Here is a 72089-nt window from a genome sequence, read left to right as displayed (position 1 = left end):
ACAGGCCATCATGGCCTACGACGATCCGTACCGGCTACAGGGCATGATGGCGACAGGGACGCTTCCTCTCCATACCGCTGACTCAGGCAGCCGGATGGGACAGGCCATGAGGCCTCAACGGCTACTGACGTCAACGCCTCGGGAAGGAGCGGAAGCCGGAGCCGGCCAAGCCGGCCAGTAGACTATAGAGTCTTTTATGTAAAGTGTCGGCGCCTATATAAGCCGCACTACCCCCTCTCGTGCAGGGGATCGATCATCCTCACTTCATTCCACCCTTAGCCCTGCCCTGAGAGAGAGACCATCGTCTTCCTTAGCCTCCCAGGAGCAGCCGGACACAGCTCTAGGAGCACCATTGTATTGTGTGATCATCATATACACTCATAGCAGGAGTAGAGGTGTTACCTCCATCGGAGGGCCTCGAACCTGGGTACGTCTCCGTGTCGCTCGTCCCCATACCCGCATCCGGATACCGCTGTGAGATCACCTAGGAACCACTCTCTTTAGCCACCCTATGGCATATGCCGTGACGATACCACGACACCTAGATTTTATATGAAATGGGAATTTCAAATTTAGATTAAAACTAGGGAAATATGGATAGGGTTTTCTCGCGTTTGCAGATGGTTCAGATGTTCAAAAAACTTTGGTTTGCAAAAGGTGACGAAAACATATGCACCTTGTGAAACATGTTGTGGATATATCGATGGTTTAGGGTTAGGGTTTAGGGAAATATGGATAGGGTTTTCTCGGGTATGTGGATGGTTCAGATGTTCAAAAAGCTTCGGTTTGCAAAAGGTGATGAAAACATATGCACCTTGTGAAACATGTCGTGGATATATCAACGGTGTCGGTAGAAAATCTATGGAAATTAAATTACTTGGGTGTTAGGTGCCTCCGGTATCGATGCATTCGATGAAATAGCTACGGTGATCAGATGCAAGAACTGCCAACATGGAAATCATGCGGAATGATTAAATTAATTTGGAATCAAATGGACGAGCGCGACAAATTCATCCGTTGAAACTACAAATAGTTATATGTTGTATGGAAAAATTGGAAAGGTACGATCTACATATGAAAAATATAATGATTGAAATAGATTTGTAATGATAAATATGCTAAGAATGGTATTTTACGAAAATATGAACGAATGATGGAAAAGAGAGAGTTTTTTTTTGAGGAAAGTTACCGCGCATATATTAAAATATCAGTTGATTACAACGCAGAAACCTCAGGAACACGCCAGAAACACCAGCTATGCCGACACTTTGCACAAAAGACCTCGCGAAAGAAGAAATTTACAAAAAGGCCCTGAAGATCTCTGTGCAGCACACCGACGAGCACCTCCTGTAACCGCTGCCGCCGAAGACGCCGGAAGGGAAGGAGATGACCACCACACGCTAGAACTCGGATGAGCACCCTCGCAGACACCGCTGCTTTGTGGACCTCAATCCGCACCCGCCGCGCCCGACGGGATTGCTTACTTTGGGGAACATCGGCCGGGAAGAGCCCCGAGCTCGTCCGAGTCGCGACGCCACCGGAGCCGATCGACAAACAATACCTTTGTATCATGATAAGTACCGCCATAAATATAGGGAAATCATGTCAAATTGATTTATTTATTCTATTCTAACTAAAATAAATAGTTAGACCTGAATGGATGAATTTACCTGCACCCTAGGTTGTCTTATATAGGCTAATATAAGTGGTGAAAGGTTTGTTCACTATGGAGGCGAGGTGGGACTAAGATTGCTACATAAAGGAACTAGCAGTTGGACTGGTCCAGTGCAGCCCAAGAAGGGAAAGCCAAAAAAAAGAACGGGCCAAGGAAATTCTACCCATGGAAATCATGAAACGTGGAAAGTAGGGGAATAATGAGATGTGAAAAAAAAAAAAATTGTTCGCTGAATCTGAGTTGACTAGGAATTTGGTAAGTTCCAGTCACCCAAGAAAAATATGAACAGTTGAAAAAAGAATTGCAGCTTGTTTCAGTTATACTTTTTTGCTAACCGGTTACACTTTTCTAGAATAAATTAAGCGAGGTAAAAAAAAGTGTAACTCAAACAAAAATTCAATTTCTCGTGTGATTGAGATTTAGCAAATCTCAAACGACTTATGAGCGCCTGGGCACAAGATACTACGGTTTTGTCAAAGATGAGTATTATGAAGTATCGCTAATATTGTGACATGCTTGGCTAGTACTTTATTGTAGCGTCTAGATCAGCTATCTATTAACGCCAGGTTCTTCCGTCAAGCTCGCCCGAGCTGACGCGGCGAGGTAGTACCACAAGACAGTAAGGTGCGGGTGAACTGGAATAGAGAGTGGCTACCACGAACGGTAAGGGGAGTTCAACAACTCCTCCACAACGCACAAGGGCCGACCCCGTTAGTGCAACAGGGTACCAGGACGACTAGCTGAACTCGAAGATCTAGGCCGCATGCCCATCAACATTGCATGATCTATCGTCTGTACAACAAGGTGGTCGCAACGCCTGCCTCGCGCCACTGCAGCTCATGTGTCTAGCCGGCTCTGGCACGCCACGACGGCCCTAAGGACGGCCGTACAAGGAGTACAGACCAAGGATGGGTGGCTGCTGCCATAGACCCATAGTAGTGACGGTGGTCTGGATGGGTGCCTCTCCTTGGGGGAGCTGAAGTTTTCTCCGTGTGCCTTGCCACCGACGGTCTATACCTGCGACTCGGCCAATCCCAGCAACGTGCGCGACTCCTATGGTGAAAGAAAAGAAGGCACCAGCTATGGCTGCTAGGGATGGTCGATGCTTTGCAGTGGTATGTTCATGGCCGCGGAGATGACAGGGCGGCGACCGATTGGAATAGATCGAGGTGTTCTTGTAGTTTTTCTTGCTTTCTCTGTTTTAGAAAAAAGAGGTAGGGGCTGTTTTTAAAATACTCCAAAAATACTACAGTTTGAGGAATACTGCAGTATTGATTCCGGTGTTTTCTGTCATAGACAAACACGTCAAAGTATTGAAAACTGTGGCATTTTCGAATACTGTGGTATTCTTGAAATATTTCAAAAAAACTTCACTACTAAATGCAGCCTAAGACTAAACCAAAAGAAAACAAGCAAAACAGGTGAACATGGAAGAAAGCCAGAACGTCAGGATAACTTCGCCGACCAGTTAGTGGACAGGCATGCGACGGTCCGTGCACGTCGCTAGGAGCGACATATAAGAATAACCGCCAGTAAGCTGTTTATATGGGTGGCGAAATGGTAATCGGCCCAAGATACTTAAAAGAAGGCAATCAGCCCTGGGGCAAGCTGCAGGGGAACTGCTATACGCCGACCTGGTCGGCGCGGGGAAAACCTATACACCGACCAGGTCGGTGGCTACCGGCCACCGCACACCCCCTGGTCGGGTATGGGCCAGGCCCAGTTCGCTGTCTTTTTTTTGGTTTTATGTTTCTTTTTTCGTTTTTTTTAATTTTTTTCCTTTTTCTTTTCTGTTTTCTTTCTTCTTTTTGTTCAAACTAAAAAAATCAAATTTCAAAAATGTTCAAAGTCAAAAAGTGTGCAAATTTGAAAATGTTCAAATTCGAAAATTGTTTAAATTCAAAATTTGTGCAAATTCGAAAATCGTTCAATTTTTTAAATTTGTTCAAATTCGAAAATCGTTCAATTTTCAAAATTTGTTCAAATTCGAAAATTTGTTCAATTTTTGAAATTTGTTCAAATTCGAAAATCGTTAAATTTCAAAATTTGTTCAAATTCAAAAAATCGTTCAATTTTTGAAATTTGTTCAAATTCGAAAATCGTTCAATTCGAATTTTGTTCAAATTATAAACTGTTCAGATTTAAAACATAGAAAAAATGAGAAAAGAAAAAAGAAAAACAAACTTGGGCCGGCCCGTCCGCACCGAATCCACATCAAACAGTCTAGCAAATCATGGGTCGGCCCAACAAAGATCTGGGGGTGGTCGGTGGCTGCTATACACCGACCAGGTCGGTGTAGAGCAGCTCCCGTCGACGCGTGCGGGGTGCCACACACCCCCAGCGACCAGGTCGGGTAGTTTGGGCCGCGGCCCATTAGCTCAGGTACGTTTTTTTCTTTTTTTTTCTTCTCTTCTTGTGTTTTTTTTCTGTTATTAATATTTTTCTTTTTCAAAATCTAACATTTTTTATGAAATTATTTTTCAAGATTTTTTTCAAAATATGAACATTTTTAAATTCAACAGTTTTAAAATTTGAACGATTTTATATTTTGAATATTTTTCAAAAAAATATATTTTTCAGAATTTGAACATTTTTCACGTTTGAACGGTTTTTAAATTTGAACGGATTTTAAATTTGAAATTTTTTCATGTTTGAACAATTTTCAAGTTTGAACAATTTTTAAATTTGAACGGTTTTTAAATTTGAACATTTTTCATGTTTGAACAACTTTCATGTTTGAACGATTTTTAAATTTGAACGATTTTCAGATTTTGAACGGTTTTTTATATTTGAACATTTTTTAAATTTAATTTTTTAAAATATTTCTATTTTTCGAATCTGAAAAATAAAAGTAAAAAAAGGAAACAGAAAAAACGAAAGAAAAACGAAAACAGAAAAAAGAAAATAGGAAAAAAGAAACAGAAAATAAGAAACAAAAAAGAAATGAAAAATCGAAAAAAGAGGCACCCCGCACCTAACTGGGCCGGCCCGTACCGCGCGCGGGGTATGCGGCGCGCGGTATGCGCCGACCTGGTCAGTCCGTATAGGGTTAACAGCCGAAGTTTCTTATCAACACCTAAGGAGAGTAGTGTGGGCTGTTAGCGGGAGGCCCTATTGACCACTTTAAGCGGAAGCAAGTGGAGCTCCGTTTAAAGGATCCTAATATGGGTTAGGCCCATTTAGTCTGTCTTTTTTCTCTTTCTGTTTCTTTGGTGACGGTTTACGTTGAACATTTGCTTAGCGTTTCTAAACAAAATTCAAAATCTTTGAAAATTCTAAACTGAACACATTCAAAATTGAAAGATTTCGAAAATAATTTTTTTAAAAAAATTGAACAATTTTTTAAACCGAACAATTTTCAAAATCGAACAATTTTCAAGATTGAACAATTTTCAAATTTCAAAATATCCAAATCTGAAGTTCCAAACTGAAAAAATATTCAGTAAAAAAATTGCTAAAATTTCAAAAACGGTAAAACCTGAAAAAAGTTCATACTCAAAAAATGTTCCAAAAAAAAGTTCAAACTTAAGAATTGTTCAAATTCCAAAAAGGTTCAAATTTAAAAAAAATCAAATTCAAAAAAGTTCGAAATTTCAAAAGTTTAGGAAAAACCGATCGGCAAAACCAGAAACGGGAGGGAAGAAACCAGCAAAACTATAGAAAAACCGAAAGAATAAAAAAACTAAAGAAGAAAAAAACAAAGAAAGACGCTGCCCTAGCTAATGGGCTGTCCCAGTTGAGTGGAGCTCACCCGCTCGCTCCCGCATTGAGCGGAGAATAGGAATCACCGCTGTTAGCCCCATATCGGTCTAATTAGTACTAGCGAGTTCCTTAAAAAAAAAATTATAGTACTAGCGTCATTAAGACCTAGTTTGAAACACATGAACTTAAAAATGTAGGAATAGAAAAAATACAGGTATTGTTTGCTCCAAAAAAATACAGGTATTGAGATGGATTTTTGTAGAAACAAAAACCACATGAAACAAAAACATCGTTTGGATGTCAGACCGAAAAAAACATAGGAATCTTAGACACAAGGGAATGAAAACAGAGGTACCTGATGCTAGATTTTCTCAAAAATTCCTATGAAATAGCCTATCCCATAGAAATTCTAAAAGAATCTTGTATCTTTGTTCCAAACAACACCATAAGAATTTTCTCTACATGAATCCTCCAGAATTTCTATGTTTTACCTTCGTTCCGAACATGCCCTAAACGAAACTGCTGCTCTCTGGTCCAAGCATGAACGCACCTTTGGCCCAATGACCACCATAGCTTGGAAGACCAAAACTCTCCCGTCACCTCGCAGTGGTCACAGCACAACCATGCCAACCGACCTGTCCTCCTCCTCCTCTCCCCCTGTCACCCTGAGCTTTGCACCGCCACCACCCATGGCCATGGGTCACGCCTCATCTGTTCTTTCTGGCTGAAAGCAACCGAGAGACCTACCATTATTGCTGCCTTACAACAGAAGCTGCAAGTGCCTTCCTCAACCGTCGATGATGCACATTATCACCTTATCTCCCCAGCGGAGCCTTTGTCTGCATTTCCAAGTTGTTCTAATCAGCCAGCCAGCCACCCCTCTATATTGCGTCAGTCTGGTTCAGTGGAGAATGTTCTGGAATTATTGCCGGGTTGGTTTGGGAGAGCCGCTGAGGTATGCTGCTCACCCAGGCCGAAAACAACAGGCGGAGTGGTAGCAGGTTATGACATAATCAGGCAAAGGAGTTATATCGATGCTACAATATAGTATTAATCGCCCTTGTAGAAGGGGGCTTTTGCTAGACTACATTACGGATGCAAAGCTTCGTCTTTTTTTACAAGTTTTTATTTTTATACCAGTTGGAAAGCCCGCCCGGGCTTGCCCATGGCGCCGCAACTTGCAATATGAACTTTGTACAAAAAATTTGTCTGAATAATTGGCAACTTAGACATTTTGCCTAGCTTCTGGAAGTTTCTAGATCCACCACTGCTCGTAACTACTACGTATGAAGCAAGAGGTCGCCCGATATTTTATTTCTCCTTCTTGATTTTTTGCGGTTAAAACAATAACAATTGGCCCTTTCCCAAAACGAAATATCACTCGCCCTTTCCCAAAACGAAATGAATAAATAACTTCATAATTGCTCGGAACTTCAGATTCATGACACACACCTATACCGGTTATTTCAATGATGCAGTTAGGTACACAAATTTTCCTCTTGATATAGTATGCAACAAGGGGTGGTCTGAAACTCTATTTCTCCGTCATATCTAGTGGAACAAAAGAAAAAAATCACTTGCCATTTTCAAAAGAAAAAGTAAGAATAATAACTTGCATAGTTGCTCAGAACTTCAGGTTCATCACGAGCACACCTACCGATCATCTCAATGATACAGTTAGGTAGACAAAATTTGGTGTAACAGGAGTAAACAACTACAGTAATGCGCAAATCTTGACCCAGGTGCTTCTGCACCGCAACCAGTACCAGCCCATAGTTTGGATCTTGTTGAGCATCTTGCTAACTTTATAGCTGTAAAATAAGGGGCTACTTCCCAGCGCCGCATGCTATATATGCAAGTGGCCAAATAGAACAACGCTCTGCATTACCTCTGGGCCATAACGAGCTGTGTACAAAAACATATCTCTTTGGCTTTTACGAAAAGGGTGATTGCTACCCACCCGAGAGGGTTTTAATATGATACCTTCAGTATAGTTCAGATCATTAGATGGATGGGCATAATCATGATGCAGGTCAAAGCAAAATAATACTGATATGGTGAAGAAGGATACCTTCAATAGTTAAGTCCGGAAGAAGGATGGGTCCAATAATGATGCAGGATTAAACTAAATAGTATGGACATGTTGAAGATCAATTCTTGAGCAGAAGATGATCTAGAGAAGTTTTTCTGTACACATATGCACTTCGAGTAGAAAACACTTTGAACTAAGACTTAGTATCTGTTCTGAAGACATCATGCTTTTCATTAAATCTTCATCAGAAGATGGTAATAAAGATTTATACAGACATTACAAGGGGAATGGAAACGATTAAACAAACAACAAACAGGGATACGAATTACAGAACAAACGAACGCCTGTTAATTGCCTCAAGTTGCAAAATGTTGCACTTGTCACACTTCTCAGCATGATTGCTGCTGCTGCCTAGGTTGCTCGCCTTGCCATGCCCAGACTATGTCCTTCAGTGCAGGCCTCATGTCTTGGTTCAAGACCTTCTGGTACTCCAAGGTATCACCGTTTGTTTTCTTTAACTCCACAAGGTGAAAGTTAGGGGTAACCTCGAATATCTCAGCATCAATACCCATCACACCTTTCCTTCCTGGCCGGGAACCTTCCATCTTCAACATGCCACCATCTTTCTTCGTGAGCTTTAGTCGCAAAGACTTTGCAATATTCTCAATCTTCGACACGATCATCGGAGCTGTGTTAGTGGATGTGAATTTGGACTCGCTCTTCTTTTCAGACTCCTCAAACAGACCAGAGAGGTCGAGTCCAGTGGAAAGGGAAATTATATCAAAGGCATTCAGATTGGTGAGATTTTTTGCTTCTTGCTGCTTGCACTCTGATGTTGAGTTGCTACTGCTCAATGAATCGGAAGCCACGGTCAAGTCAACAGGATTGGCATCTCTTGCTTGCAAATTATATCTGAGCAGCTTCGCATCTAGACCCTTCCTGAACCAAGGATGTGTCATAATTTTTTCAATCGATACCCTTGTGCTAGGGTTAGGATCAAGAATCCTCAGCAGAAGCCTTCGAATATCCGTAGAGAACCAACTCGGACACTTGAATTCTGCTTTCCCAATCTTCTTATACATAGTCATGAGATTCTTGTCTTGGAATGGGAGATACCCAGCCAAAAGCACAAAGAGGATCACTCCGCAGGACCATATATCGGCCTTGGCGCCATCATAGCCTTTTCTATTGATGACCTCCGGAGCAACATAAGCAGGAGTGCCACAGGATGTGTGGAGCAACCCGTCATGCCTCTTGCACTCAGAAATAGTGCTTAGCCCGAAATCTGAAATCTTGAGGTTGCTGTCCTCATCAAGAAGAAGGTTCTCTGGCTTCAGATCACGGTGATAGACGCCCCTGCTGTGACAATAGTCAACCGCGCAGATGAGCTGCTGGAAGTACTTCCTCGCAGCATCTTCCTTGAGCCTTCCTCTCTGTACCTTGTTGAACAGCTCACCACCCTTCACGTGCTCCAGCACAAAGTATATCTTCGTTTTGGTGGCCATAACCTCGTACATCTGAACGATGTTTGGGTGCTTCACCAGCTTCATCACAGAAATCTCCCTTTGGATCTGATCCGTGAGCCCACCTTTCAGAACCTTCTCCTTGTCGGTCACCTTGATGGCGACGCTCTGCGAGGTCTCGATGTTTCGGGCATGGTAAACCTTGGCAAAGGTGCCTTGCCCGAGCATCTTCCCCATCTCGTACTTCTTCATCAGAATATTCCCCTTCTGGTCTGCCATGATTTACCCCTAGAGAGCAGCGAACCGGAACCTTCTTTCAAGGAGCCTGCTGCGGATGGTAGATGAATTCAACCGTCCCCTCCGAGGTGGTAATCTAGGATGATGGCTGAGATGCCACGTCGAATCCCATTGTGCAGAAGCACATCGAGGAAGAGCTGCGTGTGTTCTTGCTGTTGTGAACCGGTGTCATCAAGGTCAATCAAAGCGGACGCAGGGGCCGCTACCTTGCCGATGATTCCCTCGCAAGGTAGATCTCTAGCATGCAAACACATCTTTCTGCATTCCCTAAGATGTTTCCTCCTTATTGAAATCTTGGTGCTGCCAAACAAAAGTAGAACATCATAACGTCAGGCGTACGGTTACTTGGATTGGAAATAAATACAACAAGACTTAGGTGTTTATGCAGATGTTTCCCTATGGTAGGATTATTACTCTGCTTTCGCAGCCCGAAATCTGAAAATTAAGTTGGGAGTCCCTAGAACGAACTGAGAAGGGGTGTCTAAGTAGATGTTGTACTCCAATTTTTCTAGAACGGGCAAGTTCACCTGCGTAGGTATACTGCCAAGTTGGATCGGAAATAAATACAACAAGACTTAGGTGTTTATGCAGAAGGAATTTTTTTTAAAAAAAATCAGCTAAACATGAAGAGAAACAGACTTGTGGTACTTGGATTTGTGCTATGGTACGAACATAAATCTAAGTTACTGCTGTTGTAGAATTACAGTGATTTCCTAAGAGTCCGAAATCTGAAAACTAACTTGCGTGTTCCTAAACCGAATTAATAGGGCGGTGGGTCTAAGCAGATGCCGTCCTCGATTTTTCTAAACGGCTAGTTCATCTTTTTTTTCCTTGCACATGTACAGTAGCAACTAGTAGTAGAAGTAGAAATAGAATCCCTGAAAACAAACTAGTGCCAAGAGATCCCCTTAGATTTGACATTACCATGGAACATTCATGGAGACACGGAGGTAAAACGGAACCGTAGAACATTCATGGCACCACGGAGAACAAAACGTAAGAAACTGGATCTCCCAAAATCCACTAACCCTAGAGCGCACTCAACGCAGATACCACACATCTACTCCTACAATAACAAGAAACGAGAACAAATGAAAGAAAAACAGGGCAGAGTCCGTACCAGATCCCGGCCGGCAGGTGGCGACGCGACGGAGAACCCGGCCGCACCAGACGGCGCAAGATCCCGCCTTCCGCAGAGAAGAAGCAGAGAACCTTGTGCAGGATTCACGCGGCGATGAAGACGACGCGTTGGCAGGAGGAACGAAGGACGGATGGATCTGCGCAACGGCTTGGACGGAGTTTCTGTTGTTGTTGTTGTTGTTTGGTGTGTGCGAGGGGCGGAGAGGAGTGTTGCGTTGAGCAGAGGCGAAAGGTTAGGCTTGAGAGGCGGCTCAGTTTTATACGCGGTCCCCGACCCCAAAGGCCAAAGCCGAGATGGGATCTGGCGAGATATTCCGCTGGGAAGACACCACACCCACCGCGTTACTACTGTGCAGCTCCTACGAATGAATCTACGCCGTCCCCTGGCTGGGCCGGGCGGGCCCCACCAATAATTGTGCGGCCAGCGGCTGTCGGGACGCATGGACGGACGGAATGCATTTGGTGGTATTTCGCCTCCGCCGTTCCTGTTTAATTTGCTGCTGCTTTGGCACCTACTAATCGAAATTTGTTTCTTCCCAAGTGAGCATGTCTGCATCCACCGGCGGCGCCGGAACCACCATAGTTTTGTTTTTGACTGTTTCCCCTATGTGACATTTTTTTACACTGGATGCATGCACAATTGTAGGGTTAGAACTGGAAATGAGGAAAAAATGAAAATGGGAAAGGAGGAATTAATACCGTCGTCCCATATGCTGAGCAGTACAATCCGCACCAGTAATTTCTGGATTAACTAGCTGGGGCACCCTCCAATTAATTACACGGTGCCGCGCGCGCGCAGTTCTGACTGTTTCCCCTACCATGTGACCGTTGTGTCCGGCCGGGTCACAAAACAAGAAAAAACAGCGGTAATTTCTAGGCTAGGCTAGCCGGAATATATAATAATGACGTCATGCAGCATTGGAATTACGTTCACGAGGTTCGCCGAAGAAGCTCAGCGCCGCACGTGCGGTGCCGGCCGGAGAGATCGAAACGCGAATTGGTCTACACGGGGAAGACGCGCGGCCATGTGCAAATCAGCTAGCGCTTTGCCGGTGCAATGCATGGTCGAGGTGTGCGGAAATTAAACGAAATTAGCAAGTGGAAAGAAGAAGCCAAAACCAAATACGGCGGCTCATGCCTCATAACGAGCTGTAAAAGCTACTACCAACAATTAGGCGCACACATGGTACGTGATGTCACGGTCACGGCTGATAGAAGCAGCAGCAAAGTAATGGGAAATCAGGCGTCAATCTTCTCCTACACTTTGTTGGACTACCCACAATAGGAGTACCATAGGTGAATATCATGCATCTCAATATCTCATACATGCAAAAAAGTAAGCGTCCAATCATAGGTACATACCGTATTATAGCACGTACTACTATAAAAAATTTAATGTTAAATATATCTTGTACATAGATCTGCATTGAGATTCTACAAATTAATTAATATAAAAAAATTATGATACTAGTACATGATACTATCATGCAACGTGGACACAACATGCAGTAGTATCGTACACATGATAGTTTTATATGATACTATAAATTGTGACTAGTCTAATTGCAATAAAGACAAACAGTTTTTTGCTTACAATATTTGCATTATTTTGTAGTTCCATGCATATGCCATCAGAGAGGAACAGAAACGTACATAAATGCATGTGTTGTTGATCAATTTGCCTCCACCGAACCTTTTTCCAACAAAAAAATAAATGTTGGAAAATTCTATTTCTTTAAATATATATCTGCAATTATTATGGAGTAGTGTTAGTAATTGCAGATTTCGGCATTTTCAATGTGGGCCACATACAAACATATTTTTTAATTTTTTGCATGAGTAAATACCGAGATAATATGTGCATGAAAAAACTATTGCAATTTAAAAAAGCTTAGAAATAAATAAATTTTGGATTTTAAAAGATGAAAGGGTCCACCTAGACCTGGGATTCCACTAGCTTTTTTTTTTCGGAAATCAGACGTCCAATCTTCTTCTACGCTTGTAAAGGCGAGGGGTTAGATTTGAATATTCTTCCGCGATTGTAAAGGCAAGGATTTGCTTTGAATATTCTTGTGTGATTGTAAAGGTGAAGAGCTTGCTTAGAATAGTCGCATTATTTGGTTGTTCGCTTGGAGCCTTGCTCCTCTCTCTCTCTCCAATCTCCATGCATGCCATCAAAGATCAAACAGGGCCGGAATCGTATATGCATCAACATGTGTTGTTGATGCTGCTCAATCTGCCTCCCTGAAACTCTTTTCCAACAGACGGGCATGGCGGCAATGATACCTTACAGAGTATTTTACGATATCTCGCCACAGGAAATCGATTAATTAATAATAGTGCCGCTCCATCAGTACCAGTATTTTAATAGTACAAATTATGGACCATAGAAAAATGTCAAATCATGTCATCGCCGGGGCCAGACCGCCCTGCTAGAGGAGAGCTTTTTTTTTTCTTTAACACAAGAGCAGGTTGCTTCTAGTTCTAGAGAACTAGTGAGAGACATACATGCATGCACCCCTGCGAGCCGGCCAAGCAATGTGTGATGATGCTCTTCATCGCTCGCTCCCCTACACCTGTCCTCCAGCTGGTGGCTGCCAGAAGCCTAAACACTTTCTAGAGCAACAAGCCCCAACACTACAAGTAGGAGTATGTGTCTCTCGGTTAGAATAAACAAGTATGCATGTGTCTCTCTTTCAGAAAACAACTACTAGAGTAGAGACATTCTATGTGATCCAAACATATGTTCAATAAAGCATGCTTTTTTTAATAAAAATTGGTCAACATGTATTGAAATCATGGCAGCAATACATATCTTTTCTGAAGTTCATTATCGTGGAAAAGTCACGTCATGTGCCATCCGAGATGGCTAACTAGTTGGGAATAGAAGTCATTGGAGGCAACGAACAACGGAATGTATCTAGGTTTGGCCCCTCCCTCGTTGGAGACTCACGCTAGGATTTAGCTCTAGGACGGGATGTTTACTCTATACTGCTCAAGGCACCATAAGTATCCTTATATACACGAATAACTTAGGGTCTACAAGGTTACACGAGTAGGTACATGTTAAGGAGTCTATACACAAGCCACCGACTATCTATTTGTCTTCTACGCCAATTCTTCTGCATCGGCTTAGTCTTGGACCTCTTCAGAACCGACTTACCCACAAGCCGACCAAGTGTTTTTTTACAAGCACACGAGGTGAGGCAGCCATAAGTCGATGATGGCCTTCCTTAGTCGGCTAGGACATCTTCATCCTAGGTCTACCTGTTTGGTATTCCCATTTATTGCAAAGAAGATTGTCTGAATCTAGAGACATCGAAATCGATCTCTCCCACGGAAAAAAAACATATTGCTTAGAAATGTAGGCACGTAAATATTCAAGGAATAAGATGATATTTGTAATCGAGGTGAAACATAAGATGATAGAGTGCTGCAATGCAAGTTTGGAAAACTTACATTGTTGCATGATTATTTCTTACTTGAATGAAACTTCATATAAAATGAGTATATTATTTGCGAAAATTTCATAGAGAAGTTCCGCATAACATTTATGTGAATGTTTTTTTCTTCTAGAATATCCTTGCGAACATGTTTTTTTTGCTAAGTTTTAGAAAATGGGTTGCGGTGTACATCAGTCTACGTGCCACCTTTCTTGATTTTGCAGGTTACATGCCACCTTGCTCGATAGCACTAGTGAGTGACACGTATTCCTTTTCCATTTCTCTTCCACGCAAAAGACTTACGTGGCAACTGGTACAGAGTGTGAGGTGGCCTGTCGGAGCTTGGTACCTGCCGGCAGTAGCACGCGAGGGTGGGGCTGAATAGTACTCACTCAAAGTTGTTTAGCTATCACCGATGGGTTCTGCTTGTACGCTCTGTTCGCCCGGTTGTTAAATGCGTCACGACTCACGACTAAGGACTTGGCTCACATCGATCGGTCGATTATTATTAGGCCACGAACGATAGAGAGATGCAGATGCGAGATACTCTCACATGTCCTTGGAAAAAGAAAGAGAGGTGCAGATGCGTTGAGACGTTCCGAGAATGGCTTGCTGCTATGGGAAACAATGGGGTTATGGGGCTGTGGAGCTCGTGTATGATGATTGTACTCGACACGTACGTCGTGTCTCCGTAATAATAGAGAAATTAATTGCGTCTGTCTACATTTGAGTGCGATCCATGATTCACAAAAATGATTACCAAAACGCCGGTGCCAGGAAGGTTCGCCTGGTCGTGGCATGCAATGTGGCGGTCATACAAGCAAGCTGATGATGGTACTCCTTCCATTCCATTCACAGTTTTTTTTTTTTTTTTTGACAATCAATACCACATATATTCATAGCAACAAATAATACATGGTAGAGATACATGAACTGACTCCAACGATTACAAAATAAACTCTAAAAGATAATAACAAATCTTCGAGGTCTTCAATTTTTTTCTTCTTCCAGAACACAATCTTGTACTCTTCTGAAGGCAGCCAAAGATAGATAACGAACCATAAACCTGTAGATACCGACGAAAGTTCTCCCATAATTTTTTGAGCCGCAATGCCAAGGCTGCGTGCACGCAAGCAACCATTAAAGCAGTCATACAACATCGGCAAGAGCACCAACACCAGCATGTCAGGGAATAATAACCGACTAGCTTTGTCGAGGACGTAGCAGCCGGGACAAAAACTGCGAGGATAATCCTCCTCGCGGCAACAACGACAAAAGATTCAAAATCGATCTAGCGAAGCAAGATCTAAAGGCCCATACCTAGAAAATTGTGATTGTTCAACACCACCATTGACGCCGGGAAGAAGATCTCGTCGCCGAACGAAAGGCTGAAGATCACTTATTGCAGACGATGCCATCTCCATTGAGAGGAAACCAACTAGAAGACGGCTACCAAAATCCTAACATAATCTAATGAAAACAATACTTTAATTCGAAACTCCACGCATAGATCGGGTTCCCCACTCCTCCCGACGCCGGCGAAGCCGACCGGAGGAGGGGGAACCAATCTATGGAGGAGGAAGAACTGGAGGCGGCTAGGGTTTAGGCGGCGGCTGAATTCCATTCACAGTTTCTGGTTTAGTAGTTGAGGCTTGCTCCACTACAACCCCCTCCCCAAACTCAATAAGACCGAACCGGTATTATTTAGGTCCATATCCAAGCCCAAATCCAAAACTCAGTATTCCCACGTATAGGCATACAGTCGTCGCAAGACAGTCCGGCGGACACCGCAAGACAGTCCGGCGTCGCAAGACAGTCCGGCGCGAACACCACAAGACAGTCCGGCGCCGCAAAACAGTCCAACGCAAGCACCGCAAGACAGTCCGGTTAGTCTCGTTCCCAACGTGACGGACAGTCCGACCGAATTGCACCAGACTGTCCGGGACGGACTATCCGGCAGTTCGTCGCGCCGTCACGCCGCCATCTAGCCTGCACGCTGCCCCAACCATACCGGTACAGACCTAAGAGACATTGCCGAGACTCGTGTCGTCTAGCTTCGCCTCACAGTGCCTCGTGGCTGCCTATGACCACCTTGTTGCTCCTCCTGCCTGGCGGCCACGACCGCCACCGCGCTGACGAATCGCCACCAATAATCCACGTACATACATAATTATATACATACGTATGCGGCATACAATTTAGTTGGATCATACGGGTTTTGTACAGGGCTACATATACCCGTTTAGTATTAAACGAAGGGGTATCAAGCGATCTCAGTCGTCCTTGTATTTAAGTTTGCTTTGAGTTTAGGGGAGGGGGTTGTACCGGAGCAAACGCCTTAGTAGTTAAAGTCAAGCTTTATTCCGTTTCAAAAAAAGTCAAGGTTTATTGAATTTGGTTAAATAATGAGAAAAACATATCAATATCCACAATGTAAAATTTATAGTATTGAGATTGTCATTAAATATACTTTAGAACTGTATGTATTTTGTATTATGAACGCTCCTGATATTTTTTCTATATTAACTTCACAATGTTTGACTTTGATTAAATATAGAATAAGATCCTAGTAAAAACTAATGGGAAGAGCATGCGGACAAGTAAGCGTCCACCGCTTCCAAACTTTGGCACCAACGATCAAATATTCCGATACATCTTCGTTAGTAGGGTCAGATCTAACTTATCCTTCAACTTACTGATACAGAAGCAACCTTGGACAATGCATTTTTATCCAAGATTTTACAAAACGGAATTTCAATACAGGCCTTCTTTAATTTCCTCAAGAAAATGACAGAAAGGGGTCAGGCCGGCCATTCGGCTTGCTAATTAGGTTCACGGATGGGATGTGCAGCTCGTGCGTGGCCGCCAATTTGATTCTTTCCACTACGGGCGATACACAATAAGAAGCACGAAAGATATATACCGATCGTTGATCCATCCAGTAAATTAATAGCGACAGAAAGCCACCTTTCCCCCTGTAGAATGAACCAGAGACAGAGAAAGATGAGATGGACCATGTCGTCATCGGGTAGCTAATCTAGGCTCCACCACCGAACAATAGCGGTTAGATTCCCCTCCCGGCTGAACGGGACGCGTGAAATCTTGACACCCACACGGCTAGCGCGTGGTTTGTTCGTGAAGCCATGGTTAGCATCCATAGAGGAATGAATAAGTCAGTCAATCAATCAAGCAATCAACTGGTGGTTCCTTTCCTGAATTTTTTTTTTGAGTTCTCACGGCTAACTCTCTACGGTAGTTTCAGCAGTTCAGCACACCCATTCGTTGGGCCATACAACGGATAGGGTGTCACGGTGGAATCTCGGTGGATTTTCGCTTATAGTGTATTTTATCTTTTCTAGTTTAAAATTCTAGTATTAAAATTAACACAGTAAAAAGGTTAAATACGTTCCAAGTGGGACTTAGGTGAGATCCCACTTGGCACCCTAGCTACGGACGTTGGATTCCTACGTCACCACTGTGACACCCGACGAACCAGTGTGTTGCTGCAATATGGTAACCCTGCGTGCGCGCACTGTTTTTTTTTTTTTTTGCGAATAGCATTTTTGTCTAATTAGATCATCTTAGTCGTGTTCTCTATACGCCGTCCACCAATGGCGTCAAGGTTGACGTAGTTATGGTCTCGCACACTAACCACGGGAGGCCATTGTTCGGCGCAACTGCCACTGTTTCCTTGTCATTTTGCGAGGTTTCAGGGGAAGCGCGACCACCGGATAGTTCATGTGTTCACGAAGTGTCAATGCGTTATTCTGGTTTACTTGAAATGGTAGACCTTAATTATTCAAAGTTTCAAATTGATCCTGGTGAAATGAGTGGGTAGGATAATAAATGTTGTGTAAATTCTCTTGTTAGTATGTACAACTCATGCTTACTTTCAACCTTACTAGAACCAGACACATATAGAAATGATTCTATTATTACATCAATCAATTGTATCATCAATGCAACATCCCCTGGTCACCCCATCCGTGCGTTTTGATTCATTATTATAACAACAACAAGAAGAAGATCAATTAGAATAATGTTAAGCGATTCCCTACATTTGTGGGTATCAGGAAATAGTCATCTTCGTCCCAAGCTAAGATCTTGTTTTGATGTCGTAAGTGTGGAAGGTTATTGGTCAAGGACCTTTAACCTAATCTTCAAAGCAGCAAAATCCCTTTCGGTGATGACTCTAAGGCTTAAATGTCTCAAATCGAACAACTATTTGGCATTCTGGGGCATGTTTCTTGCAGTCAACTCGTTGAGATGTTACCTTATTTTCCTAAAGGGTGGTAGAATCGCACGCTGGCATACGTATCTAGCAGCATCTAGGTAGAACTTGTCTTCAGGGATTTTCAACCCATGAGGCATGAACAAGAACTCTCCCAAACAGCTAGCACATAGGTGAACTTTAGATAGAAATCTAGAATAACTAGCACATTCTGGCTAGTGTAGTGCTTCCTCCACCTGAACGCTGAAAAATGCTCTTTGAAAAAACCCTTGTAGTCACATGAGTACCATCGATACCCCAATACAATCTTATGAAGCAACAAAGAGATAGTCAAGTTTCTAACAAACACTTGTATGATGAAATGAAAGAACATAATTAGTGCTCACCCTAAAATATGACTGCTATTCGTAGTTGTTCTTGATCTTAGGAGGTGTGTTCTTCGATGATGGCTTTATAATTTCACCTCTAAGATACTCAACTGCAAACCAACATCTGCTGGAAGTAGAGAAAAATAGTATCCATTGATCGCCTGAATGTGCTATGGATCACTCTGAACCTTTGGTTATGACTCACAACATGAAGAAACATGATGACTTGCATTTCACTACTAGAAAAACCTTAACAGTGGCGCACCTATTTTCCATAGCACTGGCGCACCATGGTGCGCCACAACTATCACGCCACTCATAAGGGTTAGTAATAGTACACCATGTGGTGGGCCACTAGTAATCGAAGTACTGGTGGCACACCACATGCTAACCCTTAGGTACGCCACTGTCATGCCCCCATGGTGCGCCATTGGTACTAAAATTGGTGTTCCACTGCTATTTCTGAAATCTGAAACTTTTTTTTGAAAGGAATACAGGGATGCCCCTACAGGGTTTTAGGCTCACTTTCATTGAAATTTGAATCTGGATCTAGATCAGGATCTACCACGATTTTTCGCTCGTTTTTGTTCCGAATTATTTGTCCGATTTATCTAGCCCATTTTTTGCTCGCTTTTTATTCTCCGCATCAGATGGATCATGAGATATGTTCGAGGAGAGGATGGAGGAGACAAGAGGATGGAGGAGAAGAGTGGGAGGATGGTGTGAGGAAGGGTGGGAGAAGAAAGGAAGGAGGAGGAGGAGGAGAGGTCGGTGGCCGGAGAAGGATAAGAGGAAGTAGGAGGTGGTGTACGGATGGAGAAAGGAGGAGGAGGCTAGATGGAGAAAGGAGGAGGAGGCCGGATAGAGAAAGGAGGAGGATGCCGGATGGAGAAAGCAGGAGGAAGAGGCTGAAGGGAGAAAGGAGGAGGAGGAGGAGGAGGAGGAGGAGGGAGGGAGGTGGTGGCCGGATAGAGAAAGGAGGGGGAGGAGAGCCGGGCGTAGAGGAAGGAGGAGAGGAGCAGAAGTGTAGATAAATTTTCATATAAAAAACGTTTTCACCGAAGGTCGTATGCAACCAGAAAAGCCGTTTTACCGAAATATAATGTCATTTTACATAATATATTGAAGTTCATGTTTGCTGATTTTCCCTAAAACTAGATGACATAAAACATGGTCATCTCGAAGGATTTTATTTTCTGAAATTTCTAATATTTTTTAAAACTGAAAGTATAGAGATGGTAAACCTAGAGGGGGGTGAATAGGTTTCTATAGATTTTAATTCTTTCTTTGCAATATTAGGCTTTGCGGAATATAAAGATGAGCCTAATGCAAACTAGGTGAAGCAACCTATATGAGGATACAACTAACTCGAGCACGAAGGCTCTCTCAGGCAGTTAAATCACAAGTAAGGAGTTCGGTTAGAGATAACCGATAGCACGCGGAGACGAGGATGTATTCCCGTGTTCCCTTCCTTTGCAAGAAGGTATGTCACGTTTGGAGGGGTGGAGGTCCCACGAAGGATTCCCCACGCCACGAAGGCTCACCCTATTATCCGGAGCCTATCCCACGAAGGAATAGCTCACTCACTTGTGGTAGACTTTGAGGTAGCCTCCAAACCTTCACAATCTTGCCCGGAGCAAATCCACAGCCCGGATGCTTCCGGACTCCTCTTGCCCACCTATGGTTTCCAAGGAACCCTAGGAAGCAAGCTTCTCGATGAATACAAGGGGGAATGAGATTTGGCTTGGTAGAACAGTAGATCGGGTCCTCCTCTAGTGATTCCCCGGAGGGATTTGAGTTTGGGTGGAGGAGGAGGGAGATCGGAGGCTTTTGGTGTTTCTAGCAATGGAGTAAGAGAGAGAGAGAGCTCAAGAACAGCTTGTAGTGTAGTGCCTAACTGTTCAGAGGTAGGAGAAGTCCTATTTATAGTGTTCTTCGAAATATGGCCGTTGGTCACTTGCCACCTCATCTTTTCTCTCGACAAACCCGGTCAACCGGACCCCTGACCGGACAGTCCGGTCTGGAGGCCGGTCTGACCGGACCTGTGACCGGACCTGCCGGTTGTGACCGGATGCTGGGCCGGATCCCACTTTTCTTCGTCCAGGAGCTCCTCCGGTTGGCGCCCGGTTGGCGCCCGGTCGACCGGACCGTGCGCCGGATCAGCCGGTCAGGAGGCCGGCTGACCGGGCGGCAAACCGGATCACTTAGGCGCTGGTTTGGAGCCCGGTTGGCGCCCGGTTGGCGCCCGGTCGACCGGACCGCACGCCGGACCTGCCGGTCTGGAGTCCGGTCCAACCGGGTGGCAGACCGGATTTCTGCTGTAGACCCCTTTTCGATTGTTGTTGAAGTGGGGGGTCTCCTTTAGCCTTCTTGTTCCTTTGATACACCATTTATGCCTCTTTGCCTAATACCTGAGATAATCCTTATAAACATATTAGGTCAAATACTCTAGCACGGTATCATTGTTACCAAAATAATGGATAAGGGTAAAATACCCTTACAATCTCCCCCTTTTTGGTATACGATGACAAACCGAGCTAGAGTCACATATAGATATTATGATAAGCTCTAAACCTTGATTCCATATAAGATATTACGACAGATCCCCCATAATGTGTGCACTTGGAGAATTTGCGTTTGAATGCAAAGTGCACCATTTGTGGAATATGAGAAGCTCCCCCAATATCTTTAGGAAACAAGCATGGTATGGACAAGTATATCAAGATATATAAACATAAAGCATGATTATCCTAATAGAGTGATTAAGCAAACATAGTCGTCCATACACGTCCATACACAAATTATTCGAAGTAGCAAGAAATCGAAGGTAAATAAGCACAAGCCATATAAGATCCAAATAAAGCAACTCCCATGGCTTGTGACAATCCAAGAGCCCAGTGGTCCTAGACTCTACTCTCTTCTCCCCCTTTGGCATCGGAACACCAAAAAGGCGAAGAAAATAGGAGAGATGCTATCGCACCCATCAATAGAACTCATGCCCGACGGAGTAGGAGCTCTCGCCATCATCGCGCGCTGCCGCACCACGGTCATCCTCATCACCATCATCACCAGAAGGAGTAGGAGCACGAGCAGTCCGAGGAGGAGGGCCACCATGAGCATACATGGAGAAGTCAAAGTTCTGGAGCATCTCATCGGTAATGGGAGGCATCTCCCAAGCTGGTGCAACCACAGGCTCCATCTCAGGACCAGAAGGAGGAACAGGAGCATTCCGTGCAGCCATGAACTCACTCTGTCTCCTCCGTGTCTCTTGGTTAATGGCAAGACTCTGATGTGCAACATCATTGGTGTTCTTGCACATCTGCCACATGCTGGATCAGAAGCGAGCGGCACCACGCTGAGGGCGCCGGGAGTAGCTGGAGCTTGCTGCAGGATCATGCTATTCCTTGGAGCGGCGCTCAGTGGAGGGCATCATGGAAGGGACTTCCGGGCGACCGTCCAGAGTAGGGAATCTGAATGGTTCCATGATGACCTTTTCATCAAGAATGTTGAGAGGAGCAGGAACAATGTAGTTGATGAGCCGCTGAACATACTGAGCATAGTTTGGAGTCATGCTGTCCATAACTGCACGCTTCAGTTCACAGTAAATAAGATCACACCCATCAATCTTCCTTATCTTGTCAGGGTTGCAATAGTACATCAGATTCAGGTGATAGTTCCTGACTTCACTAGTATCTCCTGACTTGCTGATGAGGCTCTCACGGAATAGCTTGGCAAGGACAAGGTATGAGTAGTACATCCCGGTGATGGTGGGAGGCCCAGCTGTGGGATTAGTGGGATAGCAAAAGGAGATTTCACCTCTAGTCATCTTGGATCGAGTATGAATTCTGTACCCTGGAGCACGGTCATCACCAACACCCATGGCCGCACAGAACTGTGTGTAGGTGCAGGAGTACTTCTCCCTGCCAGTCATCCAAGTCATGGTGCGGTCCGCATCATCATGGAAGTAGACGGTGCAATGGAACTAACGGATCAGGAGAGGACAATAGGTGGGATCTTCATGTGTATCATCGGGCTTGAGGCACACAAGGTCATATAGTCCCATACCCTTCAAGGTTTGAACCACAAAGCGGTACTTTGTGGCTTCATGCAAGGCAAGCTCTTGAGGATTGATGGCCTTGGGCATCACAACAGCCCCATTCTTCATACAATCTTGAGTATCATAGAAACCATGCCATAGGGTTGCTTGTGTCTTGGTCCAGAAGAACTTGTCCCCACCCGTGTAAGACCGGTGCTCATAGCGGTATGGATTCACCATCCTCACTTCCCGCCACTCACCACGGTGTGCATCCGCAAGATTGAAAGTTGGCACAACTTCATCATCATCCCCTTGGGTGGCATGCTTGTCCTTTTTCTTAGCACCAACCGACTTGGTCCTTCTCCTCTCCGAGCTGCCAGTGTCAGTAGTCTGATGAGCTGCAGGAGGAACGCGACCACTAGACTGGCGGGGTGGATTCTCAACAGTCTGTCCTCTCTTGGCGACAGTGCCATGTGGTTCACCACTCCAACTTCCTGTGAATGAGAGAATAGAGCGAGGATAGCAGTGGGGTAAGTGTACATGTCATCAATAAGAGAGAAACCAAAAAGCATAGCATATATCCAAGTGTATTGATGAGATTTGTGCGAAAACTGGGCGATCTGGCGCACAGGCCGGTCCAACCGGGCGTCAGACTGGACGAGCCGGTTGACAATCCGGTCAGACCGGGCGGCACGCCGGGCCGGCCGGTCGAGAGGCCGGTTGACCGGGCTGGTGACCGGATCTGTCGACTTGTGAAGATTTGCCCAGATTTTCTACCACAAATTCATGCAAAAACTCAAAAACTTGAATATAGACTATAGCAATAGAGTGGAGTATGTGCTTTGTGTTGTGAGACACTCTAAAGGCATGAGGACTTGCAAACCCTAACCCTAACCCTAAGATTTCCTCAAATCTTGTCAAAAACTTGCAATGTGTGATGAGGACGAGAAATTAGGGAGGAAGGGATAGTACATTACCCGAAGACATGGTCCTCCTTGATCAAGAGAGCAAGAGGAACACGAGGTAGGGCTTGAAAAACCAAGAACACCAAAATTTCCCAAACTAGCTTGAGAGGGACCAAATCCTTCGGTGGAGATGTTCCAAGGGGCCCGATCTATGGTTTGGTGGAGTTTGGGGGAATTCTTGTGGTGGGAAGGGCCTAGATCGTGGTGGAGGTGATGAAGGCGGCGGCCATGGAAGTGTGGGAGTTGGGGGATAATGAGGAAGATGACCCCAAGGGGTATCCCCTCCCAACTCATATCAGGCCGCACGGTCGGTCGGGCGCTCGGTCGACCGGACCTGGCACCGGCTGATCCGGCCCAGAGCCCGGTTGCCGCCCGGTCGACCGGACCAGCCGGTCTGGCGCCCGGTCCAACCGGACCAGGGACCGGCCAGCCCAGTTTTGTCGAGTTTTGCCTCGTTTTGCCCCTATGCTTTGTGTAAATGTGTGTGAATGCTCAGATGATGACATGTACATATAGATAGATAGATGATGATGAGATGAGCATAGACATGGGGTTGGAAAACACAAAGTTCTCTAGGCATACCCATTGGAGAGAAAAAAAATCCAAACAAGATGTAAATAGCAACAATGGGCATGATTCGAAATATACATCAAGAATCATAAGTCATTTGGAAATGATTTTTGCAATAAGATCATTTGGCCTTATATAGTCAAATCAATTTGTAATGAAGGCTCAATGAGGGGCGGGGGATTACTCCCCCTATGTGAAAGCGCAAATGTCATGAGACCTTGAAGAGACATGCTTGGGTCCATATAATGATATTGGGTCTATTTATGTTGCACACATAGGTATGCATCATACCAAGACATGGTAGGATGACTATCCCCATATGTACTATGCCTCTAAGCTAGATAGCAAGATAAATGCAAGAATATAGTGCAAGAAGTTAATCAATCCAAGTTTTTAGGATCAAGAATACCAAGTTCTCCTCTCAAGTTAACAAAGCGGGCTTCATCCAAAGGCTTAGTGAAAATATCCGCCAATTGGTAGGTTGTTCCCACATGAGTGAGATCAATATCCTTATTGGCAACATGATCACGTAGGAAGTGATGGCGAATGTCAATATGTTTGGTGCGACAATGTTGAACCGGGTTGTTGGCGATCTTTATTGCACTTTCATTGTCACAAAGAAGAGGCACCGTACCAAGAGACACACCATAGTCTTTCAAGGTTTGCTTCATCCGTAACAATTGAGTGCAACAAGATACCGCGGATATGTATTCAGCTTCGGCGGTGGATAGGGCGGTGGAGTTTTGTTTCTTGGAAGACCAACTCACCAATGACCGGCCAATAAATTGGCAAGCCCCGGAGGTAGACTTCCGGTCAACCTTATCATCGGCCCAATCGGAATCCGAATAGCCAATGAGTTCAAAGGTTGACCCCTTTGGATACCATAGCCCGAGAGTAGGAGTGAGAACAAGGTATCTTAGAATCCGTTTGACCGCCATTAAATGGCTCTCCTTGGGAGCGGATTGAAAACGAGCACACATCCCTACACTTAGCATGATATCCGGCCTAGAGGCACAAAGGTAAAGCAAGGATCCTATCATGGAGCGGTATACCTTTATGTCCACATCCTTCTCACCGTCACATGAGCCAAGTTGTCCCTTTACGGGCATGGGTGTCTTCATTGGGCTTGCATTGGTCATGTTGAATTTCTTGAGCATGTCCCTCACATACTTTTCTTGAGAGATGAAGGTGCCTTTTGCAAGTTGCCTCACTTGGAAGCCTAGGAAGAACTTCAACTCTCCCATCATGGACATCTCAAATTTCCTAGTCATCAATAGCTCAAAAGCTTTGTTATGATTGGGGTTAGTTCCACCAAAGATAATATCATCAACATATATTTGACATATAAATAGGCCGCCCCCTTTAACCCGCTTGGTGAAAAGGGTGGAATCGACCGTACCCATGCAAAACCCATCATGTAGTAAGAAATCCCTAAGGAACTCATACCAAGCACGTGGAGCTTGCTTGAGACCGTAGAGTGCCTTATGGAGTAAATACACATGGTTGGGTCGGCATGGGTCTTCGAAACCCGGGGGTTGAGCCACATATGCGGTTTCTTTTAGGGGACCATTCAAAAATGCACTTTTCACATCCATTTGATATAGTTTGAAATTGTGAAAAGATGCAAATGCAAGCAAAAGACGAATAGCTTCAAGACGGGCTACCGGCGCAAAGGTATCCTCAAAATCCATACCTTCTATTTGGGCAAACCCTTGCGCCACTAACCTTGCTTTGTTTCGTATGACAATGCCATTCTCATCTTGCTTGTTCTTGAATACCCATTTGGTCCCAATGACATTGATGCGATGATCCTTGGGTCTCTCAACTAGAGACCATACTTCATTACGAGTGAAACACTCCAATTCTTCTTGCATGGCAAGTACCCAATCCGGATCGACCAAGGCTTCATGTACCTTAAGTGGTTCAAAACTAGACACAAAAGCATGATGTTGACAATAAGTGATAAGTAATGCATGGTGTCTACGAGTTACCACTCCTCTTGAGATGCTACCAAGGACTTGATCCACTTTCATGTCACTTGCCCTTGTAGCGGCCTTGATCTTTCGAATGGTTCCTTCATGATCAATGAATTCATCTCTTGCTAGTGCTTGATCATGAGGGATCACTTGAGCTTGATCATGAGTTGAGGATGTTTCTTGATCATCATCATGGTCTTGCTCCGTGGATTGAGGATCTTCTTCTTGTTCTTCGGAACGTGACTCATCTTGAGTAGAGGATGGTTCTTGAGTTGCACTTGATGGTTCGGCTTGAGTTGAGCTAGGCTCCACTCGAGCCGTGCTTGATACATCTACTCCATCATCTTGATCATCATTATGAACTTCCATGGGCCGGATGTGTCCAATGCCCATATGCTTGATGGCACTAGATGGATCATCATCATTACCTGCAACACATGGAACAACTTGCTCCACTTGGGAGCCATTATCCTCCAAGAACACCACGTCACAAGATACTTCAATAGTCCCGGTGGACCGGTTGTAGTATCTATAGGCGTGAGAGTTCTCCGCATATCCAACAAATATACCCTCTATGGTTCTAGTTTCAAATTTACCGAGCTTTCCTTTGTTGTTCTTAACAAGACATTTTCATCCAAACACACGAATGTACATGACATTAGGCTTGTTACTGGTAAGAAGCTCGTATGGAGTTTTGTTGTGGAGGGGACGGAGGAAGAGCCGGTTGGAGTAGTGGACGGCCGTAGAGATGGCTTCTCCCCAAAAGTTGTGGGGTGTGTTGAATTCACTCAACATGGTTCTAGCCATCTCAATGATAGTCCGGTTCTTCCTTTCAACAACACCATTTTGTTGAGGGGTGTATGGCGCCGAAAACTCATGCTTGATGCCCTCATCATCAACAAACTCTTGCATAGTGTAGTTCTTGAACTCGGTGCCATTGTCGGTCCTAATTGCCTTGATCTCGGATTCATACGTACGTTGAGCTTTCTTGGCGAAGGTGATGAACTCTCTATGGGTCTCGTCCTTAGACTTAAGGAGAAAGACCCAAGAGTATCTTGAGTAATCATCAACAATGACAAGTCCATACTTGCTCCCGCCAAGAGTATCATAATGTGATGGCCCAAAGAGATCCAAATGAAGGAGCTCCAAAGGCCTAGATGTGGTAACAATACTCTTGATAGGATGCTTCTTCTTGAGTTGCTTTCCGGCTACACATGCACTACAAAGACGATCTTTCTCAAAAGAAATGCCGGTTACTCCCACCATGTGCTCACCCTTTAGGAGTTGTTTAAGATTTCTCATGTTAACATGACCAAGGCGGCGATGCCACAACCAACCTTCGTCATGCTTGGCCGCCATTAGACATGTGGAGGGAGAGGAGCTCTCTTTCGAGAGGTCAACCACGTAAAGGTTGTTCTCCACATATCCAACAAGGACCAATTTGAGATTGTCACTCCTAAAGACTTTCACATAATATTTAGTGAAATATGAATTGTAACCGGCATCGGCAAGATGATATATAGAAAGTAAGTTATAGCCAAGGGATTCAACAAGCATAACCGTCTCAAGGCACAAGTCCTTAGAGATTGCTACCTTGCCATACCCAAGTACCTTTCCTTTTGAGTTGTCACCAAAGGTGATGCTTGACTTCTTGTTGATATCTTCAATGAATTGATCAAGCACACCTCTTCCTCCGCTCATATGATTGGTGCATCCACTATCAAACACCCATTTTGGACCACCGGAGGAATACCCCTACAAAATCAAGTAGAGGATTTAGGAACCCATCGATTAATGGGTTCCTTTGCAATGGCAACAATATATTTTGGTACCCAAATTGAGTACTCTCTATAAGCATAGCCATTAGGAGGGCCAACATAGTTAGCATAGACATCACCATAATAATCAACAAATAATGCATAGTGATCGTTTGGCCCCGTGCGGTCACCACTAGTGGCTTTGCCCTTTGAGGCTTTGCCATTATTAGTGACCTTCTTGTTCTTATCTTGAGCGGGTTTCTCCTTCTTGTAGTTGTTCTTCTTGTGAGACTTGGGAACATATCCAAGTCCATACTTTTGATTGTTTGACCTTTGCTTACTCAAGAGGTCATCCAATCCCATCGTGTTCTTGGCGGTGGTGAACTTTGCAAGTTCCTTTGTTAACCTAACATTTTCCTCAAGAATAGATGCTTGCTCACAAGAAGATTCATTAGGATGATAGTCAAGACCATATTTGGTCACCAAGGATTCAAGATATGCATTGGTCTCAACATGCAAAGAAAGTTTCTCTTGTAAACGAACATGTTCCTCAACAAGTTTAGCATGCTCACTAGTAAAGGAAGTGGAGGAACAAGCAAGCTTTTCAACATCAATGGGATCCTTCATTGATCCAAGAGCCTTTTTGTAGGATTCTTGGAGTAGGTCATGGTTCTCTCCAAGTTTCTTGAGCTCATCCTTGACAAGCTTGTTAGCCCTTTCAAGGTGGTCAATATCCCTAGTGAGAGAAGCATGAGCAACTTCAAGCTCCTCCTTTGAGGCATTGAGCTCTTGAGTCAATGATTGAGCCCTATCAATAGTTTCTAGGTCCTTAACTTTATCAAGTTCATAGGTTTCAATTTGTTGCTTAAGGCCTTTAGATATGCACCTTTCGGTTTTTAGCTCTTGTCTTAGGAGATTGAATCTCCATTCCTTGTCATTCAAATGATATTCTAATTCCTCAATGGACTCATCCTTTTCTTTGAGTGAGTCCATCAAGAAATCAAACATGACAAGAGCTTCACCACGAAGGGTGCATCTAACATCATAGAGTTCCTTAAGCACAATTAGTTCTTCTTGATTTTCGTTTTCATCATCAAGAACACTAGATAGGGAAGCTGGAGGTTCCATTACCTTGGTTTCCCTTGCCATAAGACAAGAGCCAACGATTGTAGATTAGGGAGAGTCATCGGAGTCATCATCTTGAGTTGTCCTTGCCATGAAGGAAGATCCAACATCATTCTCCGTGGAGTAGTCTTTGGAGTAGTCATATGTGAAGAGTGACCCGGGCTTAGAGAAAGCCAAACCGGCCACCCCGGCCTCCTTCTCCTCATCTTCCTCTTCATCATCGGACAAGTACTCGGCCCCAACAAAGTCTCTTCCCTTGTTCTTCTTGTATCGATCATTGATTGGGTTTGGCTTCAATCTTGGCTTGACCCCTTTGATGAATCTTGGCTTGTCCACCCTTTTCTCATAAGGGCACTCATTTACAAAGTGGCTATCTTCATCACAATTGTAGCAAGTTCTCTTCTTCTTCTTCTTGTCATTGAGGAGCATAGGGAACTTTGCCTTGTACTTCTTGGTAAAGAAAGCAAAGTCGGTAGCCATGTCACTAGTTGAAGTCATCTCTTCATCTTCTTCAATTTCATAGTCTTCTTTGCTTCCATGATCGGCCCTAGCTTTGAGAGCAAGGTTGTGTGGAGCTTCATGGTTGTGTGAGGCTTCATCAACACGGTTCATTGCCATGAGCCTCTTTCCCGCTTTGGCCATGTTTTCATTGGCGGCCACATAGGAGACTAGATCATCGGAGTTGAGGTCGGCACTCTTGGTCATGATTTGCAAGTTGAGTGCAAGGTTGGTGTCTTCTTGATTGACGGCAATCATAGCAATGACCTTGGACTTTATGAATGCTTCATTCATCTCGAAGCCGTCATTGTACTTCTCAACACCAAGTCCCTTGACCCTTACTCTAAGAGCACCAAGTCTTGCATAAGCATCGGCCACGGACTCTCCTTCTCGAATCATGAATTGATGGGCCTCTTGCTTTGCGGTCTCATAAAGAGCTGATTGGATCAAATCGGTTCCCTCTTGGAGTACTATGATTCGATCCCACAACTCTTTAGCGGAGTCTATGTCATTGACTTGATCAAGGAGCTTGCAGTTGATGCCACTCCTAATCTTGTCACGTGCGGAGGCGTTGAGTTGATGGTTGTAGAAATCGGTGGAGGTCAACCGAATGGGATCTTGTGGCTCCCGATATCCATGAACAATGATCTCCCACAACTCCACGCTGCAGCTGCGAATATGAGATTCCATAGAAGGTTTCCAAAAAGGAAAGTGAGTTCCATCAAAATGGGGAACATTCCCACTATGGTTTATATGAGGCATGGGTGAAGTGTTTTTGGGATAGTCATGGTTGACTTCGCGATAGCCCCCTAGGGAGGCCAAAGCCGTACTAGGAGGCCCACTAGTCAAGTTCTTAAGCATGACAGACATCTCTGCCATTTGGCTTTGTAGCTCATCCTCCTTTTTCTTCTTCTCGGCATCATATGCCAAGAATCTAGATTTCATCTCTTTAACCGAAAGGTTAGAGTCTTCATCTAGACCCTCGAATAGTTTATCCATCTCACTCTTAAGGCGGTGAAGCCCTTAATAAGAGTCCAGGCTCTGATACCAATTGAAAGTATAGAGATGGTAAACCTAGAGGGGGGTGAATAGGTTTCTACAGATTTTAATTCTTTCTTTGCAATATTAGGCTTTGCGGAATATAAATATGAGCCTAATGCAAACTAGGTGAAGCAACCTATATGAGGATACAACTAACTCGAGCACGAAGGCTCTCTCAGGCAGTTAAATCACAAGTAAGGAGTTCGGTTAGAGATAACCGATAGCTATGTATTCCCGTGTTCCCTTCCTTTGCAAGAAGGTACGTCACGTTTGGAGGGGTGGAGGTCCCACGAAGGATTCCCCACGCCACGAAGGCTCACCCTATTCTCCGGAGCCTATCCCACAAAGGAATAGCTCACTCACTTGTGGTAGACTTTGAGGTAGCCTCCAAACCTTCACAATCTTGCCCAGAGCAAATCCACGGCCCGGATGCTTCCGGACTCCTCTTGCCCACCTAGGGTTTCCAAGGAACCCTAGGAAGCAAACTTCTTGATGAATACAAGGGGGAATGAGATTTGGCTTGGTAGAACAGTAGATCGGGTCCTCCTCTAGTGATTCCCCGGAGGGATTTGAGTTTGGGTGGAGGAGGAGGGAGATCGGAGGCTTTTGGTGTTTCTAGCAATGGAGTAAGAGAGAGAGAGCTCAAGAACAGCTTGTAGTGTAGTGCCTAACTGTTCAGAGGTAGGAGAAGGCCTATTTATAGTGTTCTTCGAAATATGGCCGTTGGTCACTTGCCACCTTATCTTTTCTCTCGACAAACCCGGTCAACCGGACCCCTGACCGGACAGTCCGGTATGGAGGCCGGTCTGACCGGACCGGTGACCGGACCTGCCGGTTGTGACCGGATGCTGGGCCGGATCACACTTTTTTTTTCGTCCAGGAGCTCCTCCGGTTGGCGCCCGGTTGGTGCCCGGTTGGCGCCCGGTCGACCGGACCGTGCGCCGGATCAGCCGGTCAGGAGGCCGGCTGATCGGGCGGCAAACCGGATCACTTAGGCGCTGGTTTGGAGCCAGGTTGGCGCCGGTTCGACCGGACCGCACGCCGGACCTGCCGGTCTGGAGTCCGGTGCAACCGGGTGGCAGACCGGATTTCTGCTGTAGACCCCTTTTCGATTGTTGTTGAAGTGGGGGGTCTCCTTTAGCCTTCTTGTTCCTTTGATACACCATTTATGCCTCTTTGCCTAATACCTGAGATAATCCTTATAAACATATTAGGTCAAATACTCTAGCACGGTGTCACTGTTACCAAAATAATGGATAAGGGTAAAATACCCTTACAAAAACAACTTAGCAGTGGCGCCCCCTCCCTAGACATACCACTGGCGCACCATGCAGTGTCTCACCTATACATTGTGCGCCATTGGTATGTCTAGGGGTGGGTCAAACCTTGGTCAAACCTAGTAGTGGCGCACTATTCACCGGGTGCGCCACTTCTAATTTTGATAGCTATGGCGCACCACTAGCATGGTGCGCCACTACTAGAGATCTTATCGCTAAGCATTTTTCTAGTAGTGTTCCACACAGGTGTGGAAGCTATCTTAAAGTAGTCCTCTCACAAGTACATGGAAAGGGGATCTACTCACCTGAAACTGGTTATGGTCATCCTAATCAAGTTCATCTACCTTTAGGAATGTCCAAATCGACCCTATGAAGTTCTAGGTAAATGGATGAACCACTAGGCTAAACAGTAGAGTACAAGAGCCCGAATCAGAGAAGAAAGAGATCAGCCTTTGTCTTTGTTGCACACGACAACACGGATGCAATATCGGTGACCAAGAATATGAGCTCCTCATCCAGAGGACGATGAGGGTACGGTGTGTGAGTACAAGGAATCTATCGGAGTGGTAGATCTACGTCCCCGCCGCCGCCGATGTCGAAAGGGCTGAAATGGGGATTTTGGGTGGTAGATATGCGTCCCTGCCACTGCACATGTACAATTACACATTTTTCCTAGTTACACATGAATGCACAAAAAATTGGGTGCCGCCGTCTGACCGAAAATAAGTTAGTTCTATTGCGACGGAGAGCTAGACGTGTTTGTTTCTTAATCATGTCACGAGATTATTTGGACCGGTGAGGCACACCACAAACTACTCGTAGATTATTATGCTATTCGGTTAGAAGGATACATGATCAATTGGTGCATGATCAAATGGCTTACATATGATTTCTAGCATATATGATTCTGTAAATGCAGGGGAAGACGAGGTTCTAAGTATAACTTAACCCTACTTTGTGGATGCAGACTAAACACTTGAATTGTAGCTGTCAAGACCTCTCAAACTGATACTCCATCGTGTGCAGGTTCCCGGCCGCCGACGTTGCTGGGAGCAAGGAGGGGGACAACGCCAACCACATCCTTTGCACGATAGCATACAATTCAACTGAAATAAAACGTGCTCAAGAACCTTAGCTGTAAAAAGCCCTCCGGTTAAGTGGAAACATGTCACGGGCTCATTGTCAGAAGGACAAACAATATAAACCAAACGTGCAAGTTGTGCCGCACTAGTAAAGTTGCTCGTAGTACTTTGCTTAGAATACATATACTCCTACATAGTACAGTTGTATTATCGGTGGTTCACTTGGAGCGTAGCTATACGTCGCCTACCTGCATGACATCCAGAGGGCCAGCAGCACGTGCATGCTACAGCTCAAACGATGAGAAATAGCATTAGGGTCCTAGACTCCTAGTATCGAGCATATGAGTATAATATTTGCAATCTTGAAAAAAAAATCCGTATTATTAGTTCATGCTTTTATGCATCACTGCCGGGAAAACGACTTTGCCGTGTCTGTAAAATAATCTAACACGTCATGGATCGTTTACTTTGCCGAGTGTTTTTCACCCGGAACTTGACGATCTTTACCGTGTTTACTTTGCATTCACTTGTGTACAAAAGCTTACATCTTTACCGTCAAACAAGTTCACGACACATACATATAGCATGATTTCAAGTCACACACTTACAAAGTTTACAAACTCCATGTTTACAAGTCCATTATTTCTGTGAACAATAAATTAATTTGTTATTTTTCATCAACTTGAAAATGATTATATTTTCTTAGTTACCGAATTTTGCTTTTATGAAACAAGAATTTCACATTTTTTTATTGTCTCTACATATCTTGTATATGCATAATTGTTTTAAGGGCATGATATTTTACTAAGTTATGAGAGACGAACCAAGAACCATAAACTACCGGTTACAAGAACTTTCCATGAATTCTTGGAGCAAATATACTTGTTTTAGCTAGTGGTGAGTGGTTATGTTGCCATTTCAAGAGTAGTATCTCTTGAATGCTCTACTTTGCGTGTCTTCACATAGTACAATAACTGTTGCGGCCCTAGCTATATGAATGATATCTTAGCGTGGATTATGAAGGAACATATCGAATCATCGGCGGGCCAGACCAGCAAGATGGACTAGGTTGCTTTTGGAGTGCCAATGGAATTAAACACTCCCGTGGAGCCGTGGATGCAAATGCAATGTGATGGTATCCTCCACCTGTCGTCCAGCTGGTGGTCTCCTCAAATCTACTCCCTCTATTCATGTTTAATCGACGCCACATGTACGTACGTAAGCTAGTTCATGTGCACCAGTCGCGTCGATTTATTCCGATTTCCGAACGGAAGGAGTAGAAAAGCAAAGATCTGCCTAAACCGTGGGTACCGGTTAATTTCTTGCACGTTGTGTATTAATTGTGTTAGTTCATCCGGTTGCCAAAGCCGTCACGACTGATGCCCATGATGGTACGAGTACATCGCTGTTGATGTCGATTATTAGGCTCAGATGAGACGACGTCCGGATGGGTTGTTGCATGCTTTGTTGAACATTTGACTGTTCATTTTGGTGTACTGTATTATTCAGCATGAGACGTACGTCCTTTCCCTGTAATAACTGGGGAAACACTAGTTAATGGTATGTACGTGCATGAAATGTATGATCGAAATTCCAAAGCATCGGGCCCCGGAGGTTTGCGTGGCATGCTACATGGCTTGCATGCACGAGCGCTGAAACTGATGAGTTATGGCCATATGGTAATTCGATTTAGGCTCTGTTTGCGTGTTTGCATGCAACCAATTTTTCTTTGGAAAATAGTTTCCTCTCCCTTCCATAATTCTCGTCATGGTTTAAGTTTAAATTTGAACGAAACGACGATTTAAAAAATTATGAAACGGAGGGAGTCGATAGGATTGGGGTTTTGTTTGCAAATGGATGGACAGGACGTGCGTGACCGCAGATTTGATCCTTTCTCCTCTGGAGATTCTACAGCACGAAAGGCATATCGATCGCAAGGAAGCGAAGAGTGACGCTTGCTCGAAAGCGAAGCTAGATAAGCGCCATCTAACGTCAAGATCAGCGATCGGGTGTTAACTTCACCGCGCGCAAGCTCCCATCAGCGACAGTTGTATTTCACTCGGAGGTGAAGGGGACTCGTCGAGCGACGACACCAAAACCCACGCTATAGATACCCTGCCTGCAGTGTGGTTTGTTGGTTCGTCCCTCGAGCTCCGTTCGTGTACCTGTCGCTCCCGACGGCATATGTGCATCTGCATCTGTATGCGCTCCGCTCCAGAAGCCGCTGCCGCAATCGCGCGCCTGCAGGATGATGCGCGAGCGCCGTAGCTACGCCTTTCAACTTCCAAGCTCCAGGTACCTCTCAGAACGGAGTAAACTGCAGGCGCCAAACCGCGGCCGCGGCCACAGACTAGTTGGATTCTGAATGATGCAGTCATCGTCCAGCTAACATAATTTATAGACTAGTTAGATTCTGAATCTTTATCGAAAAAGTTAGATTCTGAATCATGTGAAACTTCGCCGTTGCTTTGATAATTCGGGAGTCGGGACAGCTCCCAGCTCGGTTGACCAGCTAACCGTGGACGCATGCATGATGCTTGTTTCATTGACCAGCTACTAATTGTGTTTGCCATCTCCGTCCGTGATTTATAGAAACAGAAGTACATTGCAGGCGATAACACAGTGCTAAAACCTAACCGCATGTGCATGATGCAGACAAACGATCGAATCGTAGCTGTCAAAGCCTCTCTCTCAGACCGATCCCACAATCCCCACAATGTGCATTGCAGACCCCCTGCCGTCCGTCCGTCGCTGCGACCGCGAGCAAGGAGACCACACCACACGCTAGCCACATCATATATTCATATGCTCGAACCCTGGTTGGCTGGCCACAAACTCTGCAGATGCACAACACGGCAACGTGTCAAGGCTTGGTAAGAGCAAGTACAATAGAGTCTAGTCAGCTAACTATAAGACATTAAATAATATATTTTAGATGAATTGGAGGAGAGAGAAGAGGATAGAGAATGGAGATGAAATTTCTTACTACGATAATAACTCTTGCGTCTTTCCTAGGCACTTTGTGAGAGTGAAAGGTGGGACATATGTTAGTAAAGTGCTTCATTCTTATAGCCAACTATTATACATGTTAGCTATAAGATGACTACAAATGATATGACAACTTGTTATAGCCAACAGTTGGCTATACTATTGGAATTGCTCTAAGCTGATTCAGGTGCCGTGGGCCAGGCCCTATCGCAGCTCGACACCGTGCGTCCTCGGCGTGTGCCCGTGTCCCGTGAGGACGACCCTCGCACTGCTCACCGTCGCACATTCATAGATCGCAATCATGTCCTGGAAAAAATGCATTTTTTCGTGAGCTAAGAAATCTTACCTAGCTTAATTAAACTGCTTTGACAAAATCAAAGAGGACATATATTCAGTCCAGAACGAGAGCAGCTGTATCTCTTGTCTCCTTCCTCGTTTTCCTCATCAGAATGCGATCTCTAGTTCGTCAGTCAAAATAGTTTATGGGCAGGACAAAAGCATGGATGGTGATCACTGACCTCAGACGCCCGGATAGGTGCATTGTCTCAAGAGTTAGTCCAGGCTTTCCAAGAAACTTCTGCACTGAAAGTTAAACCATTCCCTACCCTACCGTAAGATGATAAGGTTATGAAATGGCAGCGAGTGCGCGGGCGAGAGACCCTCCCTGTCATTATCGGCAACTTAGACTAATCAGCTTACCTAACCAGACATCAGCGACAATGGAATCAAATTGCTGCCTAATCATGTTCGTCAGGGATGGACTTCCTTTTTCAATGGTTACCTGTCTGAATCGGTCATGGCATTGCACTTGGCTGGAAAATATCTGCCGTACTTTATAGTTCAGGTGTTGGGTATTGCATCATGCAGGCCGGATACAGACATGCGCCGAGCTTTCACCGTGTTGTAAACAATACTTTGCTCAAATTGGTGTTACGGTTCAGAAGCTAAGTGCAGCGGAGTGGTTGTTGACCTGTAATTTAACATATGGGTACAGATGAGCATGGCAGGAAGCTGAGCTTGATCTTCTGCATTCGCCTTTCTATAAACATGTCGATGCTTACATCACACCAGACATGAAGGCAGGCGGTAAATTGGGTGTGCAGCCGGTTCTAAGCAGTTGGAAAGCAGCTTCTCGAGAGAGCATGCTCTTCCGCCGTTTATTTTCAAATTGGGGCCCTTTTGTATTTCACTCTATCTCTAAATTAACGGAACCAAGGTAAATCTTTTCCTTCCATGTCAAAGAAAAAAACAGACATAGAGGTCGACTGAACCCCACATTGTAATAACTTTGTAAGTTGGGAATCCAAAGTCCAAAAAAATGAAATAAAGGCACTGCAGATTATAGAAGAACTGCAACATAGATTGTTTTTTATATGCAGAACGTCAGAACCACCAGCAGAAAGCACACAGTCCCTTACTGGTGCTTTCACCTGAAGCAAGCAACTTGCTAATGCTCAAACCAAACAAAGACAGACAATTCTCTAATACACATAAGTTGCAGCAATAATGATTGATTGATTAAAAACGGAATGCCAAAAGGAATTAGTGTCCTACCAAAACAACCATATTGCATGCTGAATATGATGGAGGACTAGCTCCATAATTGTTCTTGTTTAGACAACCGAAGCAGCTACTAACTGGAGCAGGCTCCTGCTAGTATATTCCCTTCCATCACCATATGATCATTAGCATGCAGGAATATGCAACGACAAGGAACTCAAAACTGTCTTGTACAATTCTATTCAGCAAGAGTGTGCCGGTTTGTCCCCAAGAAAACTAGCCAGGTGCGCCACTCTTTCATCCAACAACTTCAACAACGGGGTTCAATAATGGATTTGTTTAAGGATGCCGAATTCCTGCCATACACGTAGAGGATTCTCTTGAAAGCACACAGTGCTTGGCTTTTTGCAAAGACTCGAAACTGTACTTTTATTTTTGGATATAGGAATATCACTAGAAGATACAGGAAATTAAACAAAGCAGTTGTGTTACAACTCACCATCTTCTACTTCGTATAACTTTTTCCTGCAGCTGTAAGTACCCCTAATTATGAGATAGGAGCTTCACAAACATTTAAGAGGAACACTGAAAAGTGATCAAAATACTTGTGTTGGCAAAAGTTTTTGCTGCAACTTTCAAGAAGTGCCTCTGAATGTGTGAACTGCCGCACTTCATGATCGCCACAAATTTCAATTTTATGCACTTTCTAAGACAATCCCAACTTCAAATTTGTAACACTTTATTAAACTGCTCCTGATTAAAAATCTGCAGTTGTGTAAACTTCCCCAATTAATTCCAATTTGCAGCACTTTCAATAATGCCACTAAACATTGTACATCAGGTTTGTAAACATTCGAAACAACAACAGAACTGTCACGTATTTAAATATTACCAAACTCAACACGTATTCAGGCAGTATGCAAATACACAATGTACTCATTTCAACACGTATCAGTCTTCTGGGGGCTGATCGGATCCTACTTAAAAAAAATAGAAACACGTATTATTTTTGGAAATTAATTGAAAATTGTATTATTTTAATAAATCGGCACAATATACTCATGTCAACACACCATCATCAATCCAATAAAGGAATATAATGCTATTTTACACCATTCACATTCAACAAACAATTATAAATCAACAAATGTTTCTTGAGAATTCTCCATGAAACTAGCTCGCAAAGTATGTGATGCAATAACTTCTCTCATTCTTGCATGAGAAACTCTCCATTTCTTTTTTTTCCTTCACATCTTCATCTTCCTATAATTTATACTTTTCCCACAAGTTCATCAAATGTTTAAAAACATGTTTATCACTGAACCAAATTCTTTTTCCACAAGTTTTACACATGCAAGTATATTCCCAGTTTCTTCTTGTCTTAGCAACAACATACAATATGATTTTTTTGACACATCATCATATTCTACAATGGCCTCTAATGTCATCACGATAATCACTGTTTGTTTACACATATGATTAGTAAGTGCTCTGCTGTAAAAATAAGCATCAATATTTAAAGAAAAACTGGTTATTTTAGTACACACGTTGCATTATAGATGACCACATATGGTTAGTATTAGACACATTAGATGCAATGTGGCGCTATTACAATTAGAATTAGATGCAAATTGATCAAATTATCGCTAATAGGTTTAGACATAGACGTGGATTATATAAAGTGTTGCTATTTTGATAGAACTTAACTAACTTAGATCAAGGTCCCATTTAATATAATTAATAGAAGTGGTTTGAAAATTCCGATACCTCTCCTCTAACGATTCAACCATGAAAGAGCAACATCTTGCTAAAAAAGTGGGCCGTAATCTTAACTGGGTTGGTCCTTGAGGAGCACTTGAACCAGAGAAAGCTGGGCCATATGGTTGATTGAACCGCTGGAGCTCCTATTTACCCCTTTGTGTGGGACGTAATAACGCCCGCTTGCAACATTCCCATCATGGACCGCTCCAAATGCAGCCCAAGATAATAGGTACTAATTATTTTTTCCTTTTCTTTTCACTTATTCTTTTTTATGTTTCTCTTTTCATTCTATTTTTATCATGTTTATTTTCCTATTATTTTTTCTATTTCCTATTTTATTTCTTCAATAGGAACAGTTATGTTATGTGAACGGTTTTTCAAAACAATATTTATCTTATTGAAAATAATTTTTTAATTTTAACATCCATGGTATTTTGTCAAAAAGAACCTTTATTTTATTTGAACAAGATAAAAAAAACTACTAATAGCAACATGAGAATTATTTTTTGATAATAGCATCTATGTTATTTGAATATTTTTAAAAATAATTATTTTATTTAAAAAAATCAATATAAACATTTCTATGATACGAACAATTTTTCAATGCGAACGTCTATATTATTTAAATACAAAAACTACTAAAAAAATTCCACAGCAAAAAAAACTTATGTGGAAAAGGAAAATGTACAAAACAAAAAACTAAAACTAAAATATAAATAGAAAAAAAGGAAAAATAGTTTTAATAACCAAACTCAAAAAAACCCAACCAAAATGAATTAAAACATGCAAGTGACAACCAGAAAAACACAACGAACCAAAGCTGAATCGTATTAGAAAACCATAAATAGAGGACAGGAAAGGTGCCTCCTTTGAAAAAAAAAAACGCTGAGCTAATTAAGGAAATTCCTCTCAAAGGTCGGATAAAGTTATTTGGGCCGCCCATTTAGCATCGAGCAGGTGAACTAAGGCCAGTGTACCAGCGTGGAGCTGGGCTCGCCAGTCAGGGTGCACAAATGTTTATGGACCTTGATCACGTAGACTATGCTGCCTAGATGCTTCTGGATTAGGGTTAGGGTTAGGGTTACGGTTAGGGTCCTTGTAAAGGCCCGTTAAAGTTCAGGCTCATTTTAAGATATATCTGTATATGTCTCTTCTTCCGAGAGCAGATTTGGTGTGTCCGGGTGCCAGTGCTCCTGATTTTGTAATATTTAAAAATTAAATTTCTGTGATTTAAAAAAATGTAAATTTTATTCCATGAATACATACACATGTTCTGAATACTCGTGTAAAGTTTTGGTAGAAATTGAATTGTATTTTGAGCTAAGAAAAATAACAAATTTTAGATTTTTGTCAGAAATTTGTCTTTTTATATAGCTCAAAATACAACATTTTTTCATCTGAAATTTACACTGTACCTTTGAAATGTTTATATGTACGCACACATTTAATTTTAGATTTTTCGAAATGACAGAAATATGTTTCTCAAATATTAGGAGCACTGGTGCCAAACAGACTTTCCGTCTTCTTCCATTCTATTGTTTTATTTCTTTACTGTAGAAGTACCGCCGCAAAATTAGGCTGGTATGTTGGGCCGCTCCAGTTTCTTTTTTCTTTCCTTTTTCTATTCTACTGCTTCTATTATGAATTTTTTCTTTCCTTAAAACATTTTTGAGATCGAACATTTTTAAATTTTTAAATTTTATTTTTTAAAATATAAACATTTCTTAAAAATAAACATTTTTTCCATTCTAAATATATTTTCTAATCTTAAAATTAAAAGAAACAGAGAAGAAAAAATGGAACAAACAATAGAAGAATAAAGAAAATAATAAAAAGAAAAAACAGGAAAGGAAAAAAAACGCATAATAGAAGAAAAGCGCTTAACCGGGTCGGCCCGGTGCGGAAAAAAAACACATAATAGAAGAAAAAGCATCTCTAGCCGATACCCTATCCCGCCCTACATTGAGTTTTTTCCCCGGTTTTGGTCCAAAAAATGGCCCGGACAAACACCACACTTTGGCCGCATCTCGAAACGTGATTCAACACTACCCCATCGCGGCCTGTCAAAAGAGGTATAAAAGCGGGACTGGGGCGCGATGTGGAATACCCCATCCATTTGCTCCTCCTCCTCCTCCGCCTGCAGCTACCACCGCTTCTTCGATCCCCACCGTCTCCAGCCACCAAAGCCAAATCACCGCCGTCGGCCGACCCGCATACCCACCCCTCCACCACCTCCCTCGATGGCGCCGCCCAATTTCAACTGTGGCAGCGGCAGTATTCGATGCGGGTCGTCATCGGGCCGCCTAGCGCACGCCATGCGTCTCTGACCAAGCGTGCCGCCGCGACGCGCTCTCCTGCCGGAACCAGTGCTCCCCCGCGTGGTTCGCCCTTCTGCCGTGCAGTGCGGATGATGACAAGGCGGGGTCGTCCGCGGCGGCGACGTGATCCATTCCTCCGCTCCGGCCGCTTCCTCCGATCCCACCTTTTGAGTTGGCCTCGGGCGGCGACGAGGAGGAAAACGATGTTGCGCGCGAGGCGCGCCACCTCTCCATGGCCCGCCAAAACTCCCTCACTACAGTCGTCATCTACGTGTGGGAGAAGGCCTAGCAGGCCCATGGGAGGTGGCATCACCGATGAGTAGCGAAATGTTGGCAAGGCCAAGCGCACGTCCATCCTCTCGGAGATGGTGAGGCGCGGGTTCGTCATCAACTCATCATTACTATTCCGATGACGAGTTAGATCTCTCCAACGAGGACAGTGAGGAGGAGGAGGAGAATCGTCGTCGCCGGTCGCAGCCCACAAGGCCTGGTGATAGTAGTCTAAATCCGGGCTAGCTTAACCTAGGTTTAGGAACTTTTAGTTCCCAAAATCTTGTATTAACTATGATGAACTCAGATGAATTGCTTAATCTTGTTTGAATTTCTTTCGCCAACATCATGTTTTGCGGTTCGAGAATGGGGCATATGTTCAATCGCCGTTGTCCATCGCACAGTGTGCCACTGTGTGCTATACGTGAGGCCAAAGAAAAGGAAGGGGTCAACCATGGGGCGGCTGTGCATCCCCGAAACCGCGTTCTTGAGCACAATCTGCTCATGCTGGATTATTTCACCTAGGTACCCACATATCCGTCCCATCTCTTTTGTCGCCGGTACCGAATGCGACGATCTTTGTTCAACAAGATCGTCGCTGCATGCGAGAAAAATACGTGCTACTTCAAGCACAAGAGGAATGCATCCAGGCTCATGGGATTTAGTGCATACCAAAAAATATCCCCCGTCATGCGCATCTTCGCCTACGGCATTCCGGCAGACTATGCCGATGAGTATCTTCGCATAGACGAAGATATGACGATGGGATATGTCCATCGTTTTTGCAAGGTTATGAAGCGTGTGTATAGACCGACATATCTTCGAGCTCCCAATGAAGAATATACCGTTAGATTAATGACGGAGAACGAACAACGAGGTTGACCGAGTATGCTAGGCAGCATAGATTGTATGCATTGGACATGAAAAAATTATCCAAAAACTTGGCAAGGCTTGTACTATGGCTGGAGCAAAGACAAACAATCGTTCTTGAGGCAGTTGCAGCAAGACACTTTTTTTTTGGTTTGCCCGGTTCTCTATATGATATCAATGTGTTGCATAGATCTCATCTTCTTGCCCAGCTAGCTAAAGGTGATGCCCTGGCTTGCAACTACACTATCAAAGGGAGGGAGTACACAATGTGGTACTACCTTACCGATGGTGTATACCCAGATTGAGTCACATTTGTGAAAACCATCAGGGAGACAGGGAACAGAGCTGAAGCTGAGTTTGGAAAAACACAAGAGGCAACTCGAAAAGATATTAAGCGGGCTTTCGGTGTTTTGCAAGCTAGATTTGCAATAATCCGAGGACCATCCCGATTTTGGGATATGGATACACTCAACGATATCATGACTACTTATGTGATTCTACACAATATGATCATCCATGATGAGAGGGGTTTGAACTTATCACCTCAGATCAAACCTTCTAGAAATTTGGATAGGTTTTTTCTTGAAACTTACGGGCTGATTGAGAATGATAAGTCAGCAAAACAGCTTCAGGAAGATCTCGTTCGCCACCATTGGCAGAGACACGACAACTAGGATTTGTTTGTATTTTCAACCATTTGTTATTTGTTCAGTTGATGTTGTATCATTTGATTCATAGTCTCAAAATGTTTGTTCTAATTCGTATTGTCTGTATTCTATGACAGTAAACATTTGTTGTAATAATTCAGATTATTGTTGTATTTTATGAAACATTTGTTGTATCAATTGATTGATTGTGATATTTCCAAAACCCTGTGTTACGGTTTTGTTTGCGGGCTGAAAAACGGCCGCACAGTCCAGACGCGCCAAACGCTCGCATAACAGCATATTCCCGATTATGCTGTTATGCGGGTCGTGTTTGACACGTGTGGACTTCGCGGCTATTTTTCAGCCCGCAAACGTAAACCAGAAACACATGGTTTATGCAATCATCCGATAATTCTCAAATGTAGCAACATAATCACACAAAATAGATTGTTTAATGTACTCAATCATACATGAAACACAATACCAAAAGAAGATCGAACATCACATCAAGGGAGGAAAGTGATCACACATCACCGTCGGCAACCGGTGCATCGACATGGCCACCACCACTCGCCGTAGCATCATCACCTCCGGCATTCATCATGGCAGTCATGGCAGCGCGTGCAGCTTCCCTCATTCGCGCCAAGATCTGCGTCTTCATAAGCTTCCACCACTCAAGACTGGCCTCATCCATGTGAGTCGGGTTCATCATCATAGTCGCATTCTCCGTCGCGATGAGCTCCGCCATGGCCCGGTTCTCCTTAGCGCATGCTCTCCTCTCCTCGATGTCGCCCTTACGCTTTGCATCCTCCCGGAGCGTGATCCATTTTGCCTCCTTCTCCTTGTTCTTCATCTCCTTTGGCTCCAAAGTTTTCATCACCAACAATTCTTTGGATTTGACCAACGGTTGCACGCCGTCTTGATGCTATCCCATCGGCCTTGGAGTAAACAGTAGGAGCGGATCGGAGTAGAAGAGAGAGGCGACATCAATTGGAAGAACTTGTCCTCGATGCGTTGCCAATACCTCTTGCCGGTTTGATCAGTGCCGATTGCAGTGGGTGGATTCAATCCGCGCGGCGCGGCCTGGCCCGCGAGCAGCGGTGGGTTGACGGCGTCCATCTCGGTGCGAGCGCACCGCTGCGGTGGCCTGAGAGGGCTGGAGGCAGCGGAGATGGGGTTCGTGCTCGCACAACCTCACCAGTCTGGGAACTTAGGGTTTCCGCAGCGCGAAACAGGATGGCCTAGAATTTTTTATTTGTTATGAAGTTCGATGCGATGTTTGAACTAGCCATTTTTACCGCCTAAAACAAATAAAAAAACGGTTATTACACGGATGGGTTCGATGCGGGGTTTGCTAGAGATGCTCTAATCGGGGCGACCCTATTTGGCGGCCAACCGCCCAACTAGTTTCCAGCGGTCACTTTTCCACCAGCTGTTCCGCCATAAATAGAAAGGTCCCCCTTCCGTACTTTCCTTTTCGGAACCACTAGGAGTGGGTATCCAAGAGCTAACCATCGGACAAGAGAACATTTCTTGTAACGAAACCAGACGAGATGATTTTGTACTATATACTCTACCTCGTAAACTATAAAAAGTGAGTTTTAAATACACTAATAAAACCAAGAAACAAACAAGTTAACCGTCCAACTCAACCCTATTCTTGTTAAAATCTGTATTATAATTTTTATTGCATTCACTATGTGAAAAAATAACTAACCTTAGAGAATATAATTCCTAATTAGAAAATTTAAAATATCTTATCTCTCAAACGTTAGCTTCGATTTTAAATCTGTTTTTATCACTAAATCGATCTCGAGGAGATCCTTAAAAGTAGCACCCATGTTGATATAATTTTTGGCCTAAAGCTATCAATCCTCTATATACGTAAGGTCGTCAATGATAAATATAAAAGGTTATCAACCCCTAATGTTAATTTTATTTAGAATATTTTAGCTCACAATTTATCATCCCTCTGTATGTTATCAACGGTAAATGTGAAAGTTATCGACCCGAAAATCTAATTCTATGTAAAATATTTTAGATTTTTTTTAGCTCACACCTTATCAACCCCTCTTCCAGTTATTTACCAACAGTAAGTGTTAAAAGTTTTCGACTCGAAAATATAATTTAATATAAAATATTTTTAGGACATTTGTAGCTCTCAAATTTATCAACTCATCTACCCGTTATTTATCACCGGTAAATGTGAAAAGTTATTATCTGAAAAGGTAATTTTATTTAGAGTATTTTAGGAACATTTCAGCTCACAATTTATCAACCCCTCCGCATGTTATTTATCAAAGATAAATGTGAAAAGTTATTGACCCAAAAAGATAATTTTATTAAGAATATTTTGGGGGCATTTTAGCTCATAGATTATCGACCCCACTTTCAGTTATTTATCAACGGTAAATGATAAAACTTATTGACCCAAAAAGATAATTTTATTAAAAATATTTTTTGAACATTTTTAACTCTCAAATTAATCAACCCATCTACACGTTATTTATCAACAGTAAATATGAAAATTTATCAACCAGAGCTAATTTCATTTAGAATAATATGGGACCACTTTTAGATAAAAAATGTATCAACCACTCTGCCCATTATTTATCAACGGTAAATATGAAAAGTTATCGACCCAATAAGCTAATTTCATTTAGAATATCTTAGCAAATTTATTAGCATACAATTTATCAACCCCTGTTTCCGTTATTTATCAACAGTAAATGTGAAAAATTATCAACCTAAAAAAGCTAATTTCATTTAGAATATTTTTGGGGGAATTTTTAGCTCACAAATTATCAACCTTGTGTCACGCTATTTATCAATGGTAAATATAAAAAAAATTACCAACTCAAAAGGCTAATTTCATTTAGAAACATTTTGGTGACCTTTATAGCTCAGAAGTTATCAACCCTTTATCAACGATAAATGTTAAAAAGTTACCAACCCAAAATGCTATAGCAAACTTTTTAATACAAGCTACATGTTTTCATGTGAGTACATACAAATATATAGAAAAAGCACAATAAAACCAAAAACAAAACGCTAAATGTTTTATAGTGTTAATAGTTCATTCGAGTAGTTTATTTGAGTAGCAAGTAGTAGTTCAATTGAGTTACAAGTGGAAATCCCACCCGTTATTTCCCCCTAAAAAACCTCTAACCCGAAAAAGGGAATTATAAAAAGATGGTCCAAACATAAATTAGCATATCATATAAAGGGAATTGTATAAAAGTTGGTCCGTAAAAACATAAAATAGTGTACCGTAAAAAAGGATTTGCATAAAAGGAAAAACGAAAAGGGAATTGAAAAGAAAAAATAAAATAAAAATTTGATGGCATGCATCGATACAAGCTTCACGCAGGAAAAATAGGAGCTGGGCCGTACATCACGCAACGCGACGCGAGGACGGGCAGACTCACGCAAGGAAAGAAAATGAAAAAAAACGCGGCATGCAGCAGCCCATGTCGCGCGGCCGGAAAAATGATTGGCCCAGAATTAGTATTAATTGCAAGATCCGTAACTAACGCAAAACGACAAAATCAAAGGGAACAGACTCGCGCTAGCGGAGCGAGCGCTTCGCCAACCTGACCGCGCTCGCGGTCGACTGCCAGGGAGGGTTCTCGCTCTAATCGGCGTATACGATCTCCATATTTGCTTGGGCATTCCATCTTAAGACTGGGCTTCCAAGAAAGACACTCACGGCTCATTTACACCACAATGTCAAGTCGAAGAGAGCCACACCACACGAAGAATAGTGTCACGTGTCATAGCACGTAGACCATGCCGACCTCGAGCAGCGACGCCGGCGGCACGCGCAGCACCACGTCCGGGCCGCGGCAGTTCCGGCGAAGGAAGTTGTACCCGTACCCGATGGCCAGCCTCCTGATCAGCGACGACCCGGGCTTCGCCTTGACGTGAGAGTGCCCCATGATGAACGCCGTGCCGGACTCCCTCGCCTCGCACAGCTCGTGCAGCTCCTCCAGCACCCGCTTGTCCTCCACGTCGGGGCTCGTCTCCTCCACCAAGAACCTCACCCTCTTCTTCACCGCCCGCGGCGGCGCCGTCACGAGCTCTATCGTCCCGCCGCCCGTCGTCGTCCCCGGGCTCTCCACGCGTATCTCCACGGACGACGCGCCGTCGTGGGAGTCGTCGTACTCGTAGCTGATGCGGCGCCGGAGCGGGTTGCTCCCCACGACCGTCAGCGCGTTCTCCGACGAGCTCCGGCGCTCCCGGAGCGGGTCATAGTCGACGTCGCTCCCCGCTGCTCCGTCTCCGGCGTCGTCGCTGCTCCGGAACAGCGCGTCCAGCCTGATGAACGTGGCGAGGCTCTCCACCAGCTCCGTCTCGAAGGAGTCCACGTCCTGGTGCACGTCCCGGTACCCGTACCGCACGATGCACCGGTACGACCGGTGCCCCGGCGGGCCGACGCGGCCGACGAGGTACCGCTCGGCGGGGAGCACCCGCGGCACCTGCACGGACTTGACGCACACGAAGACGAGCACGCGGTGGAACGCCGGGAGGTTTGTGACGAAGCGGGAGAAGTTGGCGGGCACGCCGGTGGTGAGGTCCGTGTACACCAGCCCGATCCCGGGCACGCGCACCATGCCGAGCTTGTCGCTCAGCGCCAGGAGCCACTCCATGGTCACCTTGTTGTTCAGGTCGTACTCGTACTTCTTGATGGTGGTGTGGTGCCACACGAACATCACCGTCAAAAGGATGAGCGCCAGCAGGAGCGGCACCCACGCCCCGTCCAGGAACTTGATCAGCGACGCAGAGAAGTAGAACGCCTCGATCGAGCCGAAGAAGACGAGGAAGGCCAGCGCCAGCGCCGGCGGACGGTGCCAGCACAGCACCATCACCAGCGACATCAGGCACGTCGTCACCAGCATCACGGTGATCACCGCCAGCCCCGACGCGTTTCCCATGTGCTTCGTGTCGCGGAACCCGACGGTGACGGCGATGCAGAGGATCATGAGCATCCAGTTGATCTCGGGGATGTAGATCTGGCCGTGGATCTTCTCAGAGGTATGCACGACCTTCACTCGCGGGAAGCAGCTGAGCGACTGGCTCTGGTTGATGATGGAGAATGTGCCGCTGATAATTGCTTGGCTTCCGACCACCGAAGCCAGGATCGCCAGCACCAGCACAGGCCACCTCACAATCTCTGCATTTTTTACTGTCAGTATCTGTCTACTGACTGAAAGTGTAAATGCAAAGCAGCACAGGTTTTTGACAGATTCTGTACTTTGGTACTGTAAGAATCACCAGCTAGTAATAGCATTAGTATACTTGTTCGTTAGATGTACCTGGAACGGAAACGTAGAATCCAATCTGGTAGCTTGAATCGAAGTCATGGTGCTGGGTTAAGAAGGCAGCTTGGCCCATGTATCCCAAGATCAATGCAGGATACACTAAAGAAGTAAAAGCAAGCTGCAGAGAACAAGTAGCATTGTTAAGATTTGCATAGACAGCTTGATGAACCGAACACAAATTATAAAGAACTGAGATTAAAATGATGTGCTCAATTACCTGGATTGAGCTGTAGGAGAAGTGGCCAAGATCTGCAAACATTGCTTCAGACCCTGCAACTCAAAAAAGGTTAGACTGATGGAAATTGCCCTGTGTAGTTTTGCCAATTACTTCTGAAGTGTGCTGAACTTTACCTGTCATGCAAAGAAGAATCCCTCCCAGGGACATCCAACCAGACTTCTTGGTCTTCTTCAAGAATTTGAGCATGAATACGGGATTAAGTGCCTGGTAAACCTGAGGGTTCCAGCGGAAGATGTTGTACAAGCCCAGCGTGCTCATGCAGATCAGCCAGGCTAGAATGATCGGAGCAAAGAGGAACCCAACGCGATGGGTACCGTAATGCTGGAGAGCGAACAGGAACAGTAGTATGGCGCAGGTTATCGGAATGACGGCGTCTGCATGAAGTGAAGAAGAGGAAAATAAGCAAGTAGAATGTCAAGGTAAACAAGTGACGGAAAGCTAATTTAGCTGTATGGTGAACACTAGTATGATCTCATTCACCAGTTTTGTCATTCTTTCTTTCAGATTCAGTTTGTGAAAAAAATTCAGACATGCAAGTCATCATGCCTTAGTCTTGCTAGAGAGCTGTTAACTACATAACTGTGAGCATTTGGATCAGGTAAGACTGTAGTAGTAGTAGTACCTATTCAGCAGTCTGTTCCGTTCTATTATTCTACAAAATTGGGTGTCCTAACAGTTTTATACTCCCCCTGATCCATAATAATTGTCCGGGTTTTAGTTCAAATTAGCTCAAACTTGAACTAAACTCCCCACACTTATTATAGATCGGAGGCAGTATTATTCTTACCAGCACAGAGGTGCCCAAATCTTATCAATTTTGCTAAGCTATTTGCATCATTATAAAGCAGTGCATGGATTAGGGCCTGTTTGTGATAAAAAAAATATTGTAGGAAATTTGAAGGACTGAAATTCTATACGAAAATTACTACATTTAGAATTAAAGCAGGATTTCTTTGAAATCGTATGGAATGGAGCAACCAGTAGGATCTCCTTTTTCATTTAGAAGTGCAACAATTGGCCGGTTAATAAGAAAAACTAGCCGAAAACCGATACATCTATTTTGTTACATGAGCCCAGAATTCCAGCGGTTTTCTTATTGTTTGGTTATATTCCTGTGTTCTTGAGTTCTTTCTGAACGGGGCCTTAGCAGCCACAAGCAGGTTCTTCTTTTGATCAAAATTTCAGTATTCAGTTCAGATACTACCAGCATACAGATACAAGGCCTACAAAATCCTGAAACTAAAAAAAGAAATACAGTTGAGAGCATCAGACTTACACTCATGCTGACTCTTGGACAGGGAGAGCTCAAGCCCTGACACAGCCGAAAACACTGCACCGCAAGTGGCAAAATCAACAGCAGTGAGTAACTGTTCTTTACTCTCTGGATAACCAACTGAATAAACAGAGCATGTGCTGAAGTCTGAACATATGAATTTACTGTACCAGATATGGCTGGAGTGAGGACGCCGTCGCCGATGATCATGCATGTCCCGATCATGACCATGACGAGCAGCGCGGTCTTGAGGCTCGTGTGCATCTCGAGCCAGTCCTTGAGGCGGGACCTGTGGCCGGCGGCGGTCTCCGGCGGGTGCTCGAGCCTGTAGGTGGAGAGCTCTTCGTCGGCGACCTGGCGGTTGGGGAGCAGGCTGACGTTCGCGTGCCTGCAGATGAGGGAGTAGAGCGCGAAGGTGCCGCCCTCGCCGTTGTCGTCGGCGCGGAGGACGATGGAGACGTACTTGAGGAGCGGGATGAGGGTGAGCGTCCAGAAGACGAAGGAGAGGACGCCGAGGATCTCCTCGTTGGTGTCGGAGTGGGTGATGTCGTCGGCGAAGGTGCTCTTGTACACGTACAGCGGCGAGATGCTCAGGTCGCCGTACACCACGCCCAGGCTCTGGTACGCCAGCAGCATCGTCGTCCGCCATGACTCCCTCTGCAGCCAACATACATCAGTTACTTGGGCATTCGCTCTCAATTGAGCTAGCTAGCTGATTCCTAAGAAACTGTATTGAGTTTAAGCAAGAAATGCTCACCTTTCCGGGCTCCATGACGCTCCAAAACTCAGGATTCTCGTCGAAGAAATAGGTAGCTAGGCTCTGTCGATCATAGCACTACGCCTTCCTCCTGCTGGTTCCAAGAAACACATCGGCGCAAAACAAGAATGTTAAAAAAGATTGATTCAACCAAGAACAAGGTTGCCTCGAGAGAAGCAAGAGCTGGCAATGCGAGGATACTATATTACTCGAAGTGGTACTATGGAATCAGACGATATATAAAGCATATGAACGGAAGAAGGGGAAAAGCGCCAAGAGATCATTGAAACAGGGGAAGGACATACATATCCGAGGAAAACATGGTGGAGCCACCGCATATTATCACCGATTGGAGAGAGAGTGGAAGCGTGTCACGTGTGGTGGGGAGAGGCACACCTACAAACTCCACTACTTTTTTTCTCGACAAAAACAAACTCCACTAGCTACTCGTGATCACTCCTCTCAAAAAAACTGAAGAGATAGCCAATGCATTCAGATAAAGTTGCCAAATCCTGAGGTATAAAATTCAATAATCCATGGATGGCAATGGCTATGTGTAGCCACGGAGGAAGCTTTTGGGCATGGTATCATGCAGATGCACCGAGGCCGGTGAGGACAGGAGGAGGCGGCCGGCCGTGTGGTGTGGTGTGGGGCCGAGAACAAAAGCATGTGAACTCACATTCTCACGGCACTCCGCCGACTCGACTCCTCCTCCCGGCAACTTTAGCTTTCAGAGATACTACAGACCAGTGCGGCCTCCCCTGGATCGATACTGTCGTGTGCGTGCGTTAATGGTGGGACTGGGGGGCATCTGCCTATCATCGCTAGTGATTTCTGCCTAAAAATCTAGCCTAACGCTTTGACGCAAAGCGATGCAAAGGATTGGTGATGCCTAGCTAAAAGATCGGTGTCTGGTAGACAGGAGATATATCTTGAGAGTTCGGCAGGGAGACTGATTGTTCAAAAATCGGCGAGCAGGCGGATGAGAACTGATCTACAACAACTCCAACCACTAGGAATGGAAGTAAGCAGGAGACTTGCTCAATTGCCATACTGCTTCCTCTCCAAGATCGTCTTTGATCCTACTGTCTACCTCGTGTGAGCTGAGCTGAGCTGAGCTGGGGATCGAGAATCTTGACATTCTTCCAATTAATGCAGGGAGATGGCGATATAATAATTTCTTTATGGTGGTGCCCAGAGGCACTGCAGGATAATCGAAATCAGATCACGATCTTTTCTCGCAAGAATGGATCAAGCAAGAAACAGCACGATACCCAAACAGATATTGAGGGTGGAAAATTCGTGGCCGACCTTGTGTGTCGCGAATGCAGATGCTGGCAACAGAAACCACCGGGAGAACCGGTGCAAGAGCTCTTCTTGTCACCTGGACGCAGATGTCGTGCCCCCGGAATCTGAAATAAAATAACACTGCCCTGAATCGATCACCGACCCAAACAGATTGAGGACGGGAATTTCTCGACTGACTGACCTTGTGTCGCGAATGCAGAACCGCGCGCCGGGAGAGGCGATGGAATAGCTCGTGGAAACAAACGGTGCTTCTCGTCTTCACCTGGAGACAGATGTCGTGCGCACGAATAAAATAGCACGGCGGCCCTGATGGATCATGTGACGCAAACAGAAAGCAGTTGACGGACGGCCGGCCGGCCTAGTGCCACCGCGCGACGCAGCACCGCGCGCACGAGGTTTTGTGGTAGAGGAATGGCGGTGTAGCGAGCTCTTGTTCTTCACAGGCTGTCTGTCTATCTATCTCCTTGTGGATCTCGCGGCGTGATCGTCAGCGGAAGATAGGAGCGAATCGTATCCGCCACTCCGTCAACTAATTACTGCCAACAAAAAATACAGCAGAGTACTACACTAAATGACAGCGGCGTCCGGTTCTTCCTAAGAATTAATGGATTTTTGGTCTATCCAAACGTGACGTTACGTTGCCGTCGTCGCCCCTCTCCTTCGTCGCATCAATGGCGACGCCCCGCTGCCGCTGCCGCCGCCTCGCTCGCCCTCGGGGCCATCGACTCAACGTGCCGTGTGTGCGTGGCGCCATCAGCGTGGGTTCCGGGCCGGCTCTATGAGGCGGGCCACTGCGAAGAACGTCGGCTTCGTGGAGGAAAAGTAAAACGTTCTTCCGGTCGCTGAGAAGTCACCAGGTTTTCCTTCCGAGATGCGGTGCCCGGCCGTCACGATGATTGGCATCGCGCGCAGTCAAACTTCGGTGGAACATCTCCAACCTAGACTTGCATGCATGCACGACGATCATCGGAATCAGAATTTGCTTTTGGTGCTGGATTTCCAGGTAGCGGCTGCTTGCTTTTTTTCTTTCAAAACAAAGTACAGAGTAGACGCTCACATATACGCATATAACTCATTCATATAAAAGCATGCACAACCTACCCCTATGAGCACATTCGAGAGACTGTGTCCAAAAAATTTATCTGACGGGTTTTGAGATTGACGAAGTCACCACTGGCGCTTCGACGCGAACGTCGCCTCCACTGAAAAATATTACTCATTTAATGAGAACCAAAGTGTCAAACCTTGGGTTTGAACTTTGGGGCTGGGGGTGCCACTGCCCACCTAACCACCCAACTACAGGTTGGTTCTCGAATTCGTTCTTGTCCGGTGTGCATGGTGTGCACTAATGTCACGTCTCTGTAAGAGCATCTCCACCGGCTGACATCTAAATAATTCTAGGTCATCTGAAATAGTCTGTACGGATTGATGGACCAGCAAGTTTCAATTGTATGATTCAAACGTACCGACCAGCGGCAACAACCATGGTAATCAAAGCTATCGCTGACCAGTGTCGCCCCCGCCTTAGCTTATGCGCCTGCATTGATGTTGATGGAGCTGGGATGATGCGCGTGCATTGATGGTCAGGGCTACTTAAACTGACCTTACGCGGTCGAGCCTCAAGCCGCAGTAGTATCACCGAAACTCCAACAGCCTCCATACCAACCAGGGCGCAACATGCGCTACGTGCCCTTGCACGAGTGCCAACGACGGTGGGCGCATGTCGACCCTTGCCGCCGCCACGACGTATCTCTGCTGCACGGATGGCATCTCAACAAGGGCAGGTTCCCCGTGTCGCCACGACGTATCTCTGCATGCAACAAACCAAGTTCTAGAAGAACTCATCCTCGAAGAACGAAAGTGTTACCGAGATTAAATCTCGTGGATGCACACATACGGCTCGAAGACGACCTCCGTTCCCTCGATGCAGTGGAGCAGTGTTAATAGAAGATCCATCGGGAAATTCCAGCAAGTGGTGATGGTGGAGAATCACTTGGGCATGGCTTCGCCAAGGCGGAGCCCGAAGGGTGCAGCAACAACAAAGGTAGTGGTGTAGTGGAGCGGGAGCCCCCTCCGCTCTATATATAGAGGGGGGGGGGGTGCGCAGCCCCCCCCCCCCCCCCCCCCACCTCTTCCACTTTCATGAGTGGAGCCTCTAGTCATGATCTCTTTAATGGGTGGACCATCCACTAAAAATCCCAAAGGTTTTTTCCTTTAAATGAATGATACATTTTAAATTATTTTATTTAATATTTGTCAATTCCACTAGTTAACAAACATTAACATCTAAATCCTCGAACTATTTCAATATCACCTGAAATTATTTCGGTGCTTCCCGAAACAATTCTTCCTGAAACACTTCCGATGCTTTCCAAAATATTATCCTATATTGTGTATCTTCTCAAAAGCGTCGACGAACGTTAAGTTTGTCACCATACGATTCGTGAATAATGTGGACATGACCGAGCCACCTTATTTTAGTGACAAACTCGTTTGATTGACCTGTGGATGATTAGTAGTTGATATAAACCTTGTGAGCGAGAGTGGAATATCCCGGTGGATCACAAGAGTGTGAGAGTGAGTTTAATGAGACCTTAATACATCTAGGAAAGGAATTCCTTAAACCCTAGGAAAATACCCTTAATAATCCTCAACTATGGTTAGGATAAAATCCCTTCCAAATCATGTGAAACCATATCTATCCCTATACCCGCATCCCTCCAATCTATCTGCTTATAGCAAAACCACTATAGTACTATAAATTCTTTATAAGTATCTTAAATTCAATTTTGAGGGATATCAGATCATATAAATTGCTCCTCAACAAAAGGGCATCCATATGAGATTTCTCTCCACGACAAGAACCCATATGAGATTGCTCCTCATGTGATCTATCGATGTAGAAACATTTCCCAAGTTGTCTGAACACAAGAAATTAAAATACAGAGAACCTATGGAAATTTGTAAGGTTCAATATATTCATTTTCAACTGGGATTCCATTTGGAGGTACCATATATATTTTATTTCTATCCTATTTATAATGTTATTTCTAAAACCATATTCCAAATAGAAGGATGTTGATGCCAAAATACATGATAGACTCTGAAAACCTGATCTTCATAAAACAAACATGGTTTTCATAAATCCAAGAAAGCCTGCATATACCTAGGATCCCCTGATCCACGACTATAGATAGTGCATCAGAAACCCTCTTAGTTGAGCTTGATGAGTACACCCGTACTCAATCTACCTTCTTATCCCTTTCTAGACCCGAGAGGAGATAGAACAACCATCCAAACTCCAATAGGACGACGAGGAGGACCACTGCGAGGAGGGAATGTCTGACACCAGGAGCAAAGTAGTTGACAACTCAGTTTAGATATAGTGGAGACTGAGATTAAATATTGGAGGGGACCAATCGCCAAACCTTAGAACCTATACGTAGAGTATTGCATGGCAACAATCATAAGCCATCTAATGCTCGAAGTAGGTCTTGTCATGGTGTAGTTGACGAGTTGCTTCTTCTGGATTTTGGTTTGATTAGGCTCTTACCTGGCAAGTTCATTGCTCTATGGAGGTTCCGAAGATCTATTTTAGAGGATATTTTGCGATGAAATACTATAGTCAAACACCTTTTGGACCTGTTATGTTTTTGTAGCCACTCTGTTGGTGTAATATTCCGTGAGGGTTATGTTAATGACTTGTACACTACAACATGTAATAGTGTACTAGGTCACAACACTATAAGACCAAATCAAATGTGCAAGCAGTGCGCATGGACATATGACACGGCCTCATGAACACATTTTCTTATTAGATTGTGCACGAGTATAATCTAAGGCCATTGCAACAAAATAGAACCAGTAGGTTCAAATCAATAACTACATGCCTTATACTTACATTGGAGACACAAATCGCAGAAATGGTGCTAGTGAGCCAAGTAGGATGCACAAGTAATGATAGATAAGATTTGGATGTTTGGTTTATCAATCATGTGACAAAAAATTATTCAGGGCATGTGTTAAATGATGATTAGGTAAGATGAGCTAAGCATGAAATTATTATTTGTTCCTTAAGGGTGTGTCGTGCGTTGATTCACTTTTATTTACAAGTCTTACTTCTACCCTCCTAAAAATATAATTTTACGAAAGGTTATTCTAAAATTTTAATACTCAGCATGATGAGGTAGTCCTAAATCATTAGTTTGGGTGAAACTTCAATCACTTTGACAAGTTCTATAAAAAAAATCCTGAATTTTTACATGCATGAATGCAATGCATACATCTATTTTGCTTTTATATTTAACCTATAATTCTGGGATGTTATAGTTGTCTGCCACAGCATGCCTCTGAAACCCCATTAGATGAGATCCTACACCAGAAGGTGAGCAATAAGTTTTTTCGGGAGTGTTTCGGCGCAACTGTTTGTTGTTCGGGTCCTTCATCTCTGGTTTACCTCCTCTTCATCGAATTATTGTTCCTCGCCGATCTCTACGAATTTGGCGACCCCGACAACCCCATGGATGACCTCAACAACGAAACTGGTGCCGCAACCTTACCGGTCACGATGTAGTTGCTCATCCTCCCTTATGTTGCACTAGGAAGGTTAAGTCAGCTAGTTCTTGCGTGATGTTGTTTTTGTAACTAAACTCACCCGGAAATTGCCTCATTATGCTCTCTACTTAAGTTGTTGATAAATTCGATCAGGATTATGGATTGTATTATAGAAGACTTTTTCCTAAAGACTTGGGTTTGTCGAATCCACGGGAAAATTTCTTTTGCTATAAGATCACTCGAACAAGATTTCTAGTTTTCGCCTAACTCTTGTCTTACCGGACCAGTGGTTTTCCTGTGTTGATGATGTTGGAAATAGGCCTAGGCTTAAGGTTTGACCTGCAATTGAACGTTAGTAGATGGGATTTAAAAGATAAAATTAAGCTCACATGTAACAATATATATCAAGGTAAAGATGCAACATAATGTGAGCGATGCGTCCTAATGAGGACCATATTGCCGAAGGACGTGGTTTTTATGGATCAATTATCTACCCCCGAGTTCCAACGCAACACGTGAAGTCGTGATATTAATATAAATAATATAATAACCTTATGTATGATGACCTCACTGTTACTCCCTAGAAGATAATCACACTATCGATCCATGAATGCAGTCACTTGAGCATGTCATCAAATCATGCAAATAATTCTACTCAAATATTAATATCTTTTACCGGTCTCTCTGATACGGGTACCTGTTAAACCTTCAAAATCGAGATAAAAAGATCGAAGACTAGAAATGGATCTCTACTCACATATTGCATAATATCCCATAAGTAATTCACATGCACATAACGCTGTGAGGCTAGGCCTCAACCCATAGACCAAGAGAACTACACGCATGATTAGATCAACATATTATAAATTTCAAAGAGATGAATGATGATAAATCTTACAATACCGCCAATTACGAATGAATAAAGATTAGAACATAGAGGAGGAGATGATGGAGATGATGATGATGATGATGCGGCGCCTTGACCCCTTGTATCCACCACTCATTTTGCATCCAACGGACATCACATCGTCTAAGGGCATCTCCAACCCTGCGACCCAAACGAACGCGTTGGGCCGTCCGTTTTGGGCCATTTAGGTGGCCGCGCGGACACGCGGACTGCGTGTCTGTTTGGGTCGCACGCTGCGTTACCCATTTGCCCATTTGGCCTATTTCTTTGGGAAATAGGTCATCTGACCACACATACTTATAAATAATATCTAAAAATATAGAATAATATCTAACAAATATAGATTAATATCAAATAGCGTAAAATAATATCAAATGTAGCATGATGAAGAAACGAAATGTGCCCTAGTTTGAAAAAAAAATATAAAAATTACAATTGAGATTGTCAACTTAATTTGAGCGCTCTAGGATCTCCTTTTGTCTCTTCTCGAATCAAGCTCTCTTCGCCTCGCTCCTGGTGGTCAAGTCGGGTTCATGATCAGATTGTCCTCGGCATACCGTTTGAGCTCAACTTCCTTCGCCTTCAACTCCACCTCTTTGGCCCTTGTCATTGCTATGAGCTCAATTTTTCTCTCTTTGAGCTCAATTTCTCTAGCTTTGGTCTTGGCCTTGACCTTTTCAATCTCAAGGTTCTTCTTTTGGACATCGAAGTAGTTCTTCCTATCCTCTTCTTTCTCCCGCCGCCTCCTCTCATCCCTCTTGTCTGTGGACACCTCTCTGTCCGCATGCATCTCCTTCAAAGTGCCAAACAATAGCATGGACGAAGCATCACACTTCATGTCGGCTTTGGTTGCCTTGTGGCCGCATGGACGACTTGCACGAGAAGCGGAGCTACCGCAAGGCTTCCCACCATCAAGGTCAATGACCGTGGCATCTTTGGCAGTCTTGTTGCCAGTCAAGGTCGCCATGTACCCCTCGTACCCCTCCTGGAACTTGGGGTGCCATGGAGTTTCTTCCAACAATGAGGGAAGGCAAAGGTCTTTTGTTCATTGTTAGTTTTGTAGAATTCCAAAGCTTGCCACACCTAGAGCAAAGCGAGACAACAACGATAAACATATGTGCAAACATCGAATGAACAAGTTGAGGTTAAGAATCATACCAAGTCCTTCATGCCCATGCCGCTAATGGGGATCCGCTTCACGTGATCATACGCCGCCTGGAAATTGTTGCATTCCGTTTGAATTGCTTCCCACCTCTTTTGGAGGGATATCTCCCTGCGGTCGCTCTCAAATGGCTCATGTCCGTATTTGCGATGTTCATGGAAGTATTCATAGATACGACGCCAGAATGTGGTCCCCTTCTGCTCGGCACCTGTCAATGCATCTTGCCCAATGGTCAACCATCCATCGACAGCACCTTGTCCTCCTGCACTGTGTAGTCGGTGGTTCTTTTGCTAACCCGACGACCTCGAGCTTGTGCAACTGCGGCTTGTGTGAGCTCCTCAGCGAACAACGGCTCCTCCTCGATGTTCATGCTGTCGGGATAGGCAGTGGTGTCCTCCTGTGTGTGGGGAGCCTGCTCGGTCGAAGGATATGGCACGGTGGTCGGCATTGTCTGTGGGTAAGACGGAGGGGCCTGCACGGTGGACGGTGCCTGCATCAATGGCGGCGCGCGCTCGGCCGACAAATCGTCGAGCAGGTTGCATGCATCGGCCTTTGCTGATGCTCCCAGGTGCTTGGGGGCTTTGGAGTTTGCCGGGTGATGTCTACGGGTGCTTCTATTCTTGTAGACAGTGTTGGGCCTCCAAGAGCAGAGGTTTGTAGAACAGCAGCAAGTTTCCCTTAAGTGGATCACCCAAGGTTTATCGAACTCAGGGAGGAAGAGGTCAAAGATATCCCTCTCATGCAACCCTGCAACCACAAAGCAAGAAGTCTCTTGTGTCCCCAACACACCTAATAGGTGCACTAGTTCGGCGAAGAGATAGTGAAATACAAGTGGTATGAATGAATATGAGCAGTAGTAACGGCGCCAGAAAAGTGCTTGCTGGCGTGTAGTTGATGGTAGTAATATTGCAGGAAGTAAAGATGCAGTAAAACAGTAAACAAGCAGCGATAGCAGTATTTAGGAACAAGGCCTAGGGATGATCATACTTTCACTAGTGGACACTCTCAACATTGATCACATAACAGAATAAATAAATAGATGCTAGACTCTTGATACGTCTCCAACGTATCGATAATTTCTTGTGTTCCATGCCACATTATTGATGTTATCTACATGTTTTATGCACACTTTATGTCATATTCGTGCATTTTCTGGAACTAACCTATTAACAAGATGCCGAAGTGCCGATTCTTTGTTTTCTGCTGTTTTTGGTTTCAGAAATCCTAGTAAGGAAATATTCTCGGAATTGGACGAAATCAACGCCCAGGGGCCTATTTTTCCACGAAGCTTCCAGAAGTCCGAAGATGAAACGAAGAGGGGCCACGGGGTGGCCAAACCCTAGGGCGGCGCGGCCCCACCTCTGGCCGCGCCGGCCTATGGTCTGGGCCCCCCGTGCCGCCTCTTGACTTGCCCTTCCGCCTACTTAAAGCCTCCGTGACGAAACCCCCAGTACCGAGAGCCACGATACGGAAAACCTTCCAGAGACGCCGCCAACGCCGATCCCATCTCGGGGGATCCAGGAGATCGCCTCCAGCACCCTGCCGGAGAGGGGAATCATCTCCCGGAGGACTCTACGCCGCCATGGTCGCCTCCGGTGTGATGTGTGAGTAGTCTACCCCTGGACTATGGGTCCATAGCAGTAGCTAGATGGTTGTCTTCTCCCCATTGTGCTATCATTGTCGGATCTTGGGAGCTGCCTAACATGATCAAGATCATCTATCTGTAATTCTATATGTTGCGTTTGTTGGGATCCGATGAATAGAGAATACTTGTTATGTTGATTATCAAAGTTATATCTACGTGTTGTTTATGATCTTGCATGCTCTCCGTTACTAGTAGATGCTCAGCCAAGTAGATGCTTGTAACTCCAAGAGGGAGTACTTATACTCGATAGTGGGTTCATGCCTGCATTGACACCTGGGACAAGTGATGAAAGTTCTAAGGTTGTGTTGTGCTGTTGCCACTATGGATAAAACATTGATTCTATGTGTAAGGATGTAGTTGTTGATTACATGACGCACAATAATTAATTCAATTGTCTGTTGCTTTGCAACTTAATCTTTGGAGGGGTTCGGATGATAACCTGAAGGTGGACTTTTTAGGCATAGATGCAGTTGGATGGCGGTCTATGTACTTTGTCGTAATGCCCAATTAAATCTCACTATACTCATCATGATATGTATGTGCATGGTCATGCCCTCTTTATTTGTCAATTGCCCAACTGTAATTTGTTCACCCAACATGCTGTTTGTCTTATGGGAGAGACACCTCTAGTGAACTGTGGACCCCGGTCCAATTCTCTTTACTGAAATACAATCTACTGCAATACTTGTTCTACTGTTTTCTGCAAACAATCATCTTCCACACAATACGGTTAATCCTTTGTTACAGCAAGCCGGTGAGATTGACAACCTCACTGTTTCGTTGGGGCAAAGTACTTTGGTTGTGTTGTGCAGGTTCCACGTTGGCGCCGGAATCCCTGGTGTTGCGCCGCACTACATCCCGCCGCCATCAACCTTCAACGTGCTTCTTGGCTCCTCCTGGTTCGATAAACCTTGGTTTCTTTCTGAGGGAAAACTTGCTGCTGTGCGCATCATACCTTCCTCTTGGGGTTCCCAACGAACATGTGAGTTACAAGCCATCAAGCATATTTTCTGGCGCCGTTGCCGGGGAGATCAAGACACGCTGCAAGGGGAGTCTCCACTTCTCAATCTCTTTACTTTGTTTTTGTCTTGCTTAGTTTTATTTACTACTTTGTTTGCTGCACTAAATCAAAATACAAAAAAATTAGTTGCTAGCTTTACTTTATTTGCTATCTAGTTTGCTATATCAAAAACACAAAAAAATTAGTTACTTGCATTTACTTTACTTGATTCATCATGTTTCCTTTTAATTTTACCACAAAAGACATACCGGTAGGACGTGGGTCTATAATTGGGAGAAATAATATAGAGGAATTTTTCAACCATGTCAGTACTGTTGACGATTTTGAGGATAGACACTTGGTAGACCTTGCCCCTACCTATGAAATTGCTGCTGCTTTAGTTCGCATGATGGAAACTAAATTTGTTAATCTCAATCCTATAATCCAACACATGTTTCTCACACTTGGTGATATGGAAGAAGGGGAAAAGAAAGATTTTGTTTTAGAAACCCTTCTTAGAGAATTTGGTGGGATAGCGAGAGAGGCTAGAAAGGTCTTTGCTAAATTTAATATGCTTGGTTCTTACACTAATTTTGTTAGTCTCCTTGAGAAGATGGACATGGATAGAATAAGATACACTAATAATATTGATGATGGTGGGGAGATCAAAGCACCAATACCATGTAAGCTCCTAGCTATGAATGATGCACTAGAAAATAATTATGCTTGGCTTGTTCCTGAAAATTTGTTTGATGAGAGTAGCACGCCTAAGACTAATGAAAAGGGAGATGCTAAAACTTATGTATCTAATATACTATGCCTGGTTGAGAAAAATCCACACCCCGCTGTAGAAGTACCACCCTTCGATAATACTTGATACACACTTTCTGCGCCTAGCTGAAAGGCGTTAAAGAAAAGCGTTTATGGGAGACAACCCATGTTTTTACCTACAGTACTTTGTTTTTATTTTGTGTCTTGGAAGTTGTTTACTACTGTAGCAACCTCTCCTTATCTTAGTTTTGTGTTTTGTTGTGCCAAGTAAAGTCTTTGATAGTAAAGTAAGTACTAGATTTGGATTACTGCGCAGTTCCAGATTTCTTTGCTGTCACGAATCTGGGTCCACCTCCCTGTAGATAGCTCAGAAAATTAAGCCAATTTACGTGCATGATCCTCAGATATGTACGCAACTTTCATTAAATTTGAGCATTTTCATTTGAGCAAGTCTGGTGCCATTTTAAAATTCGTCAATACGAACTGTTCTGTTTTGACAGATTCTGCCTTTTATTTTGCATTGCCTCTTTTGCTATGTTGGATGAATTTCTTTGATCCACTAATGTCCAGTAGCATTATGCAATGTCCAGAAGTGTTAAGAATGATTGTGTCACCTCTGAATATGTTAATTTTTATTGTGCACTAACCCTCTAATGAGTTGTTTCGAGTTTGGTGTGGAGGAAGTTTTCAAGGATCAAGAGAGGAGTATGATGCAACATGATCAAGGAGAGTGAAAGCTCTAAGCTTGGGGATGCCCCGGTGGTTCACCCCTGCATATATCAAGAAGACTCAAGTGTATAAGCATGGGGATGCCCAAGGCATCCCCTTCTTCATCGACAACATTATCAGGTTCCTCCCCTGAAACTATATTTTTATTCCATCACATCTTATGTGCTTTGCTTGGAGCGTCGGTTTGTTTTTGTTTTTTTGTTTTGTTTGAATAAAATGGATCCTAGAATTCACTTTATGGGAGAGAGACACGCTCCGCTGTAGCATATGGACAAGTATGTCCTTGGTTTCTACTCATAGTATTCATGGCGAAGTTTCTCCTTCGTTAAATTGTTATATGGTTGGAATTGGAAAATGATACATGTAGTAATTGCTATAAATGTCTTGGGTAATGTGATACTTGGCAATTGTTGTGCTCATGATTAAGCTCTTGCATCATATGCTTTGCACCCATTAATGAAGAAATACATAGAGCATGCTAAAATTTGGTTTGCATATTTGGTTTCTCTAAGGTCTAGATAATTTCTAGTATTGAGTTTGAACAACAAGGAAGACGGTGTAGAGTCTTATAATGTTTTCAATATGTCTTTTATGTGAGTTTTTCTGCACCGGTTCATCCTTGTGTTTGTTTCAAATAAGCCTTGCTAGCCTAAACCTTGTATCGAGAGGGAATACTTCTCATGCATCCAAAATACTTGAGCCAACCACTATGCCATTTGTGTCCACCATACCTACCTACTACATGGTATTTTCCGCCATTCCAAAGTAAATTGCTTGAGTGCTACCTTTAAAATTCCATCATTCACCTTTGCAATATATAGCTCATGGGACAAATAGCTTAAAAACTATTGTGGTATTGAATATGTAATTATGCACTTTATCTCTTATTAAGTTGCTTGTTGTGCGATAACCATGTTCACTGGGGACGCCATCTACTATTCATTGTTGAATTTCATGTGAGTTGCTATGCATGTCCGTCTTGTCTGAAGTAAGAGAGATCTACCACCTTATGGTTAAGCATGCATATTGTTAGAGAAGAACATTGGGCCGCTAACTAAAGCCATGATCCATGGTGGAAGTTTCAGTTTTGGACATATATCCTCAAATCTCGAATGAGAAAATTATTAATTGTTGTTACATGCTTATGCATAAAAGAGGAGTCCATTATCTGTTGTCTATGTTGTCCCGGTATGGATGTCTAAGTTGAAGAATAATCAATAGCGAGAAAACCAATGCGAGCTTTCTCCTTAGACCTTTGTACAGGCGGCATAGAGGTACCCCTTTGTGACACTTGGTTAAAACAGTGCATTGTGATGATCCGGTAGTCCAAGCTAATTAGGACAAGGTGCGGGCACTATTAGTACACTATGCATGAGGCTTGCAACTTATAAGATATAATTTACATGATGCATATGCTTTATTACTACCGTTGACAAAATTGTTTCATGTTTTCAAAATCAAAGCTCTAGCACAAATATAGCAATCGATGCTTTTCCTCTATGGAGGACCATTCTTTTACTTTCAATGTTGAGTCAGTTCACCTATTTCTCTCCACCTCAAGAAGCAAACACTTGTGTGAACTGTGCATTGATTCCTACATACTTGCTTATTGCACTTATTATATTACTCTATGTTGACAATATCCATGAGATATACATGTTACAAGTTGAAAGCAACCGCTGAAACTTAATATTCTTTTGTGTTGCTTCAATGCTTTTACTTTGAATTATTGCTTTATGAGTTAACTCTTATGCAAGACTTAATTGATGCTTGTCTTGAAGTACTATTCATGAAAAGTCTTTGCTTTATGATTCACTTGTTTACTCATGTCATATACATTGTTTTGATCGCTGCATTCACTACATATGCTTTACAAATAGTATGATCAAGATTATGATGGCATGTCACTCCAGAAATTATCTGTGTTATCGTTTTTCCTGCTCGGGACGAGCAGAACTAAGCTTGGGGATGCTGATACGTCTCCAACGTATCGATAATTTCTTGTGTTCCATGCCACATTATTGATGTTATCTACATGTTTTATGCACACTTTATGTCATATTCGTGCATTTTCTGGAACTAACCTATTAACAAGATGCCGAAGTGCCGATTCTGTTTTTCTGCTGTTTTTGGTTTCAGAAATCCTAGTAAGGAAATATTCTCGGAATTGGACGAAATCAACGCCCAGGGGCCTATTTTTCCACGAAGCTTCCAGAAGTCCGAAGATGAAACGAAGAGGGGCCACGGGGTGGCCAAACCCTAGGGCGGCGCGGCCCCACCTCTGGCCGCGCCGGCCTATGGTCTGGGCCCCCCGTGCCGCCTCTTGACTTGCCCTTCCGCCTACTTAAAGCCTCCGTGACGAAACCCCCAGTACCGAGAGCCACGATACGGAAAACCTTCCAGAGACGCCGCCAACGCCGAACCCATCTCGGGGGATCCAGGAGATCGCCTCCGGCACCTGCCGGAGAGGGGAATCATCTCCGGAGGACTCTACGCCGCCATGGTCGCCTCCGGTGTGATGTGTGAGTAGTCTACCCCTGGACTATGGGTCCATAGCAGTAGCTAGATGGTTGTCTTCTCCCCATTGTGCTATCATTGTCAGATCTTGTGAGCTGCCTAACATGATCAAGATCATCTATCTGTAATTCTATATGTTGCGTTTGTTGGGATCTGATGAATAGAGAATACTTGTTATGTTGATTATCAAAGTTATATCTACGTGTTGTTTATGATCTTGCATGCTCTCCGTTACTAGTAGATGCTCTGGCCAAGTAGATGCTTGTAACTCCAAGAGGGAGTACTTATGCTCGATAGTGGGTTCATGCCTGCATTGACACAGGACGGTGACAGAAAGTTCTAAGGTTGTGTTGTCTTGTTGCCACTAGGGATAAAACATTGATGCTATGTCTAAGGATGTAGTTGTTGATTACATTACGCACCATACTTAATGCAATTGTCTGTTGCTTTGCAACTTAATACTGAGGGGGTTCGGATGATAACCTGAAGGTGGACTTTTTAGGCATAGATGCAGTTGGATGGCGGTCTATGTACTTTGTCGTAATGCCCAATTAAATCTCACTATACTCATCATGATATGTATGTGCATGGTCATGCCCTCTTTATTTGTCAATTGCCCAACTGTAATTTGTTCACCCAACATGCTGTTTGTCTTATGGGAGAGACACCTCTAGTGAACTGTGGACCCCGGTCCAATTCTCTTTACTGAAATACAATCTACTGCAATACTTGTTCTACTGTTTTCTGCAAACAATCATCTTCCACACAATACGGTTAATCCTTTGTTACAGCAAGCCGGTGAGATTGACAACCTCACTGTTTCGTTGGGGCAAAGTACTTTGGTTGTATTGTGCAGGTTCCACGTTGGCGCCGGAATCCCTGGTGTTGCGCCGCACTACATCCCGCCGCCATCAACCTTCAACGTGCTTCTTGGCTCCTCCTGGTTCGATAAACCTTGGTTTCTTTCTGAGGGAAAACTTGCTGCTGTGCGCATCATACCTTCCTCTTGGGGTTCCCAACGAACGTGTGAGTTACACGCCATCAACTCTACACCCTCTTGTTGGATGATGAACACCACTAACTGTGTAGGATTACACGAACCCTCAATGCCGGAGTTAACAAGCTCCACAATATTCAATGTTCATATTTAAATAACCTTAGAGTGCATAACAGATCAACATAACCAAACCAAGTACTAACATAGCATGCACACTGTCACCTTCACACTATGAAAGGAGGAATAGATCACATCAATACTATCATAGCAATAGTTAACTTCATAATCTACAAGAGATCACAATCATAGCCTACGCCAAGTAGTACACGATGCACACACTGTCACCATTACACCGTGCAGGAGGAATAAACTACTTTAATAACATCACTAGAGTAGCACACAGATATATTGTGATACAAAACACATTGCAATCATAAAGAGATATAAATAAGCACTTCACTATGCCATTCATAACAGTGAATAAGTATTCTGTGAAATATAGCCTAAGAGACCCACACGGTGCACACACTGTCACCTTTACACACGTGGGACAAGGAGTCTCCGGAGATCACATAAGTAAAATCCACTTGACTAGCATAATGACATCTAGATTACAAGCATCATCATATGAATCTCAATCATGTAAGGCAGCTCATGAGATTATTGTATTGAAGCACATAGGAGAGAGATGAACCACATAGCTACCGGTACAGCCCCGAACCTCGATGGAGAACTACTCCCTCCTCATGGGAGACAGCAGCGTTGATGAAGATGGCGGTGGCGTCGATGGAGGAGCCTTCCGGGGGCACTTCCCCGTCCCGGCGGCTTGCCGGAACAGAGACTCCTGTCCCCCAGATCTTGGCTTCGCGATGGCGGCGGCTCTGGAAGGTTTTCTCTGGTTTCGTCGAACGTCATAGGGTTTTCGCGACGGAGGCTTTAAGTAGGCGGAAGGGCAAGGTCGGTGGAGTCACGAGGGACCCACACAACAGGGCGGCGCGGGCCCTAGCCTGGCCGCGCCGCCTTAGTGTGGCGGCACCTCATGGCCCCACTTCGTATCTTCTCCGGTCTTCTGGAAGCTTCGTGTGAAAATAGGACCCTGGGCGTTGATTTCGTCCAATTCCGAGAATATTTCCTTACTAGGATTTCTGAAACCAAAAACAGCAGAAAACAGGAACTGGCACTTCGGCATCTCGTCAATAGGTTAGTTCCAGAAAACGCATAAATATGACATAAAGTATGCATAAAACATGTAGATATCATCAATAATGTGGCATGCAACATAAGAAATTATCGATACGTCGGAGACGTATCAGCATCCCCAAGCTTAGTTCCTGCTCGTCCCGAGCAGGTAAACGATAACAAAGATAATTTCTGGAGTGTGTTGCGGTCAAAACCCACCGGCGGGCAGCGACGGGCAACACAGTAGAGCCGGGAACAACTTAGGGCTGCGGCTGGCCCTGGTCCCTGATACGTCTCCGACGTATCGATAATTTCTTATATTCCATGCCACATTATTAATGTTATCTACATGTTTTATGCACACTTTATGTCATATTCGTGCATTTTCTGGAACTAACCTATTAACAAGATGCCGAAGTGCCGATTCTTTGTTTTCTGCTGTTTTTGGTTTCAGAAATCCTAGTAAGGAAATATTCTCGGAATTGGACGAAATCAACGCCCAGGGGCCTATTTTTCCACGAAGCTTCCAGAAGACCGAAGACGAAACGAAGTGGGGCCACGAGGCGCCCGGACTACAGGGCGGCGCGGCCTAGGGTTGGGCCGCGCGGCCCTGTCATCTGGGGCCCTCGTGTGCCCTCCTGACTTGCCCTTCCACCTACTTAAAGCCTCCGTGACGAAACCCCCAGTACCGAGAGCCACGATACGGAAAACCTTCCAGAGACGCCGCCAACGCCGATCCCATCTCGGGGGATCCAGGAGATCGCCTCCGACACCCTGCCGGAGAGGGGAATCATCTCCCGGAGGACTCTACGCCGCCATGGTCGCCTCCGGTGTGATGTGTGAGTAGTCTACCCCTGGACTATGGGTCCATAGCAGTAGCTAGATGGTTGTCTTCTCCCCATTGTGCTTAATTGTCGGAACTTGTGAGCTGCCTAACATGATCAAGATCATCTATCTGTAATTCTATATGTTGCGTTTGTTGGGATCCGATGAATAGAGAATACTTGTTATGTTGATTATCAAAGTTATGTCTATGTGTTGTTTATGATCTTGCATGCTCTCCGTTACTAGTAGATGCTCTGGCCAAGTAGATGCTTGTAACTCCAAGAGGGAGTATTTATGCTCGATAGTGGGTTCATGCCTGCATTGACACCTGGGACAAGGATGTAAAGTTCTAAGGTTGTGTTGTGCTGTTGCCACTAGGGATAAAACATTGATGCTATGTCTAAGGATGTAGTTGTTGATTACATTACGCACCATACTTAATGCAATTGTCTGTTGCTTTGCAACTTAATACTGGAGGGGGTTCGGATGATAACCTGAAGGTGGACTTTTTAGGCATAGATGCAGTTGGATGGCGGTCTATGTACTTTGTCGTAATGCCCAATTAAATCTCACTATACTCATCATGATATGTATGTGCATGGTCATGCCCTCTTTATTTGTCAATTGCCCAACTGTAATTTGTTCACCCAACATGCTGTTTATCTTATGGGAGAGACACCTCTAGTGAACTGTGGACCCCGGTCCAATTCTCTATACTGAAATACAATCTCTTGCAATACTGTTCTACTGTTTTCTGCAAACAATCATCATCCACACTATACATCTAATCCTTTGTTACAGCAAGCCGGTGAGATTGACAACCTCACTGTTTCGTTGGGGCAAAGTACTTTGGTTGTGTTGTGCAGGTTCCACGTTGGCGCCGAAATCCCTGGTGTTGCGCCGCACTACATCCCGCCGCCATCAACCTTCAACGTGCTTCTTGGCTCCTCCTGGTTCGATAAACCTTGGTTTCTTTCTGAGGGAAAACTTGCTGCTGTGCGCATCATACCTTCCTCTTGGGGTTCCCAACGAACGTGTGAGTTACACGCCATCAAGCATATTTTCTGGCGCCGTTGCCGGGGAGATCAAGATACGCTGCAAGGGGAGTCTCCACTTCTCAATCTCTTTACTTTGTTTTTGTCTTGCTTAGTTTTATTTACTACTTTGTTTGCTGCACTAAATCAAAATACAAAAAATTAGTTGCTAGTTTTACTTTATTTGCTATCTTGTTTGCTATATCAAAAACACAAAAAAATTAGTTTACTTGCATTTACTTTATCTAGTTTGCTTTATTTACTGTTGCTAAAATGGCCAACGCTGAAAATACTAAGTTGTGTGACTTCACAACCACAAATAATAATGATTTCTTATGCACACCTATTGCTCCACCTGCTACTACAGCAGAATTCTTTGAAATTAAACCTGCTTTCGAATCTTGTTATGCGAGAGCAATTTTCTGGTGTTAGTTCTGATGATGCTGCTGCCCATCTTAATAATTTTGTTGAACTATGTGAAATGCAAAAATATAAAGATGTAGATGGTGATATTATTAAACTAAAATTGTTCCCTTTCTCATTAAGAGGAAGAGCTAAAGATTGGTTGCTATCTCTGCCTAAGAATAGTATTGATTCATGGACTAAATGCAAGGATGCTTTTATTGGTAGATATTATCCCCCTGCTAAAATTATATCTTTGAGAAGTAGCATAATGAATTTTAAACAATTAGATACTGAACATGTTGCTCAAGCTTGGGAAAGAATGAAATCTCTGGTTAAAAATTGCCCAACCCATGGACTGACTACTTGGATGATCATCCAAACCTTCTATGCAGGACTAAATTTTTCTTCACGGAATTTATTGGATTCAGCTGCTGGAGGTACCTTTATGTCCATCACTCTTGGTGAAGCAACAAAGCTTCTTGATAATATGATGATCAACTACTCTGAATGGCACACGGAAAGAGCTCCACAAGGTAAGAAGGTAAATTCTGTCGAAGAAACCTCTTCCTTGAGTGATAAGATTGATGCTATTATGTCTATGCTTGTGAATGATAGGACTAATATTGATCCTAATAATGTTCCATTAGCTTCATTGGTTGCACAAGAAGAACATGTTGATGTGAACTTCATTAAAAATAATAATTTCAACAACAATGCTTACCGGAACAATTCTAGTAACAACTATAGGCCTTATCCTTATAATAATGGCAACGGCTATGGTAATTCCTATGGGAATTCTTACAATAATAATAGGAGTTCACCCCCTGGACTTGAAGCCATGCTTAAAGAATTTATTAGTACACAAACTGCTTTTAACAAATCTGTTGAAGAAAAGCTTGGGAAAATTGATATACTTGCTTCTAGGGATTTCTATTTTCGTGCCCCTGCTTCGTTAGTTGTACTCAGTTTTCCCCAGCTCGTTAGTTTTTCCTCAGTTTTCCCCTCCCTCTAGTTTGAAACCCCTCGAAGACGCGGGTTGCCGTCAGGTCAGAGGCCTTACCGTTACCGTGAGGTCAGTTCCTCGCTGACCGTCTCGTGCTGACGGGTGGATCTATCTACCGCTGACGCGTGGGCCGTTTTATTTCCTGATTGTATACGCGGTGCTGCCAATGACAAATGGGGCCGCTCTATGGGGCTGCCGCAGCCAATGACCAGTGGGTCGTCTATTTATTTATAGAAAATTATATATTGCCGCTCTGTGGGGCCTCCGCAGCCAATGACCGCTGTGGTCGTCTATTTTATTTAGAGAATATAATATAGAGCCGCTCTGTAGGGGTCGCCTCAGCCCATTTTCGTAGCTTAATCTAAAGTGACTCTTATGCTAAACATTGTGTATCCCGACGTTGACCTAGCAGTGGCGGCGAGCATAGCCGTTCTGACCATGCCGATATCGGCATCGGCATCGGCATCGTTTGGAGGATGTGGTGCTCGAATAATAGTGGAAATGCGATATTATTTTTTACATGCATAATATATAGAAAATAGCTAGATCTCTAAATCGATGCATATGAAGCTACATATATATTCTTGGTCATAATCCCCTTAATTATCTAAAGGGGATGGATGCATGGCTTCACGTCGTCGTCGCTTTCATCGTCAGTATCTTCGTCGTCTGAGTAGTAGTACCTCCTGCACATTGTTCCGTCGAACACCTTCACTGTGAGCACATCATCGCCTTCATATTTGAAGTGTACGAACCAGCCGAAATCCACACCGTGCGCGATGGCGAATTTCTCCCAGCCCTTGTCGAGGTACATCCGGCCTTGTCCGTCAAATAGGACCTCCACGGTCCAGAGACGAGGACCGCAATACACTTGCTCGCAGATACACCTTAGCTGGCTCCTTGCCGTCAAGATAGTCCGCAAATTTTTTGGGAGTTCCTGCAAAGAGATCGAGCGCCGATCGTTTGAAATTAGGGAACCCTTGAAATTAAAGGTTTTTTAGAACATGCCCATAATTAATCACATGCATCATATATGTGGGAACGCGTACGTACCTTCTTGACCAAAGGGTCTTCATAGACGACGATGAAGAACTCCTCTATGATCAATGGCAGTGTTGACGGTGGTGGTGGCAATGATGATGATCCACTTCCCCTTCCCCTTCCCCTTCCCCTTCCGGTCCGCGTCCGAGACGTGGAAGCCATGGCAATGGATAAAGTGTATGTGAACGAAAAGAAGAGAGAGGCAGAACCTATTGACACAAGGGATGGCCGTGTGGGTGTTTATAAGGGAGAGATGACCGTTGTAGGGTTTACACAATAAAATAAGGAGGAGATGACCGTTGTGGGGGTTTATACACAATAAATTAAGGAGGAGTCAACCGTTGTGGGGGTATAGTTTATCATTTTACCGTGAAAAGTAATGCCTAAAAGG

At 44.1% G+C, this 72089-nt stretch overlaps 2 protein-coding genes across 3 annotated transcripts; both read right to left on the bottom strand.

Annotated features, from left to right (window-relative positions):
* Nucleotides 1–7617: 7617 nt before the first annotated feature.
* Nucleotides 7618–9303, bottom strand: LOC127331509 (CBL-interacting protein kinase 2). The gene has a single exon (XM_051357689.2). It carries the CDS (start codon nucleotides 9149–9151, stop codon nucleotides 7799–7801), a length of 1353 nt encoding a protein of 450 aa, XP_051213649.1. The 5' UTR covers nucleotides 9152–9303; the 3' UTR covers nucleotides 7618–7798.
* A 37419-nt stretch (nucleotides 9304–46722) lies between these two features.
* On the bottom strand, nucleotides 46723–51071 carry LOC127331508 (probable potassium transporter 9). 2 transcript variants are annotated; one of them, XM_051357688.2, is made up of 8 exons: nucleotides 50927–51071; nucleotides 50622–50715; nucleotides 50035–50521; nucleotides 49868–49921; nucleotides 48705–48965; nucleotides 48571–48623; nucleotides 48348–48471; nucleotides 46723–48205 (listed from the first exon to the last, which is right to left on the bottom strand). In XM_051357688.2, exons 2-8 carry the CDS (start codon nucleotides 50634–50636, stop codon nucleotides 46806–46808), a joined length of 2394 nt encoding a protein of 797 aa, XP_051213648.1. In that variant the 5' UTR covers nucleotides 50637–50715; nucleotides 50927–51071; the 3' UTR covers nucleotides 46723–46805. The 2 variants fall into 2 exon arrangements, with proteins under 2 accessions (XP_051213648.1, XP_071682022.1); XM_071825921.1 differs by having other exon boundaries at nucleotides 50622–50712; nucleotides 50927–51068.
* Nucleotides 51072–72089: the final 21018 nt, after the last annotated feature.

Source organism: Lolium perenne, chromosome 2, assembly GCF_019359855.2.
Source record: "Lolium perenne isolate Kyuss_39 chromosome 2, Kyuss_2.0, whole genome shotgun sequence".
In the NCBI taxonomy this organism is placed as follows: domain Eukaryota; kingdom Viridiplantae; phylum Streptophyta; class Magnoliopsida; order Poales; family Poaceae; genus Lolium; species Lolium perenne.
The sequence above is the reverse complement of the archived record's forward strand: the minus strand, read 5'-3'. Positions and strand labels throughout refer to the sequence as shown.

Bases quoted from the DNA above. Each gene is read 5' to 3' on its own strand.
- LOC127331508 (XM_051357688.2), bottom strand. The intron at 48,966-49,867 runs GTAAGTCTGATG...CACTTCATGCAG, and splicing joins GTCCAAGAGTCAGCATGAGT to ACGCCGTCATTCCGATAACC. The intron at 48,624-48,704 runs GTAAAGTTCAGC...TTTGAGTTGCAG, and splicing joins GATTCTTCTTTGCATGACAG to GGTCTGAAGCAATGTTTGCA.
- LOC127331509 (XM_051357689.2), bottom strand. From the start codon at position 9,151: ATGGCAGACCAGAAGGGGAATATTCTGATGAAGAAGTACGAGATGGGG.